The 66761-nt window shown below is 33.4% G+C and overlaps 6 protein-coding genes and 1 long non-coding RNA gene across 10 annotated transcripts; 4 read left to right on the top strand and 3 right to left on the bottom strand.

Moving 5' to 3' along the window:
* The first annotated feature begins 8856 nt into the window (after positions 1-8856).
* LOC145038523 (transcription initiation factor TFIID subunit 11-like) lies at positions 8857-10603 on the top strand. Of its 2 annotated transcripts, none has more exons than XM_078986859.1 (6): positions 8857-8957; positions 9088-9210; positions 9339-9666; positions 9741-9828; positions 9904-10003; positions 10159-10603. In XM_078986859.1, the coding sequence occupies exons 3-6, from the start codon at positions 9344-9346 to the stop codon at positions 10284-10286; spliced, it is 639 nt and encodes a 212-aa protein (XP_078842985.1). In that variant the 5' UTR covers positions 8857-8957; positions 9088-9210; positions 9339-9343; the 3' UTR covers positions 10287-10603. The 2 variants fall into 2 exon arrangements, with proteins under 2 accessions (XP_078842985.1, XP_078842986.1); XM_078986860.1 differs by having other exon boundaries at positions 9285-9666.
* A 3143-nt stretch (positions 10604-13746) lies between these two features.
* On the bottom strand, positions 13747-15696 carry LOC145041914 (Polynucleotidyl transferase, ribonuclease H-like superfamily protein). Its single transcript, XM_078990162.1, has 6 exons — positions 15375-15696; positions 15170-15229; positions 14668-14780; positions 14469-14537; positions 14315-14366; positions 13747-14220 (listed from the first exon to the last, which is right to left on the bottom strand). The coding sequence occupies exons 1-6, from the start codon at positions 15642-15644 to the stop codon at positions 14089-14091; spliced, it is 696 nt and encodes a 231-aa protein (XP_078846288.1). The 5' UTR covers positions 15645-15696; the 3' UTR covers positions 13747-14088.
* An 879-nt stretch (positions 15697-16575) lies between these two features.
* On the bottom strand, positions 16576-18964 carry LOC145041913 (calmodulin-like protein). Its single transcript, XM_078990161.1, has 6 exons — positions 18501-18964; positions 18073-18168; positions 17841-17990; positions 17362-17422; positions 16992-17116; positions 16576-16883 (listed from the first exon to the last, which is right to left on the bottom strand). The coding sequence occupies exons 1-6, from the start codon at positions 18849-18851 to the stop codon at positions 16776-16778; spliced, it is 891 nt and encodes a 296-aa protein (XP_078846287.1). The 5' UTR covers positions 18852-18964; the 3' UTR covers positions 16576-16775.
* Positions 18965-25037: 6073 nt separating this feature from the next.
* Positions 25038-26928, top strand: LOC145041912 (autophagy-related protein 8f-like). Its single transcript, XM_078990160.1, has 6 exons — positions 25038-25176; positions 25693-25743; positions 25859-25914; positions 26230-26282; positions 26458-26576; positions 26671-26928. The coding sequence occupies exons 2-6, from the start codon at positions 25707-25709 to the stop codon at positions 26769-26771; spliced, it is 366 nt and encodes a 121-aa protein (XP_078846286.1). The 5' UTR covers positions 25038-25176; positions 25693-25706; the 3' UTR covers positions 26772-26928.
* Positions 26929-40529: 13601 nt separating this feature from the next.
* Positions 40530-47735, top strand: LOC145041911 (uncharacterized). 3 transcript variants are annotated; one of them, XM_078990158.1, is made up of 8 exons: positions 40530-41108; positions 41509-41543; positions 43132-43187; positions 43341-43421; positions 43528-45214; positions 45295-46230; positions 46305-46944; positions 47028-47735. In XM_078990158.1, exons 1-5 carry the CDS (start codon positions 41043-41045, stop codon positions 43617-43619), a joined length of 330 nt encoding a protein of 109 aa, XP_078846284.1. In that variant the 5' UTR covers positions 40530-41042; the 3' UTR covers positions 43620-45214; positions 45295-46230; positions 46305-46944; positions 47028-47735. The 3 variants fall into 3 exon arrangements, with proteins under 3 accessions (XP_078846284.1, XP_078846285.1, XP_078846283.1); XM_078990159.1 differs by having other exon boundaries at positions 40532-41108; positions 43609-45214; XM_078990157.1 differs by lacking the exons at positions 40530-41108; positions 41509-41543; positions 43132-43187; positions 43341-43421 and having other exon boundaries at positions 44542-45214.
* A 1548-nt stretch (positions 47736-49283) lies between these two features.
* LOC145039632 (uncharacterized) lies at positions 49284-51580 on the bottom strand. The gene is made up of 5 exons (XM_078987665.1): positions 51552-51580; positions 51313-51478; positions 50552-51215; positions 50300-50482; positions 49284-49486 (listed from the first exon to the last, which is right to left on the bottom strand). Exons 1-5 carry the CDS (start codon positions 51578-51580, stop codon positions 49284-49286), a joined length of 1245 nt encoding a protein of 414 aa, XP_078843791.1.
* A 6098-nt stretch (positions 51581-57678) lies between these two features.
* Positions 57679-59243, top strand: LOC145041910 (uncharacterized). Its single transcript, XR_013680486.1, has 4 exons — positions 57679-58290; positions 58659-58710; positions 58811-58868; positions 58964-59243. It is a non-coding gene; the product is annotated as an uncharacterized LOC145041910 (long non-coding RNA).
* Positions 59244-66761: the final 7518 nt, after the last annotated feature.

Raw genomic sequence — 66761 nt, 5'->3', positions numbered from 1 at the left:
CTTTCTTTACAGGAGTCAGGATTGAAATAAAACGCTTATCATTTGAATTCTTGAGAGAGTTTTTTATGTTTGTTCTAAAGCTAAATTGTGAAGTTTCACGGATGTATTCTGTCTCATTCAAATCCACCAAACAGTCTGCTCTTCACATACTGTTGCCCAAGTAGCTTTTGGCCATGCCCTTTATAGGAAAACCCACATATTCTGCCTGCGACAAAGGTAATTGTTTCTTCCTTATTTCATGTCTAATCTCTTTCTTATACGAATTCTAATAACCCGTTCCCGATTTTCATGTACTAGAGATTGTAGGTTTCATAAGACCATCTCCAATCCACCTTCATTTTTTCTCCCAAAAATAGAGTAAAAAATGGGGCAAATAGTGTTTCATATCAACCCTACTCCATTTTTTACCCCATTTTTATCTCCAAAAAGTATATTCCTAGTATATTCCATTATTCAAACTTACATAGAATGTCAAACACACCCCTCTACTAATTTAGTTTTAACAAATATACAATCTATATTTTTTTATTACATTAATATTAAATACAAACGATTATATTTATAATAAACTTATAACTAAATATTATATAAACATTTATAAAAATATTACACATACACACTTTTAAATAAATATTAAACAAATAAATAATAGTATTCTCACTTGTTGGTTTTTATTAGATTATATATGTTAACTACAAATTTAATATAATAAGTTTTGATGTTTGTAATATATATTTTAATTATAAGTTTTTATAAAATACGTTATCGTTTTTTAAAATTTCAATATGTATTTTATTTTTATATGAATTTGATGATCAAAAAACAAACTTTATATTTATAATTAATTAATATAATTTTATATATAACGAAATATTAAAAGTATTAAATATTATATTTAAATTATAATTAGTAAGTAAAAATAAACTAGAAATGTAAAAATATATAACAGATGGACTAAAACCGACAACACAAAGTCTACTCCCATTTTGGAAGAAATGAATAGTATAACATCATATTTGGTATAATACTATTCATATCCCCCAAAATTGAGGAATAAATGGGAGAGGGTTGGAGAAGAATAAGAGAAAAAATGGAGGCAAAAATGGAGAATGATGATGGATTGAAGATGCTCTTAGATAAAAGTTCACCCCTATTTTGGGAGAAATAAACTTTGTGTTGTCGGTTTTAGTCCCTTTGTTATATATTTTTACATTTCTAGTTCATTTTTACCTACTAATTATAATTTAAATATAATATTTAATACTTTTAATATTTTGTTATATATTAAATTATATTAATTAATTATAAATATAAAGTTTGTTTTTTGATCATCAAATTCATATAAAAATAAAAATACATATTGAAATTTTAAAAAACGATAACGCATTTTACAAAAACTTATAATTAAAATATATATTACAAACACGATAACTTATTCTATTAAATTTGTAGTTAACATATATGTTACAATAATAATCTAATAAAAACCAACAAGTGACAATACTATTATTTATTTATTTAATATTTATTTAAAAGTGTGTATGTGTAATATTTTTATAAATGTTTGTATAATATTTAGTTATAAGTTTATTATAAATATTATCGTTTGTATTTAATATTAATGTAATAAAAAAATATAGATTATATGTTTGTTAAAACTAAATTAGTAAAGGGGTGTGTTTGACAATCTATGTAAGTTGGAATAATGGAATATACTAGGAATATACTTTTTAGGGATAAAAATAGGGTAAAAATGGAGTAGGGTTGGAGACGAAACACTATTTACTCCATTTTTTACTCCATTTTTGGGGGAAAAAATGGAGGTGGGTTGGAGATGGTCTAAATCTAGGCATCTTCGACGACAATGGCATTTTGTAATTAAATCTTCAATTTCTGATTTCTCAATCAAACCTGATGATTTCTTTTTTATAGAATCCAATTTTTGACTCAACTTCTTGATTGTGCACAATCACTTTTTCTGCAGATGTGCAGAAAAAGTGAAGGTGACTCTTAGGCTAGATATGACTGATGTATTGGTGGAAGGCGGACGACCCACAGGTGTGACAACCCATTGGTCCTTAAATCGGGCTTCTGTGATTCAAGCCATGGAAAATGCTTCACCTAAGGTGGAAGGTTTGGAGACCAAAAGTTACCACTGAATAGCGGGTTTGAGCCCAGAAATGTAGAAGGAAATAAGTAGGGTTTTAGGAATATTTGTTACTCGGTTCATTAACTTATCGAAATCGCTTTGGTATTGAGCCATCGTGGTAAGTTGCAGCAATTTTGATAGAGTTCATTGGGGGTCCTCGAAGCGAGACGACCCGAATAGACTATGAAAGTTGGTGAGAAAACCCTCCCCGTGGTAATCATTTTATTCCGAAACATCCACTTGTACTGTCACACCCCAAAACCAAGAATAGCGGAAACGTTCTGGGGCAGAGGACGTCATGTAAAGTATCACAACACAGTAAATGTAAATAAGCAAACAACATCATCCATTGCATTAAATATAAAATTTTAATACAAGCGTATTCCATACAGTTTTAGACACCAAAAATATAATTTAAATCAAAATAGTATGATGAGTCTTGAATGCGCTCCATCTTCTCAAAAGCTAGCATCGGTACCTGACTACTGATGACCTGAGAATACAAGTTATTTTGAAAGAGTTTATCAGCATTAAGCTGGTGAATTCATAAATATTTTAGTGTCGAGGTTTGTTATCAAAACATTTGAACCTGTTGCAAATATGAGTTGTAAATGTATGTAAGTGTTTGTAAAAGTTTGAATCTCTCAGAAAAACCTATATTTTCTGTTAAAGTAGCCCTCTACCAAGGCTTAACTGTTTTGTATGCTCGTTTGATGTAAAAGTGTGTAATTTCCCAAGTGTAACTATCATTTAACAAAATATAGTTTGTACATTAAAGTTTAAGTGAGGTTATCACCAAAATGTAATGGGTAAATTATTGTAGTACGGTAGCTTTGTTTTATATGAACTACTGCTGTGCTAACTACCTTAAACCGGGTTTATACTAAGGTATCGTGTGATAAATTGCACCATACTATCGACTGGTAACATCGACAACGTATAGTCGAAAAATAAGGTATGACGTTTGGCACCCGCAGACCTATCGGTCCCACTGTAGCTAGCAGCGAGGTGTAGGATAGTCAATCCAGTATAGATCTATACGCAAACTCACGCTCTCCCTCCAAGAGACTCTGGCTACAACTCGGGTCATGTCAATTAAGACATGCTCCCATACAGTGGATCACAATTGTTAACGTATTCGTGTATATGCAATATAATGTTACTTGTTCTAGTATCGTTGTATATGTTCTCTTAGTAATAAGTATTGACTCCTGAATGAACTGACTCGTTGATCTAGAAATTGTAGTAGTATGATCCCGTGTTACCCCAATGGTAACTTACTAACGAGGTGCTGATAAGTATGACTATGGAAGTACTTTTATGTCAATACATGTACATATGATATATAACTAATATTGAAACGACCCTCGGATGGTCACCCGAAATTCCACCAGACCACATCCAAATCGAGGAAAAGGAAATAGGACAGGTGGCTTTCCTAAGCCCTTTAAACATTATTTATACAGCTATACATGTATGGGCATGCAAATTTATAGGTAGTAAAACAAAGTTTACAATAAAGCATTTGATAAGTAAAAGAGTTTGTAAAACATTTTGAAGTAAAACAGTTTGAACAGTGATAAAATCATTGGTTTCCTAGTTATTAATCACATGTGATTAATGCAATCACACGTGATCGAAGCAATAACTATAAGTGTTTAACTTGTATCCCCCCCCCCCATAAAGTATTTAAAACATTTAAAAGCATTTCAAAGGTTGAATAAAGGGGTATGAACTCACTTGGAAGTTTGAAGATAGCGAGATCGAAAACCGGGCAGAGTTACGTCTCGCGAAACGGATTTTTCTCGGGATTCTCGGGACTTGAGCAAAAAGACCAGAGCTTCGGGTTTGAATGGGCACGGAAATCGAGGCAAGATCGTGAGAGAAAAGAAGAAAATGAACAAATTTTTCGGAAAGGCTCGCATCCCTTTTATAGGGGTGCTGAACCGCCTCCGAACGCGGGGCGTACGGGCGTACGCAGCGCGTACCCGTACGTCATCGTTTATGTATTTCGGATGGAGCGGGTCGGATGGGACGGCGGGTCGGGTAGCTTCGCATAGGACGACGTGGATCCGAGGCCGTGCCCTCGAGTACGCGGGGCATACGAGGGTACGCGGCGTGTACCTCGGCCCTAGGCTGACTCCTCTTCGGATAATACCGAATTTTGAATAAAAATTATATATAAATTATTTATCAAACTTCAAAAATTCATATCTCCTTCATACGAACTCCGTTTTTTATATCCCCGCGAAGGTGAGACTACGATCTACAACTTTCGTTTAGATTCCGTTGGCAAATTCCGAGATTATTTTTATTATTTATTTATTAAAATGACGTGATTAAGGAATTTCTTTAAAAATTCATAACTTCTTTATCTGACGTCGGTTTTTGCCAGACTTTTTACCGTTGAAATACCATTGTCGAGACCTTCGATTCTCATTTAGGTCATTTCGGCCAAATGTCGCTCGATCTCCGTTTCGAGTTTTTAGCTGTCTGTTGCTAAGCTGAACTTGGAAAAATCATAACTTCAATATACGAAGTCGGATTTGGGCGTTCTTTTTACGTACGATCGTGGTTTAATGATATTTAAACATAGAAGAATTTAATTAGAAACTTTTTGGACATTTTATTATCAAAGTTAATTTTATTAACTCAAAAATGTTTACAATACTTGACCTATTAGGCCATTACAAAGAGTTGAAATATCGGGTTGTCACATGTACCATTCTGCAACGTCACCCTCAAGATTTGAACTCAATGATGCATAGTCTTTGATCTGGAGCAGTGGTGTGAAGTTCAAAATACTCATTGATAGCGAAGATCCAACACTCAAGGTCGTCACCGTTGAACTTTGGAACATCTAGGCACATAGAGCGGGGAATATTGGTGTCTTTTCACCACTGGATCCAGCATCCTTTAGAGATTTGTTGGAAACTAATGCCTTGGTAGCCTGGAGTTCGGTAGTGAGGGTTGCGATCTGGATGGTGTGTCTATCTGATTGCTCCTTCAATAACAGTCGGATCGCTGCTTCATCCATGGAGAAACTCAATGAAAGCACCAATTGTTTCGTGCTTAATGAACAAGATTGGCACTACTTCAAGAGAGTGCAGGCTCCCTAAGAAAACAAAAAGGAACGAGAGAAATATTTGGCTAAAACTTAATAAACTTCATTCATGCAATCGTTTAAATAGTCCAACAGGAAAACAACTCAAGTTTATCCAACCAAACAAAACGTAATACTTATCAATAGTTTAAACAACCAAACTTATCCCATTTTAAAATCCTTTTGCCACCCTGACGCCCTTCTGTTGCGTTTGGGTTGATCTCCGCCACTTGGTTTGTCGGGTGTAACATAAAGAGCACGCACTACATACCTTATAACCCAAATGGAGCTTAAAATCAACTCTATAGTATTCTATAAATCTCATTTACATCAATGATGGATAAAACTAACATTAACAAGGTATTATGCAAAAGAAAAACGATAATCGATAAAAATTCTATTAAAACCCCTAAAACTTAGGTGTTTTTGGTTGAATAGAATAAACTAACAACGAAATGAATGGAATCACAAGGTAACGAAATTGATCATTATTCATAATCATATTTGGTTACTCTATTATAATGGAATAACTCATTAATTTATATTGTTTGGACGGTAGAAAATTACTAGTGAATAAAATGTAATGTATTGACAACGACAAAAATACCATGTTACAAGAAGTGCATAATCTTGTGAATTCGACAGCGGACTTGTTCGACAAAATGAGTTGTTAGCGAGTCGCTTGTAGCGGGTAGTGGGTAACTTGTAGCTTGTAACGTTTTGTTAAACGCTACATGAAGTAGCATTTTGATTTGGAGCATTTTGTTTAACCTAAACGCTAGAAGCTTGTAATGTCAAACAATGTTTTCTGTTCAAAACAGAGTGTTTTATCAAACGTTGGAAGCTCTCAAACGCTTCGTACCGAACGCCTATCGTTATCTTCTAAAATTATATATATATATATATATATATATATATATATATATATATATATATATATATATATATATATATATATATATATATATATATTAAATGAAAGTTAAATACATGAAAAATCTATAATTATAAAATAATCAAAACCATTTCATTGTTAAATCTCAAAATATTCGATGATCATTACCTCCAGTCATGTCAAAAGTGATTACAAAAACCAAACAAACCATTTATCACATGTTTTTTAGAAAAAATATTACTTAGTTAAAAGCTACATCAAACAATTTTTTCACATATCTTCGTAGAACAAGCACATAGACATAAACTTTTAAGTTGAAACAACTTCTATAACTATATTAACAAACCTGAACAATTAAAATAATTTTACGCTTCCGCCCAACAATTTAAAATTAGATGAAACTATGCTCTAAACTTAGGGACTTCATCGGCTAAGATCCCCATTTGGATCTTCCTTGTAGCCTTCTTTGGAACATTATTGTGAATTAACACCTTCTTCCATAATCTCAACACCTCTTCCTCATGAAGGTACAATCCTTTCGGCATCACTGCCTGTTCAAAGAATTTTTTTTGTCAAATCCCATGAAAAAAAATTATAAAAATCGTAAATTTGTTGTGTCCTTTATAGGTGAAACAAGAGGACAAAATCCACTTCGAAGTCAATAGTCAAAGGTGATACCTTATCGCCTACAATGAAAAAGAAATGATAACAACTATGATCCTTTCCATCGAACTTAGTTATAATATTTTTGTATCTTAGATGAATTGACCTTTAACATAACATGATACTCTTAAAGTGATTAATTTCATAATAACATGTTGTATATGGATCTAGTAAGAAGAGGTGTGCCAAAAAGGAGCTCATTAGGTGCTGTTTGGTTCGCAGAATGTTGCTGAAGGAATTTGAATTGGAATTGGAAAAGTAATCTGTCAGGAATTTGAATCCAATTCCATATGTTGTTTGGTTGGCACGAAATGGAATTGGAATTAATTCCAGATTATGTTTGGTTCGCAGGAAATAGAATTAGAATTCATGTAAAATGATAGAATTACCCTTTTGTCTGTTATGTTTAAAATTTACTTTGTTTTTTAAGTTATATTAAGTTATATGTAAACATATATTATATAAATTATTGAAATAGTAAAATTTTAATTTATTGATTGAACATTCATACAAACATATTATGAAAATCATGTTAATAAACATCACAAGTTAAAGTCATTCCACTTCGCATCATAATAACGTTACCAAAAAACATATCAATATTTTGATACATCCCTATCCAAGATACCAAAAACTTACTAAATACTAATTTTCTATTAAAAAAACATGTACGATAACACAATACATAGGACAATTATTATATGTTTTATGATGTCCGTCACATAATTTAAACACCATGGTCATGTAAATTTAAATTTTAGTATATGAAAAATGTAGCTACACCAAAAGATAAGTTATGTGATAAATTTAAGGGTAAATAGTATAAAAGACATTCAGTTTATATTAAAATTCTAATTTGATACTGTGTTTTTTTTTGTCTCAAATTTGACATTGTATTTTCCAATTTGTTATAATTCTGACCGGTTGACCAGTCAACCATGTTACATGTTGACGTGGCATGATGACTTGTCAGTTTTGATGACGTATCATGAAATACTGACGTGTCAAAATTGATTTTTTTCCACAAAAAACACCAAGTTTTCACTTTTTTTTTACACTAAGTTTAATATTTTTTTTTCAATTTTAACACTATATTTTTTTGTTTCAAATCGAACATCATTTTTTACAATTTTGTTCAATGTTGATAATTTTCTATTTGAAACCCTATAAATATTTTTTTAATACATTTAAACCATAGTTTTTTTCAATTAAAAACCATAATTTTGTATAAATACAAGGTTTTTTTACATTTAAACCATAAATTTATGTATAAATATTTATTAGTTATATAAAAAAAATTGTATTTTATATTAAATACGCAACTTTAAAATGAGTTTTGAGATGTGGAGGCATGTAGTCGATCAAAACCCGGATATCAAGTTTGCAACCCCTGAAATTTTTACATCTTATTAGAAGCTTATGGTTAGTTTGATTCCCATGATATAACTAATGCATATTTATACATTATGTTTTGAATGTAAAAAAAATACCCTTGTACTTAAATAAAAATGTGGTTTTAAAATTTAAAAAAAATATATTTATACAGCTTAAAATGTAACAAAAAAATATATGTATACCGTTCAAATAGAAAATGGTAAAAATTGAACAAAATTTGATAAATGATGTTCGATTTGGAACAAAAAACATAGTTTCAAAATTGAAAGAAAATATTAAACTTAGTATAAAAAAAATGAAAAATTATATAGTTATAATTCAAAATTATTATATCGAAAAGCGCTTTCATGGATTTGATAACAACCCTGGTTATGGCCGATTTTGTGGAAACGAAGTACTTTGATCACTTGATGGGCATATTATTCAAAATGTAAAATAAATGACCCTAGACAACAAAATGTATAATCGAGGGACGAATTTGGTAAAAAATTCTTATTAGACCCAAAACGAATCCGTGTGCATCTAGAAGAGGCGAAATCAACGACTCGTATTGGACTAAAACTGCATGTTCATGTATAATTGAGGGGCTACTTTTGTAACTCCGTTTCTTATAAACATTCAATTCGATTTTCAGTTTTGTTATTCCATCCCTAGACGCTGCCAGAGCTGGAAGGGCTTTGGCGCCGGCGACCCTATTTGTGCGTTTGAAATTCTTGAAAGTCGCACTCTGAAAGCGTCAGAATCGAATGAAGGTAAACGTCGCACATCTTATTTGGAAATACCATGCATTTTGCGTTGGATGATACTCTTATTTCAATGTGGAAATGGAATCTATCAAGAATCACTGGTTCTATCACGCTTAATTATCAACGCATATTATAGGTTTTTGGATTTTGGGTCGCGAGTGAGGATAAAGAGAGCTGGTGGAAACTTTATCAATCGCCATTGTAGGTTTCATCGTTTTCGATAGGGAAAAAAAGCAAGGAACTCTCGATTATATATTTGGTCAGTACTTTCACATTACTTAAATCTTACTAAAATGATTTTGAAGCTATGAATCTTGACTGTTAGCATCACAGAAACATCTCTGATTGCAAAAACAAAACGTTTTTGCCTAAATTTTGTTCTACAAGGTCTCATGAAGCAATCAAAAGATCCATTTGAAGTAGCATTCGAGGAACTCGATGAATCCCTTCCTGATTCCCCCGACACTCATGATGAGATTATGGCTCAAACTCTATCATCAAAACCAAATATCAACTCCCAAAGAGATGATTTGGAAAACAGTATTCATCCTTTAAACCAACCAAAATCAAGAGCCAGATTGGCCTCAACTTCAGCAGCCATCACAACCAATCAGAAGAACAAAGAAGATGATGAGGAAGAAGAAGAGGAAAACATGGATGTTGAACTTGGAAAATTCCCATCTACAGGAGACCCAGACAAAATGGCCAAGATGCAGTAAGTTTACATATGCTCTTCAAAATCACTTTTAACATCAGAAATAATAATATAATTTTATCTACATGTTCTAGATCAATATTATCTCAGTTCACTGAGGAACAAATGAGTAGGTATGAATCTTTCAGAAGATCTGGATTTCAGAAATCAAACATGAAAAGGGTATTTCTCTTTTTCTCTCTAATTGAAAAAATGAGTATATGAACGAATGAAGCCTAATAATCCTTCTTTATGTAGTTATTAGCCAGCATTACTGGAAGTGCCAAGATTTCAATGCCAATGACTATTGTCGTATCCGGGATAGCAAAGATTTTTGTTGGTGAACTTGTTGAGACAGGTACACATTATACTGCGTTTGACATGCATTGGACAAGGACTAAGACTAAGACTGATGTCAATTTGACAAAAGTTACAATTTTTTGAGCAAATGACGTGATTGCCCTTGTCATCGTTAATTAAAAAATGAAGGAATTTTAAATTGTGATATTGCAGCGAGGGTAGTGATGACAGAGAGAAAGGAGACAGGACCAATAAGGCCGTGTCACATTCGGGAAGCGTACAGAAGGTTAAAACTCGAAGGAAAGATTCCAAAAAGATCGGTGCCAAGGCTTTTTCGGTAGTTATATATGTTTTAGGGTTTTTTTTTTTTTTTTTTTTTTTTTTTTTTTTTTTTTTGCATTTTAAATCTGCGTATGATGATGATTTTGATATGTTTTTCATCAAGGCAATTTTTGGGGGAGAGTATGGTTCAAATTTGTGTTGTTTGATGTTTTAATGTTTTTTTTTGATGGTTTTAGTTTGGGGGGTTTGTTTGTAGTTGAGGGTTAGCAATGTAGATATACAAGTGAGTCTTGTTATTTTGATTTTGAAATTATTTTATATAGGGGAGGGAATTATGTGTACATATTTTATAATGTTGTGACATTGTCTTTCAAAATTGTACTTGTGAAATTAAGGGCTTTTTAGAAGGGTATCAAAAGAATTGAAATTTGAGGGAATTGGAATCCAAATGAAATTGAATTTCTGATGTGATGGACCAAAATGCCCTTCAAATATTTAATTATGCTAAAGGACAAAAACACCCTTCAAATATTTAAGTAGTTTTCAAACCCTCCTATCTCCAACCAATCCTTATTTTCCATTTTCTCTCCCATTTATTCTCTAATTTTTCTCCAACTCATATCAATTTATTCTCCCATTTTGAATAGTATTACATCAAATATGGTGTTATACTATTCATTTCTTTCAAAATGGGGATGAACTTTGCGTTGTCGGTTTTAGTCCATCTGTTTATATATTTATACATTTCTAGTTCATTTTTGCCTACGAATTATAATTTAAATATAATATTTAATACTTATAATATTTTGTTATATATTAAATTATATTAATTAATTATAAATATAAAGTTTGTTTTTTGTTCATCAAATTCATATAAAAATTTAAATACATATTGAAATTTTAAAAAACGATAACTTATTTTACAAATTATAATTAAAAGTGAGTATGTCTCATATTTATATAAATATATGTATAATATTTATTTAAAAGTGTGTATGTATAATATTTTTGAATAAATGCATGCATAATATTTATTTATAAGTATTATAAATATAATCTTTTGTATTTAATATTAATGTAATGAAAAAAATATAAATTATATATTTGTTAAAACTAAATTAGTTGAGGGATATGTTTGATAATTTATGTAAATTGGAATAATAGAATATATTAAGAATATACTTTTTGGGGGCAAAAATGAGGTAAAACATAAAATAGGATTGCAGATGAAATACTATTTACCCTATTTTTTACTTCATTCTTGAGAAAAGAAATAAAGTTGGGTTGGAGATGGTTTTAATAAAATCTATACTTTACTTTTGAGTTAAAGTTTATGGTTTGAAGAATTGCAAACAAAAAAACACACGTAAACATTATGTTCTGACTACTGAGTAGACTATCTAGTATTTTTTATTAAAAAAAAATGAAAGGAAAAAAAGTAAATTTTTTTTCATAAATTGAATTAAAATAATCAATAAAAAAAAGCTATATCGCATTGTTTTGTCTTTTATAAATACAGGACATTCCTTTTTTAATAAAAGTAGCTTGAATTGTTTGGCCTACCAACATAAATGATAAAATCCGTTAAATATGGAATGTACATATGTAATCCCATTGTTATTGAAGGAATCCTCTCTTCAAATTCCTGCAAATTTAGAATCCGTAAAATAAGTGTCATAACATGACACTATTTACTCGATATTTAGTCTCATCAACTCCATAAAACCATTCACACAGTACAATATCAATGATCTTTCACAGTATGTATCTCACATTAGTTTTTGTAATTATCTTTATGATTTTATATCAATGTTGTAAACTAACAAGTAAAAGATATAAAACAGTTAGTATTTCATATTATTATTAAATAAAAAATACAAATACAATAGAAAGGAAAATATATAATTGATAGACTAGCTAGTGGGCCAATATAATACTCAATAGAAAATAAAACCCAAAATGTTACTATTAGGCTAACAAATATAATATAAAATCTCTTTCAAATGATTCTAAATGTACCAATTTTCATATGCCTCCTAGTTTCGACTTTGGTCCGCCAAATTTTAAATGCCATTGTATCTTAATCATACCTTTCGCTAAAAAATATTAAGGTTTCTTGATTTCTAGAGTTTTCAACTCGTCCGCATTTAGTGCAGGAGTAACCACGCAATAATAAAAACACCAAACAGACAAAGAGGAATAATCAATGGATGACACAAGATGACATATCGGTGTATATCTTATGGCTCAACATAAGCAAAGACACAACAATTGGTACTAATCAACATAGATCAAACTTTATATGAGACTATTATGATATATCGCAACACTACTCAAGAGATGGGGAGTATTCAAACACTTTAAAATCATTGGAATAAAATGAGTCATGTCATTTCTAAGTTTATTGGGTGTTATGAACAAATCCTAAAAGCAGGTTAAACGAAGAAGACAAAAAAATAAGAGCTTAGAGCCCGATTTTTTCGTTCACAGAAAGATATAAATCTACACTCTTACTTTTTTGTCTTCTCCATTCAGTCTACTTTCACATCTATGTTGAATTGGTTCATATATAACACATAACAAACTTAGAAACGACATGAAACATTGTGTTTGGATATTCCTCGTCGCTTTAGTATGTTGTGAGGATATATATAATAATAATATTCACCTAGACAATCATAAAATTTGACTTTTTATTGATCAGTGTTAGTTGTTTCATCTTTGTTGATGTTGAACCATGAGCTATACAAAAATATGTCATTTTGTGTTGTCGATTATTCATCAACGCCTGCCTAGTGTTTTTGCAAATGCGTGGTTTCTCCTACACTACAAGCGGTTGAGTTGAACACTCTGAAAATTGAGAAGCATTAATATTTCTTACCAGACAAATATGATTCGGTAAAATGACATTTGAAAATTTGGTGGACCGAAGCCAGAACTAAGTGGCTTTGAAATTGAGGTTCATCATGTGATTATTGTACACAATGCACTCGAATAAGAGGATTATATCTTGACTATCATCATTAGTGATATAAGATGAACTTTTGAAGAAAATATAGAACAAATTAAACTGAGGTTTTATAAATCATAATATAATTGAATGGGGGTGGATTTTTGATGAATAATGACTACGATACATAAAAATACGTGTCAAAATTCGATGATTTGATTTTGATATGTGTGCCATTCTTTAGAACTGTGTGGCGCCATTCTTTCATCCCTAACATTTAGTCAATTTTCATTTTATCCCCTCTAACTTGTGAGTGATTTATAAACTATTCTCGACCTTTTGTTTAAACTCTACTAATATATGTTCATAAAAAATTATACAACTTCAAAAATTCATACTTAACATTAAAAGCTACGTCGTTAAAGTTATCTCATGAATATGCTCGAAACGAAATCAATATTAAATATTATTGAAAATTATTTTATGTTTAAGAAATTAACTTTGGTCAATAATTCGTTAATAAAATCTATAACGTTAAACTTTTCCACAATCAAATAATAAAAGGGATGTAGAACTTCAATAAAAATATATTCCAATGTGGAATCAATAACGTTGATTCATCGTTTCTAAAATTAAAAAAAAAAACATCATTTCACTAAAATAGTAACAAATTTTCATATTTGTTCCACCTAATACACCATTCAAGGCCAAGCATACATTCTTTCAGCCTATGCCTCTGAAAATTCCCAAAGCACAATGTACAACTCAACGTTGGGATTGAGACTGAAGCCTGTGAAATTTGAACTTGGGTCAAATTCCATTGTAAAACACAATGTGCACCCCAACAAGGAATCATGGGTTTTGGTCCATTTCATATTTTCATTGTAGAAGTGAAGAATGGTTATGTCATCTTAGAAGAAGTCCACGTCATCATCTGATTCTGATTGTGGACCTTTTCGAAGCTTCTCTTGGAGCTCCAATTGCTTTGGCAAAACCAACTCTACCCTCTCCCCTGATTCCGAGAAATACCTCTCCAACACCATCTAACATAAATTCATATATTCAAAAAAAACATTTATATGTCAAAATGTTATTTTTTACTATATTATTTTTAAATTAAGGAAAATAGACACTTACCATGGCTGCATAAGCATCAAGACTTTGTTTGCGATCCGATTTGTTGAGGCCCCTAAGAGATAATTATAATTATAATTATAATTATTATCTTTGTGTAAAATTAAAAGCATAGAGTAGTGATTATGAATAATTAGGTGTTGGCATTTTCACATACAGGTTAATCATCCGGTTCATTGCATCTGTAGATGTGCCATGTTCGTCTTGTAAGTATACTCTCCAACCCCTACAGAAATGGTTTGTTACATAAAATGATGTAAATGTAGTGGTTTTTCTGAAAATTTCCCACAAAATAATATCCTAAAATGTAAATTTTGTTGTATTTTTTTATAAGGTACATAGATAAAAGGTTATACCTCTCTGCAGCCCAAATGGCTATCCTACCTGCAACGCTACGAACTTTATTAGATTGTGGCGTCTCTTTTCCATCTGATGAAACGGGCAACCCAATAATAAACTCATCTACCTCCTATTATAATTATATTCTTGTCAAAATCCAAGGTCAAAGAAGTCAAAATTTGACCGATTTAAGTCAAACATGAGCTTCAGGGAGATATTACAAGTACTACAAAATGAAGAATGTTGATGGCAAGAGGATATGTATATTACTACACTTATTTCAAAAATATGGAGATATTTTTCTAGTATGAACATGATGTGTGTTATCCTCTATTGAATATTTGACTTTTGAATGTCAAATTACAATGATGTTTAACTTGTTTTGGTTCAAACAGAAAAAACATATGGTCTATTCAAATCACACTAGTTTGAAGGTACAAAATTAAATATACATGGATCAGTTTTTGATTTTTAATTTTTAGAATCTAAAGGGTAGAATTTCAATAACCAAGAACATACCTGTTCTTGAGCAATTTCAAGCAGACCCTTCTCAAGCTTTTGGCCCCTTAATTCCAGAACCTAGAGTAGACACACACGTGATAAAATCCAAATCAAAAACCTAAGAACCCATTGAGATTTTGCGAATTGGTTATACAAATTGAAATTAGGTATTAAATGAAGATTGAAAAGACCATTAATGGAGATGGAGATGCGAGGAAGAAACCTTGAGGGGGCGAACTGAGAATCCTTTGCTTATGGCAAGACCGGTACGAGACAACCCAAGATCAATTCCTAGACTGAATCCACCCAACCACCTGGAATCAAGCTTCCTTCGCATGGCGTTTGGGGGAAAAGGAAATGGGTGTTCTTCGACTTCGAGTGAGATATCTGCCCTAATTTTTGAAGAACGCAATCGTAGAGAATTGAGATGTTTATTGGAAGGAATAGTGGGTGAAAGTGTAAATAATATTGGCAATCCATGCGTCAGCGCCATTTGCACACTCTGGTTCCTGAATCCACCGGATGTTCGACTCTAACCAGGAGGATAATAATATTATGACTGTTCGTAAAAATAACCCTGATCTTTAAAGTTTTAGCATAAACGCCCCTCAACGTTTCTAAGCCTTTTCTTTTATGGGTTATCAAGAAAAACTAAAAGCCACCTAATCTCGACAATAAACACTTCTAGGTGTAAACTGTAAAGCGCATTTTTTATATAAAAGGATTAATATATTATCACATGAAAATAGTAGGTTATTTTAACAAAATGTTTAGTTTTTATAATATATCTTTGTTGCAAATTGCAAATTGCTTTTTGAATACCTTCTAAAAAATCGAAGAGAAGCATATATCTTTCACAATTCATATGAACTAGTAAATTCATTAAAATATAAATTATTCAATAGGAATGATGATGTATGGTAGTAATTCGCAAAGATATTGCCATATTGGCATAAATTTAGTCATTTGTGTCTTTATGTATATAGTAGATACATAGCATTCATATTTCCCAAAAATAAATTCAAAAGAATAGGAAAGGACCCATTCATTGTTCAATAGAACCCGACAGAATTGCAACCCAAATTACCAAATTAGACCCTTCGAATTCAATTCCAAAGCGATCCTTACAATCGGACTCATGCCAAATTAGACCCTTCGATCCCCAATTATTTATTTATCTATGTTTTTCGTTTAATTTTTTGTACTTTTCTAGATGAAGACTATATACCATTTCGGTATTTTGTAACTATCTTTATAATAATATAACATTTAAATGACAATTGTTGAAGCTTACAAGTATAGTTTTCTTTTAAAAACAAGTTACTTATAATCCAAACATTCAACTTTAACACCCTTATTTCATAAAATAACTACTACACAATTCCTACTAAAATATCCATTACTAAGAAAAACAATGTCACAAGTCACCACAACAACACACCAATATTATAATTTAACAACCAACAACTAAACTAGAAAAATATTACATCAATTTAGTTTTTTTTTTTACATCAGATGTTACTTATCCCAGCAAAAATATAGATAAACAACCACCAACTAAATTAAAATGTTACATTACACACACACACAAACAAGATTTTATAAAATTAAATAACGACATCATTTAAAAAAAATCACAACACCTTATTTTCTCATGATGCCAATTGTGTATTTTCAGACCTTGTCTCATGTGACATCGCTCAACAATCTTAGTGAAATCCTCAAGGCTTAGCTGCCAAACATACGTATTTTCAAATTAGTAAAGTTTTTTAAATCTTCAAGAATTTAATAAAAAAATATTATGGTGAATAAAATAAATAAATTAAGACTACTTGCTAACCTTTCCATCTCCATTGCTATCAAAGAATTGAATCATATCCCCCATCTCTTCATCTGTCCATGTAAAATCATGTGAAGCTGCTACTCTTCTCAAATCCCTAACACCTATCCCCCCTTTGCCTACTTCTGCAAAAACCGAAAAAAAAAAAAGGGTAATTTTGTCATTTATCATCTACTCGCATTCCAAATCATCTTACAGACTTATAAACCAAAACCGAAATAGGCATAGGAATGGAATTGAATTTCATTCCATTTCAATTCCATTCCATTTTCTGCCAATTATACGTGTGATTTCAATTTATGTATATTCCAATTCCTTTAAAAATAAATGAAAACATAAAAGAAAAAAAAAATATAGCTTGTGAAATTACCATCAAACTGAAAGAAGTGTAGTATCAATTCATCCTCTGTCATTTGAACTCGACTTGCAAACTGCTTTCCATAATACCCACAAAAATCAAAATGCAGAAGTTAGGTTAAAATTACTTATATGCCCTTCACCATCAGTAAGAACAAATCAATGGTGTTGATTCCACTAGTGGTATTCCTCTATTGACATTCATTAAAGGGTATTTCAAGTAAGGTAAAATACATGTTAATGCAACAATGTTTTAACATTTTAAGACAAAAAGATGCAACATTTTATGGTTTAACCACTTGAAATGTGGTTTTCATGACCAGTGCTAGTTGTATAAAACTATAAATTGGTAAAAGAAAATGCAACATTATTGCATAAATTGGTAAATAAAAGAAAACATTGTTGCCTAAATAAGCATTTGATTGAGGTCACAGTGTTGCATATTTTAGTCAAACCTTTTACTTAAAGTACAAAAAAAAAAGTCAAACATACCCAGTTTTTCCTCTTCCGATTTCCAGAATCATCTTTACGTACAATCTGCTTTTTTTCAACATGTGATACCTTTGAATCAGATTTTTGAGGAGGCGTTTTGCTCGTTACATCCAAAAAACCTGGTGAATCTTGTAGAGAAAGAGCAATGGCCTGTATCCATAGTGTTAAAAATATGATTGAAATCTTTAGGTCAAATGAAAACCACAAATTCATGCAGTTAATTATAACTTACCTTCATCAAGGCGTCATCATCATCATCACCAACAAAATCCGAGTTTTCTGAAAGCTTTGAAATTTTCTTGCTAGGTGTTGAATTTTTCACCTTTGGCTGAAACAAGATAAACATATTGTATGTTTAAACTGATAGATAGTGTGAAAATTGTTTGTTGGAATGTAAGGGTACAATGTCGTAACACAGTTTGGCTTCTTTGGAGAAGTGAATTATCGAACACTTTTGATTTTCATCGAATTTAACACACGGTTTTATCTTATATCTATTTGGAATACTTCTAATGTCTTTTTAGAATCAAAACACTATATTTTGAACCCAAAAAAAAAAAAAAAAAAACCAAAGTTTCACTTTTGATGAGTCAAACTGTGCCCTTTGAAAACCAACTGAGTTTCATACTTGATTTATTCGCTTCTAATTCGTGTTCTTACCTTCGTTCGAGACATGTGCAATTCATCATCGTAATCGTCACCATCTGATTCACTTGCAGAGCTTAATTCGTCATCCTCAACAGGTGGCTTATACTCCTCGTCGTCCTCCAAACCCACCTTCTGTTTGCCCTTTTTGTTCGCGTTTCGAGAAACAGGAACCGAACCCATAAACGAAGACGCCATTTTGTCTAAACCCATTGCTCTCATTCTCGCCTTGTTCTCTTCAATTCTTTTCATTCTCTGTTTCTCGTACTCTGTCATATTCTCTGAACCGATATTCCCTTTTCTCCGTGGGATCATATCGGAGCCCGTAGCTTCGGTTTCTGAATCTGATTGATTGGCTTGCTGCATATTTGATTGAATTAAGGTATCGAATAGGCTTCTCGACTAAGGTTCGGAGGGATTCGATTGAATTGGGGGATTTTCAGTGTAGGGTTTTATGTTTGTTAGTTTACGAGAGGCGATGAACGCGGGAATGTTATTAGTTTTTTGGGCTATTTTTTTTTTTTTTTTTTTTTTTTTTTTTTTTCAGGATTATTCTGTGTAAATCCAAATTGAATTTTGTTTTCAAGATATAAAACTTAATTGTCCAAACTAAATTCAAATATGATCAGATCCAGTCAAATTATAATTCGGTTGGATTGTTTTTTATAATTCAGTTGTCAAAAAATATAAAATTTTATAATGATATATAATTAAAATATTATCCAATTTTTAAAAAGAAAAAAACAAATTATTTCGTTGTAATTTAAAATTAAAAAAAATACTAATAAGTTATATTATAATTTAATATTTAATAGGTACAACATTTTTAAAAGAAAATGCATATTAATTTTTTTATTAGGTAAAACCTTTTGAAAAAAAAAAAATTGTTTATAAAATTAATAAATAATTATAGATATACTATATATAAATAAATAATAAATTGTTATTCGGTTCTTATTTTATAAGCCAAAACCAGTCCGAAATTCAAGTTTTTTGGTGAAATTCAATCCAAAAATCTGAATATCCGAACCAAATAGTTCAACCTAATTGTCCATGTAACATCCCAAAATTTAAGGCCAAAAATTTCATTTTTAAATAAGTTATTATAAAACCATAAGTATAAAAACATACATAATAACATCTCATGTCAAAACCAAAGTGTCAATAATCAAACATGTTATCATAAAATAATATCAAAGTGTAATCCCAAATATCTCATGAGCGGAAAACACAATGTGATGCGCTGCGATCGAGCCGACTCCTTTTCTTTGAAAACGAAGTACCTAAAACCAAAACTGAAAATCGTAAGCACAAAACTTAGTGAGTTCCCCTATCATACCACATACCACATAACACATAACAAACATACTGTCGGGCAATTTTGGGGTGCCCGACCTACCCTGTCCAACCATTATGGGGTGCTGACCTACCCTGTCTGGCCATTTTGGGGCGCTGACCTACCCATGTCAAGCAGTTTTGGGGTGTTGACCTACCCATGTCAAGCAGTTCTGGGGTGCTGGCCTACCCTTCGGTCCTAACAACTGAACCCTGGGGACTATTTCACCCCCTACTACTACTACGACACATATCATAACATAATCATATTGTCAGACATATCTGAGGTGCCCTGTCTACCCTTCTGTCCTAACAACCAAACTTGTGGACTATTCCCTTCCTACTACCACTATCATATATAACATATCATGCTAGCACATAAACATTCAAGGTAGTAGCAAACCAAACAATTATCACAAAAATAATCATCTCAACTATAATCAACTACTAGTGGGCCGATATGTTGGGTTTTGAGCATTCTAACACTCCTATGGTGTACATGCAAACCCTAAATACCTTGGATCTATGTTTTCTCTATTATACATGCAAATATCAATTTTCCAATGTATTGTCGTAACTAGCATATTATGAAGCACAACTAATATAAAACTGGTAGAATTAGATACCTCTTTTTGTTGATGCTTGATTCCATGGAGCTCAAGAGCCTAGTGCCTCAAATATAATACCTCAAATGGTTCACACAACACCATGAACATTTGGAATAACCATGAGAGAAGATATGAGTTCATTTGGACCGGTGAGGTGAACGGTGGGAACCGAGAGTTTGGATGGAATTTGGAGCAGCAAAGATAAAAGGAATATGATGGACTGGCTAGGGAAGATGGAATTGAGCGGTGGTGGAAGGTTCGAGAAGTAGTGGAGTTGGTGTTTTGGAAAGATTCCATTGGACCATAAAAAATATGAATAGAATCAGTTGAAAAGTCTCATGTAACACAGCTGAAAAAATAAATAAATAAATAAATGTATACAAGCGGTGCACTGTAAAAACATATTTAATATATATTAAATAAATAAGTAATGTGGACCAAAACTTACAAATTAAAAATTAAAAAACAAACAACCAATGAAAGCACAGTACTGTTCACTAAAGGGGTTGTAAATTTATATATATATATATATATATATATATATATATATATATATATATATATATATATATATATATATATATATATAACTATTTTTTCACATCACTAATCTTTTTTTATTGTTATATCCATTAGATGTAAAATCCATGTATTACATGAGTTAACTAAAAAAATTAAATATAAATGTATAAATATTTAAGAACTTTAGATTTATAAAAAAATAAGAAAAATAATGAATTAATAAAATTGATTTTTTTGTATCTTTTAAATTTAATTAAATAAACAAAATTAACTAATTAACTTTAATTTGAGAATTTTGAAATAAGAAGACATATTTATTAATGAAATTGATATTTATTTATTACTACATTTATTGTAATTATTACATTAAACTATTATGTGTAATTTATTAAATTAGAAAAACTCATAAAATGACATGTGAAAAATAAATTAATTCAAAATAACCACAAAATAATATTTAGCAAATTAAATGAGAGTGTAAAATATAACAAAAAAAAACATTCATTTATTAGAATAGGTTTCCATTTTTTTATTGTTATATCTATTTCCATACATCATCAATGGTCAAAAAGGTAAACTTTGAGGGTTTTGGATCCTCATCCAAAAAGTTGTTGTAAGATTATGAAATATCCATGGACACCACCACAACCAATATTATCACCACCACTAAATTGAAATCCATACCCTAAAATAAATAAATAAAAACAATTGAAAATCTTAGTATAAACTTTAAATCAAATTTAACATAATGATAAATGGATTGGGGTATGGTAGCTATAGTTACATGTGTGTGTGAGAGAGAGATGATGGGTTCCATTTTGCTGTCACTGGTGTAGGAGGTGATACATGTGTTTATTTCTAGTGCGGCTAAAGGTAAGAAAAAGATAAACGTTGTCAGTTTATTTCTCGTGTTGTTAGCAATGGAGCTATAACGATTAGGTTTACACCATAGATGATATTAGACAAATGACGACATTGTAGACACAGGAAAAGATAAGTATTGCGGGTTTATATCTCCCATTGCTAAAATGCTAGATCGACGGACCACTTAGTTGTGTACAACCTTTTTAAACTACTACATAAATACTTCATCTGTCTCATATTAATATGTCATGTTTCCTTTTTGATTTGTTTTAAAATAATAGCATACTTTTAAAAATAAATATTAATTTTACCAAAATACCTCTCATTATTAATTAAAATATCATATAATAAAATGCAATAAAATGATGAAATTAAATTGAACAAAAGGGTACAATTGTCATTTCATTTAATAAAGTTAGTAGTAATTAATGTTTTCTTTATTTTGAGATGAGAAGAAGTATTAGTTACGGAGTTTATAGACATGTTAACATAATAGAAAAAACAAAATTAGGTGTTTACAAACATTTAACAAATGGGGATTGACGAAAATTGGCTAAAGAACCAACAACGATAGATATTCAACAACCAGTGACTAAGGAATCAATTTCTCAATACATGTACACAATTTGTAGATTGTTGTCGACCATAAAGACCAAATATGTGATTTATACTAAGTTATATTTAATGGATGTTTGTGATTGCTTATTTAAAGTATTTATTGATTTATTATAGTTTGTTATCGATAATAAACTAATTTTAAGTGATTGATAGAAAATATATTAAAAACACTTATCGAATTAAATAAAAAGTTTTTAATATGTTAACTTATCATTAATTGTCATCTTAAATAAATATTTTTAATAAATATTTTATATATTAGGTTTTAATATAGAACTAATCTAAATATCTTTTTTAAAAACTTAATTTTAGGAAATTGAGTAATTTAACAACTTTTTAATGTATATTTGAAAAAAAAATGACCATTTCTTTTTCTTTTTTTCATTTTTTTTTTCTAAAAATGACCATTTTATGTGGAATGGGGCATTGTAGACCAAGAAATAATATTTTTTTTACTAACTTCGGAATGACATTCCTAATTTCGGACTAAAATTTCGGAGTTCAGAAAAAAAAATCCGAACTTTCATGAACAAGTCTGAAATTCGTAAGAACAATTCAAGAATTTTGAGAAAAAAATTTGTTTTTGCTTCAATTTTATAAAAACTTAAACAAATATAGTAAATGTGAAATATATATATATATATATATATATATATATATATATATCATAAAATCATATATTTTATTGAAAAACGGTTATATAAATACTTAGAAATAAATATTTTTGACCTAAATGAAAATATTTAAAAAAAAAAAATAGTAAAAATAAAATTCCGGAACTTGAAGATCAAACAAAAAATGAAGCATTTTGGAGTTGAGCATTCTTAATTTTTTTTTTTTTTTTTGAAAAGTGGTTCGAAATGTGAACAGTAGTTCGGTATGAGGCGGTTAGGAGAAAATTGTCCTATTTCAAAAACGGGAAAATAGTTGTTATTTATGAAAAAAAAAATTCATTTATAAATATTAGTTATTCAATTTCCCTTTATTTTAATAATATATAGTTTAATAATATACTTAATGAATGAAAACATAATTTATTTTAAATAAGAATGTAATTAACTTTTAGGTTTGTTCATATTTGGACAACTATTTTTTTATATACATATAGGTAATAATTTTTTTGAAAGCATTCACAGATGACCATTATTATAACCGGCTGTAGTAGGTTACATCCGTTCATAATGATCATATGTAAACACTTGCAAAAAGTTCATTACTTAGATGTGTATAAAAAAGTTATTCAGATGTGAACATACTAAAAGGTAAGAGTAAATTACATGAATGATCCCTATGGTTTGAGGTAATTTGTGTGTTTGGTCCCTAACTTATTCTTTTTAATTCGGATGGTCTTTATTGTTTATTTTTATTGCAAGTTTGGTCACTGTCTTACCTGTGCCCGTATTAATTTATTTTTTAATTAATTTTAAAATTTTAATAGACCATATATTTCTGTATCTTTTCATCCTAAATCTAAAACCACATTTGAAAATTTTAATCTGGGTCCCACCAATCACCATTTCATCTCTCATCATCCTCAATTTCAATCTCTTTTTCATCTTTACTAATATCAACGTCTTCATCATTCATTCTTTTTTCGATATTTTAACTTCAGCGAACCAATACCACAACCCGCTGTCTCTTCATCGAATTTTCCATCATCATAACCCAACACATCACAATCTTTGTATGAAAAGAAAATTGATATCAAAGAGAAAAAATTAGAGAACCAGATCAATTGAAAACCATAACATGAACTGCAAATCAAAATTTAAAACTCTATTAACAATATTCTAAGTTGTAACTCATCAAATAATTTTTAATTTTTTTTATATGTTATTGGTCTCCATTTCTGATACTTTAGTAAATTTAAATTTTTCATATTCAATATCTTAAACAATACAATTCTATAAAACGATGATATCTTTTCTTTCCATGTTAAATCCAGAGTTTTTTTTTTTTTAAACAAAATAGTGTATTTTAAAAAAATATTACCAAAATGATGTTGTTTTAAAAATATTTACTATTTAGGTTAAATTTTATACCAAATCAAAATTAAAAAGTAAAATAAAAAAGAAAAGATTGACTTATTAGTATGATTAATTTTTTTATTTGTTCATATTTGGGTTACTGTTGTTTTTTTTACACATTTAGGTAACGAATATTTTCGAATATTCAAATATTGGCATTATGATCAGATTTAACCATATGTGAACATTCAAAAAAATTCGTTACTCTATATAAACAAAATACTAATATAAACAAATAAAAAAATTAATTACATATTGTTTTATTTTTTTATATACAAATAACAAAAGTGAAACATATTGATTAGGTATCGGTATTTATAAATATTACAAAAGAAAAAGATATAAACCATAAATGAATACCAACAATTTAATGTGATCATAATCAATATCCAATAATGTCGGCGATGATCGATGAGAATATCCAAATTTGACGTGGGAGTTTATCCATCCATTTGGATTACATTATTAGTTTAAATTTACTTGGAGAATACCCAAAAAAAACCATATATAATAATAATAATAATTCCATTGATGCTATCTATTGAGTCACCCTCCCAAATTGATCGTCTATATTCTTCAATAATTCAACCCAAATACGCAACCACTCCCCCCCGTTCTTCGCTCAAATACTTCTGAATCCGGTACGATACTCCACGAATTCGAAGAACCAATTCAATAGTTTCTCTTTGGTTACCCACTTCAATCTGATCATCAGCTGTATGTATCCTAAACCCATATTTGTCTTGAATCATTTCGATTTTCCTTGATTACTTACATATATGCAATTGGGTTTTCTTTTCTTCTGTTTTTTTTATTGTTCATGGAACTAAGCTCGATTTTTTTATCGGTGTTTTCTACCTTTCGTCTTGAAATCTACGGAAATTAGGTTTTCTGGGGTTTTTTGTTTGATCATAGTAATTAGCTAGATTCTGTAGCTGTTGTTCCGATACATGTTTCTCTTGTTATTCCGATCGTTCAATTTGATTTTGATATGTGATTTGCTCTTTGTTTTTCATTCGTTTCTGTTATGGAATCAACGGCTTGTAGTTTGCTTGTAAGCTATATTAGCGAATACAAACAATAGATTTCAATTTTTTGATACGTTACATCAAAATTTTAAAGATATGATCATATATTTTTTTTCCCTTAATTTGAAGTGTCCATAGGCATGTTTTTGGATTGAATCATAACTTTTGATGTGCATAATAATTAATATTTCAAGGTCTATTGCAGTTCTTGAAACAAAAATGGCTAAAGGCAACTTCAAGCAAGAGCATGAATTCTGTAAGTTCATATGTCCACATTTTTTATATAATTTATTCAAATTTTATATACCCATAATGATCAAATAATATCTTTTATAATATTAAATGTGATCTTTAATTATTGCTTTCTTCAGCAAAGAGGCACGCCGAAGCTTCAAGAATTAGGGAGAAATACCCGGATAGAATTCCGGTATGAGCTAACCTTTTACTTTTATTTTTGTCCAATCTTTATTTTTCTTATTATATTGAAAATAAAAATATTCAATAACGTGAAAAAAAAATCTTAACTTAATATTATAATATTGAAAAATTTCAGCATCCCAAGAAAAAAAATTACTTAAAATGAGTCGATGACTATACATGCGACACAATCATATATTCACTTTTGTCATACCATATAAACAATAAACAAGACCCCAAAAAAAATCACATAAAACTATTAAAATTACAATATTTGATTTTTTTAAACCTTGCCTTATTTGTACTTTTGTGTTTTTACTCGAAGGTGATTGTGGAAAAGGCGGAGAAAAGCGACATTCCTAACATTGACAAAAAGAAGTATGTTTATATTTCTTGTGTATTATTATTACTCATGATTTTGATATGTTTAAGGTCCTTTTGTTATAGGACATAACAAACGACACAACCACTTTTGTGTTTTTTGCAAAAGACGTAAATACCCCTCAGATCATCATAACATATGTTTTTAAATTTATTTATATGATTATTACAGGTACCTTGTCCCTGCTGATCTTACTGTAGGGCAGTTTGTGTATGTGATTCGTAAAAGGATTAAACTAAGTGCGGAAAAAGCTATATTTATTTTCGTGGAGAATGTTCTTCCACCTACAGGTATTTTTGTCACACAATTTATATAAATGTTTTGAGTTTAGACATATTTATGGCATATTTGAATTAATGTGATTTTGATTGTTGATGTTTGTAGGGGCAATTATGTCAACGATATATGATGAAAAGAAGGATGAAGATGGATTTCTATACGTTACGTACAGTGGCGAGAACACATTTGGGTCCCAGCAGTATTAGTTGCTTTCAGCTTTCAAAATTTATTCGTTAAATAAAACTCTTCTCATTTGCTCATAATTCACATAATATGTTTAGTTGGTTATTGTTGTGTACATATTTCTTACAAAAAATGTTGAATTCTATCCCCGATTAATCTAATCACGTGTTGTCCTTCAAATCTGTTTGAGGAAAGTTTCCGGATAATGGTTCTATTGTTTGAAGTTGCACCGATAATATTGATGATGCTAAATGTTTGGAATATATTTGAAAAATGACCACTTGGTCTGGAATGCTGATTTTTTTTGGAAAGGGAACTTTTCTAACGAGGGTTTCCGGGCCAGCTTTCGCGCACCGATTAATCCCCCGCTGCAAACATAAAGCTTTGCCTTATGCCTTAGAGTCACTGCAGGCGAACCTCCATAGCCACAAGGGCTGAGTGGTGTCAGGATTTGAACATCGGTCAATAGGTTATCCACCATATCTTTCACATGTCTTACCAAGTCACCACAACCCAAGTGGTTTGGAATGCTGATTTAATATATGGTAAACGGGTATATAATTCTGATCCGGTAATCTGGTTCTCCTAAAAATACCCTTTAACCCATTTAAGGCTAGATTTTGTTGTTTCCTTGTTTTTGATTACCAATATAATTCCTTGTTTTTGATTACCAATGAAGAAATGCAGTTTTTATGTAAGTTTCAACTTTGTTTATGGTTATACACATTTATTTTATATTATACCTTAAACCATGTTTAGTTTATGCAATTATAAATGTATTATAAGATTTTCTATGAATTTTAATTGTGTTAATGCAATTACAAGATTACATGTACTTATACATTATACTATATCATAAATTGTTATCATTTCCTAATTTTCGGTATTCTCGAACGTGTTTGGAATCCGAAAATCATGTCTGAAATATGTAGAACTCTCCAGAATACAAGGAACCAATTCCGGAATTTTGGTCCGGACTACCATTCCGGATTTTTTTTGTCCGAAATCCCGTTCGAGAACGTACATACAAAAATCCGTAATTAATAATTATTTTGATTGTAGCACGATAGAACATACGAAACGGTTGTTACTACAACCTGCAAACCTAAATTTGGGCGCGGAATTATGGTGCGCTTACAAAACCGACCAGTTTGTGGGGTGATGTTTACGCAATCATATTTTGGTGATTACATGAACATGTCGATGGGTATCAAATGTCACCATTTACTATGTTACTATCTCATATGCAAGGAATTTACTACTTTTGATCCAGTTGACCTGCAAGGAATTTACAGAGTAGACTCATTTTCTAAGCTCTGAGAGTTTAAGGATCCAAATTTCGACTTACGATGTATAATTTTTCTAAAAACATGGAGAGAAAAGTCAAAAACTAGAAAATTGTCTATATCATACTAAATGTTTTATCCTTGTGTTTAGATGTAAGTTTATATGTTATAAGCTTTTAAAATATCTAGACATGATAACTTAAATGTGTTTATATATTTCATTATATAAATGTACTTGACAAAACATTCATAATAAACTATAATTGATATAGTTTATGGGTCACAAATACTACACTATCATTTCAGAAGAAACATATAATTATTTAAAGGTATAATTATTTCATTTACAAGAAAAGGGGTTCTCAGTTCATGTAAATCGGATGATACTAGTTGTGATACATTTGGCTTCACCGTACCTACCAGAGTACACACTAAAGTCCTGCATTATAACCAGAGTCTCTTATAGGGAGAGCGTGACACCTGTGTATAGATCTATACATGATTGACAACCCCGCACCTCAGTTGTTAGCTACAGTTAGACCGGCCAGTCTAGGGTGACAAATGTCATAACAATTATGACGCCTGAAGAACGTCGTTCAAGCCACTAGTCACATTAGTATGGTTATAATAACTCACACAGGGTATTAACAAACAATTGGTTTATGGGATAAACATACATTCAAGTAGTTTTATATAAATACAAAACTTCATAACACCATTTTTCAGTACAACATTACTTACATTTTTAGTATTGGGTTTTAAGACTTACAACTCATTTTTAAAGACAATATTGGATTTTCTGAAAATATACACTATCATTTTTCATGAAACGGTTACAAGTCATTCTCATACAAACACTTATGAACTCACCAACTTAACTGTTGACACTTTTCAAAATCACTTTTATTCTTAGGAAATCAGTAAATAGGTATTCAAAGAGGTTTAGAGGATGAGGCGTCGTCGCATCTCGTTACTTATTTTTGTCTTATACATTTGATGTCAAGTAGACAATGTTTTTTAGTACAATGTAAACTTATTAAATATTAAATACAATGGTTGTAATGATGTGATCACTACTATTCATTTGTTATGATACTGTACATGAAGTCATCCACCCCCAGACGTTTCCGCCATTCTGGTTTGGGGGTGTGATAAATTGGTATCAAAGAATTGTTTATAGTAAACTAAGTATATCAAACCATGTAAGACATACAACTATAAATACAATGAGGCTAAAAAAATCTGATTAAAAAAATATACTATTAAAATATAATAGTATTTATATAAAAAGTATACGTACATACCTACATACTAGAAGCAGTGTCATAATAAGAACCATATAAAAAGTATTTAGAGGAGTTAAACACTACGATTAAGCCTGGACAGTTATGTAATCATATCTGGGATAAATATAGTCTGATCAACTATATTTATATGAGATATGACCAACATATCTTTAGGAATGGTCATGGTGGGCAACGAATCTAAAACTTACCAACCCTATACACCAAGAAACTCTAGAATCAAACATAAAGATCAAAAATACAATAGGAGTAATTTAGAATACTATAGGATCACACACTTAAACCCTTCATGTATTTCTAATATCTCTATTCTCGCACAGATGTCATGGCAGGATTTCACATGCCCAGAGACCCCTATTTTTCTAACCAGGGAAATGGCGGATGGATCGAAGAGGATCTTGAGCAGATAGTGGAAGATCACACACTTAAACCCTTCATGTATTTCTCATATCTCTATTCTCGCACATATATCATGGTAGGATTTAACATGCCCAGAGACCCCTATTTCCCTAACCAGGGAAATGACAGATGGATCGAAGAGGATCCTGAGCAGATAGTGGAAGAAGAGCCCGAAGAGGATCCATAGGAGGAGGAAAAAGTAGACAAGGAAGAAGAAGAGGAGGACTCGGATGTAGAGTCCGAAGTCATTAATCCACCCAACGTCGCTCGTGTTCTCGCACATCGTCTGGGCTATCAGGGACCCACGGCCCGCTGGGCAGAGGAGCTGGAGAGATGGAGTAGGCAGCAACACCAGCGTTCACCCTACGACGTGCAACGACGTTTCTATAACCTTAGCCATGGGGGACTGACAGACAGGACCCTCCCTGTCATGGGTCAGCAAATCTTGCATCTCAGAGATCAGACCAGGGCGTCGGTGAATCGGATCATGGAGCTAGGGACCGCTGCCGAGGCCACTAACGCACACACTCGACTACTAGAGAGGGACTACCCCAGACATTCCATCTCATTGATCCCCTCCATGAGGACCTCACCACCGCACAAGCATAACAAGGGAGTACCGGGAGAGACACACGACTCTCAAGGAGAGAGTAATCGCAACTGAAGATAGGGCAGTCATAGCAAAGGACGCCACTCACAACATGTTTGAGGTGGCGGGGTACCTTGTGCGTTACCGTGGCATATGATAGACTAGTATAGCCTAGCGAGTTAGTGACTACGCTAATTCCACTATGTTTTGGACTTATTGCGTTTTATATCACAGCAGTGGTAGTAAATCAAGCGAGATACGCCCTCCAAAGCTAGTGTACCCCGAATCAACTTAATGTTTTAACATCTAGGTTATGTTTTGATAACTTAACGTTTGTATAATACCTACTACTACTTACTACCGTAAGTACATTATGATGTTGGTCGAAACATTTGGGAATCATACATCAAAACATGTAGTTCGTATGAATATAAATATAAATGTAGATAGGATACAACTAGCAGCGACCATAGTTACTTACAAACTCGTTTCATACCATACAACATAATCATGCTGCAACGCGGAAGTAGCTAGCATACCGGCGCAACACCAGTTCTACAAACGGACCATGATACATTTCAAGCTGCTGTAACAGCCGTTGTGCCAGCTGTCATGGTACAACTTAGCACTAGCAATGCAAACGAAATCAAGAACGGTGCCAACAGTTCCAATCATGGTGGCAACCAAGGACACTAACGGGTGTGTTCCTGCAAGGACACCCCAAATTACAAACCTAAGAACTCCCACGATAATAAAGGAGTACTACCCAAGAAACAAAAGTTCTGGAACAAAAAAAAGGGTCGCTCGACTCAGGAACCTGCCAAAAGACAACAAATTGTGTTAGCCCATACCACCACTACCCCTATTGCCTCAGTGCCGACGAAACCATATGCTGGAAACCTACCTGAATGCCACAAGTGCAACCTCCATCACAACGGATCCTGCCGAGAGATGCGTTGCAGGAATTGCAACAAAAAAATTGCATAACGTTCGCTTTTGTAGGATGCCAACTCAACAGACCACCCAATCCACTAATGTTAGACTGGGCCATGCTTGTTATAGATGCTGAGAAATGGGACATTTCTAGAGGAGTGCCCAAAATCCAATAACAACAACGTTGGAGACAGGGGAAGAGTTTCAACAACGGGACCTGAGGACGCGACGAGGGACCCCACTGTGGTTACTGGTACGTTTCTCCTCAAATAAATCACATGCATGCACACTTTACAATAGGGGTGTGGAGAGGAGACTCGTGAGTCACAAAGTATAAATACATACTCAAACAAAAATCCCAAGCATTCACGAAAATATTTTTGGTAGAGATGGCTCGGGGAAGAACCGAAACCACCCATAACACCTACCTAGGATGCACACTAACTCTAAGCAAACATTCCTTTTAAATCGACCTAATACCAGTGACAATAGGAAACTTCAACGCAACCATTTACCTGTTTTGGTTAAATCCTCACTATACCAATAATGTATGTTATGAAAAGGCCGTTCAACTTAACTTACCAAATAACAAAACCCTTGTTATCTATGATGACAAATCCGACACAAACCTACGAATTGTACCTTGCATCAAGGATCAGAAGTACCTAGGCATGAAGTACCACGCTCTTCCTTAGGTTACGATAGGAATGTTGGATATAGTGTCTAAGTCCATAACTATATTTAGTATGTACTTGACCCAAACAGCATGGTCCATTTGGGTTGCATGGCATCATGCACTTGGATAGACTAAATGAGAGAAATAAGACACTTATGGTTTATTAATATATTATAAGTTCTAATATATTAATAATAAAAAGAATAATATTTAGTTAGTATTGATCAATAATTAATTTAGAATTAATTATGTGATCAAAATAAGACTAATTAAATATATGGGTTGATTGTGTCAATCATCCATAACTTATATAGTGGGCCAAGGCTCCATGGATTATCAAGTTGGGTTAAACCCATAAGATGCTCCATGGGAGTTACATAACCCATGGGTCATGGAAATGAAAGGTCATGACAATTAGGGTTTACATGGTGTAACCCTAATTGTGACACACTATATAAAGGTTATTCTATTCACCAAAATCGGCCACTAGAAAGAAAGAGGAGGGAAAACTGATTTTGCAAGTGTTCTTATTCTCTTAGATTTTATTCCAAGTGTACTTGGTGTTGTGTGAGACATTTGAGGCATCACACTTGAGGTGCTAGGCTCACAAGGTTTCAAAGGAATCAAAGCTACAAAGAGGTATGTAATTCTTACTAATTATTAGAATAAAAGATCCCCATGTATGCTAGATAGGATTATGAACCTTGGAAAATCATTTTGCATGTATCTTAGTCAAACATGGATCCATGGTTTCTAGGGTTGCATGTACACCATAGGAGTGTTAGAATGCTCAAAACCCATTTGTGGTATCAGAGCCTAGGCTTGTTTGTTTGATACTCGATGCAAAATAGTTGAAAAACGATTTTTTTTGTTCACTACACGTATAAACTCGCCGAGTCTATGGGGGGACTCGACGAGTCAATGAAGAAATGCATGCTACTCGTCGATTCTGTTCATGCACTCTAAGCGTAGAGGCTGCAGTGTTCAGATTTTCGAGTTGTGCTGCTGGAAATGGACTAGAAACATTACCCTAAACTGTTTTGGTGTTTTAAAACTTGTTTTAGTTGGTGTAATGTGTATGCTAATCCATTTACAATGGCTATTATAAAAAATTACAAGTTTTATATAAGTTTGTTATGATTCTTGAAATTCTTGATAATCATGTTCTTGAACTTATGAATTTAAATGATCATAGGAATTATTTGTAACCTCCATGTTAGTTAATTCTTGATCATTATGTGTTTTAATGGAGTCCATAACTTGTCCTCAAGTTATGGAAAACCAAGAGTCACACTTGAATTAAAACCATTAAAAGAACACAAGAGTTATGAAAATGAAGAGTCTTCATTTTTAATACTCTAATAAAATCATAAGTTATTAGAAATGAAAAGTTTTGAAAGTTTACAAAACTTGCCCTCAAGTTTTGGAACAAATAAAGTCATAATTATAACTTTAGTTCCAACCCTTAGAATTTTAAATATTAAAATTCAACCCTTATACTTTATAATATTATAAGTGAATAATAATTATATATGTATAAGATAAAAGTCGTTTTACCATTAGTAGGCCTCATTCACGAAGCCGGTCTATAAAGGGGGGGGGGGGGGGATAAGGTTGTTGCCTATAAAATGACAACTTAATGGGTGTCTATTCTCACCCACCGCTTCCTTGATCGGTGGAGGGTCGTTAGCTGAAAAAGTAGAACAATGACTATAATTCTCATAATAAGTATTATGAATATACTAAAGTAACTAAACTTTTATTAATTCCTAATCTTAGTTACTTTAGGAAAATGTGAATAAGGTGCTAATCCATGAAATTACACTTTGCACTTTGATTAAGTCATTAGTGGAGCGTGTGTGGTTAATCGGCACACTAACTTGGACTTATCAAGGTAGGCAAAGGGCAACTTGATGTTTATCATAGTATCATTGGAGCGTGTGTGGTTAACCGGCACTTCAATTGAGGGGGGATACATTAAGAGTACCAAGTAATTTGCATGGTTACTTCACACCTTGTTTTGTGATCCTCGACATCCCAGTCATAAAACTTGAAGGGTACACTCGAGATTGAAACATGCCATTAAAAAGTTCAATGAATCTCAAAGAACCTAGGAATTTCTAAACCAATTAAAACCTAATAAGATTTATTTTGTTTCATGGTGGAAATTGGTGAATCGTCATTCACCTACCTTCCAATATTTTATAGCTTGGATTACGAGATCCCTTTCTAAGTTATAAAATATTGTGTTGGGTCCTAGCCTTAATATAGCAATTGGGTGCTTTATTAAGGACTATCCTAAAATCTAATCTAAACTTATTCTTTCATTTCAGATGTCTTCAAAAAACAATGTTTCTGGCTCAAACCCTAGTGGCTTATTCTCTCTCATGAACCTTTGTAGGAGAGTCATCTTTGATGGATCCCATTTTATGGATTGGATCAGAAACATCAGGATGGTCACTCACTATGAGGACAAATAATATGTCCTTGATAGGGAGCTGAAGGAGATTGGTGAGTCAACTACTACCCCAGAGGAGATTGCTGCATTTCAAGCACATGAAAGGGATGCTACCAAAGTAGCATGCATCATGACTGCTACAATGACAGCTGATCTCCAAAAGTCCTATGAGGAATATTACCCTTTTGAGATGCAAATGGACTTGATGAAGCGATACCATCAAAGTGCTCGTCAAGAGAGGTATGAAATAATCTCCTCCATGATAACCACCCAAATGAAGGACAATGAGTCCCTCACGACCCACATGCAGAAAATGCAAAGATTTGTGGATCGCTTGAAGAAACTAAATGTTGGCTTTCTTGAGGAGTTAGCAATAGATATCATTTTGCACTCCTTACCTTCATGTTATGATCAATTTAGAATGACATACCACATGAATAAGGAAGAAGTTACACTTAGTAAACTTCAAGGACTCTTAAAGACTACAGAAAGTAGTCTTAAGGGTAAGTCGGGTGTTACTACTCCTCCTACTCCTACTGCAGCCAATGTTTTGGCAATCGGGCATAACAAAGGTAAGAAGAGAAAGAACCCTTCTAAGGGTACCAACGGTAAGACCCTTGAAGGATCCTCTTCAAGCAAAACCAAGAAAGGTTTTGTCACTCCTTCTGCTAACCCTAATGAGGCTGAATGCTTCTATTGCCATGAAAAGTCGCACTGGAAGCGAAACTGCCCAAAGTACCAGCAAGATTTGAAGGATGGGAAAGTAAAACACAACCATGCTGGTATATACACTATATTGTCTAATAACTCACCTCATTCTAAGTCTTGGGTCCTGGATACAGGTTGTGGAATTCACATATGTTCTGATCTGCAGGGACTAAGAAGAAGTGAGGAATTGGAGCATGGAAAGATAAACCTAATCATGGCGAATAGGAAAGTTTCACCTGTCACCAAGATTGGAGTTTATTCCTTGTTACTAGATAGTGGGTTTACATTAGACTTGAATAAATGTTGTTATTCGCCAGAAATGGAAAGAAATGTTACTTCCTTTCATGCATTATATAAACAAGGGTTCACCTTTTATTTTGGTAATAAAAGTGGTGGTATTGATGCTTTCTATAATAGTGTTCTTTATTTTAAAGCATTACCTTGTGACGGAGTGTATGAAACTGTATCTGTTGTAGATAACTTAGAAAATAATGTATTGTGTATCGATTCTTCCACTAGATTAGATAAAGCATCTTTATAGCATTGTTGTATTGGACATGTAACCAAGAAACGCATAGGCCAACTCCAAAAGGATGGAGTCTTGGAATCATTCGACCTAAAGTCGGATGATAGTTATGAATCTTGTCTACTTGGAAAAATGACAAAGTCACCTTTTACTGGCATTTGTGCTAGGGGTGAAGGCTTGTTGGATCTCATACACACAGATGTGTGTGGACCCTTCAGAACCACCACTAGAGATGCTAATCGTTTCTATGTGACTTTTATTGATGATTTTAGTAGATATGGTTATGTCTACTTAATCAAACATAAGTCAGAAACCTTTGATGAAATCAAAGAGTTTAAGCAAGAAGTGGAGAATCAGTTAGGCAAGAACATTAAGATGCTTTGATCCGATCGAGGTGGTGAGTATCTTAGTACCGAGTTCCTTGACTATCTTAAGGAATATGGGATAGTCTCACAATTGACACCTCCCAGAACACCACAGTTGAATGGTGTAGCTGAGAGGCGCAACGAACCTTGTTGGACATGGTTTGTTCCATGATGATTCGATTTTCGCTACTAATCTCATTTTGGGGGTATGCCTTAGAGACTGCCGCCCATATCCTTAATCTAGTCCCTACAAAGAAGGTTGCCAAAACACCTCACGAGATGTGGACCAGAAAAAGTTCCAAATCTAGACCACATGAAGGTTTGGGGTTGTGAGGATTTCTTGAGACACGAGACTCACGAGAAGCTCGAACCTCGAAGTAAGAGGTGTATTTTCATCGGCTACCCACATAAATCTTTTGGTTATATCTTCTACAGACCTAGTGAAAATGTGGTATTTGTAGCAAGAAGATGAGTCATTCGAGAAAGAGAACTCATAAGCCAAGGAGACAGAGAATCTTGTTCTTATCAACATAACTAGTCTGATGATTAAAAATGTGGGTGTGATTAATGACTTCACATGTAAAAACTCTTTGGGAATATATCGACCACCTAAATCTGTCACAGTGGTTATAAAACAAAATAGAAACAGTAATTATATTTTAAAGATTTTAACCGTTAATTTTCGTTATTTACCCTGAAACAGAACATGGTTGTAAAAAAATTGTAAGTACAAGGTATGACACATGAATTTTAACTTGGAAGAACTACTTCACCAATTGCTTCATGGTCAACATAGTTGCAATAATAGTCAAATCCATTATAAAAGTAATCCATGAAAACTACAAACACAAACCAGTGGGAATAAATCAAATTTCTCCTGAAGCAAGATGGAGCAACCACCACTTTTCCTGAAAAAAGATTAACCAAAATTAGATGAAGAAAGTGAATATGATATCGGTTTTGAGAAATTAGAGCAGACAAAATGTGCATTACATGTGTCCTTCAATTTCATACTTTGTATTAGCAAATTAGACTTTTAAAAACCTACGCAATTATAACTATCGAAATTGGATTGTATTTTGCTGAAATTGCTACAATTTGAAAACTCGCACAAACAACTATTGTCATCTAGACCTTCTACCTTGCAGCTACTGACTTTGCTAATCTTTCTAACTTCATGGTTCCCTATATTTTTCGTAAAAATAGCAAATAATCCTTATTTCTCTTATTTTTTCAAAGAAATAAGATAAAATGAACGATGAGAATACGGTTGTATACCATCCGAACCTGTTAAACCTTTATATATTATTTGCCATAATAATTTGCCCATGCATTCCATTCAGTAGTTGGATATCATGTCTTCTCTGTTCAATACCAAAATTCTTTTTCTATTACTGAGCCATCAATCCATATGATTGTCCATGTAAGCTTAAGAGTATAAGGACTTAAATCAACATAAATGAAAGAATAAGGATATGAATTAACATAAAGAAGATTACATAGAGTGAGTTGTGAGCATTAGGATCCTACCATCTTGTACTTCAATTCCATCTCTCCTGTCTGGTTACCGAGGGTAAAGTTGTCCATTGTCCCTATACCACCCCTTCTGGACATGCGCTTGTGATCAAACCTCCCATAAGCATTCTAACTATATGGATAAAAAAGCAAGTAAAGCCAAACACTATAAAATTCTTTTTGTATATATTAACTATTTGTAATTTACTTACATCTAGAAACCAAAAAAAATAAGTAACACCCGACAAAACCTTTCATCTCAATGCACAACATAAAACATCATAAGTGGAATTCAAGCATGTCACATTAATATCACCATTCGATATGGATTTATCTTACCCGAAGTGGACTTGGGAGCCGGTGGTAGAAATGATGGAGCATTACCCCGAGCTGTTTCAGGATCGAGCAGCAGACTTCGAGGATGAAGTCTAAAATAAGTGGGGGAGATTTGTAGCACCTTGTTCCTGGTATGTATTCTTGATTATTAACTCTCCTTATGTAGTGCATTTTAATCTTGGACTCGGCGAGTTGAAGGACTAACTCGCCGAGTAGGAGCAGGACTAGACACGGGATCAACCCTATCTACTCGGCGAGTAGGCTCGTGGGACTCGGCGAGTAGACCCTGTCTGGACTGAAACCCTAACCCGTGTGTTTGCATCCTATTTAAACGATCTAACCCAGCCTCCATTTCCCCTAGCACCCCCAGAGATCTGTAGAACGAAACCCTAGCCCTTTGTGTCCTTGTGGGTGATTTTTTTAGCATTGTGAAGGTGGTTTGGAGCTTGGGAGAAGAAGGAGAAGCTTGAGGATTGCAAGAAGAGAAGAAGATCCGGAATCTACTCTGTGAGAGGCTTCTATTCAGGTAGAAAAGTTCCTACCTTGATCTTTAGCTCATTGAACCCCCCTTCTTATCCCTAAAAAGAGGTTTTAAGCCCTAAGAACCTAAATCTCTTTGTGTTTATGGTTAATGTTCTGCAAGGACTTCGGATTTGGACCTTTAGGACATCCTAGTAGCATAAAGTCTCTGTGGTTGAGGTGATTGAGGTCCCTATTGAGTGTAGGACCTCTTAAAGAGCTTGGAATTGCATGTTTGAGCTCATAGGGTCGTGCATGCACGTAAAGTTTGCAACTTTACATGGTAAACATGCCTTAGGACCATAGATCTATGGTTTTGAAGCATTGCATGTCTCAAATCTGGCCTACTCGGGAAATAGGTCGATGGACTCGGCGAGTCCCAAAGTGGAACTCGGCGAGTTCTATGAAGATGGTCTTAGACTCGGCGAGTTGGATAAACAACTCGGTGAATCCTATGAAGATTGCCTGGAGCTCGCCGAGTTGTTCTTCAAGCTCGGCAAGTCATATGAACTTTCGCAGAGCAAGAGGGGTTTAAGCGTTGAAGGGTCAACCCTTCGTAACCGCACGCGGAATTAACCGTTTAGCGAAGTCCCCACAACCCCCAAACCCTCGTATGGGGTGTTCTGGTGTGGATGGGAAGCGAGTAGGGGATCCGCTCGAGGAACTCGGCGAGTTGCTCGCGGACTCGGCGAGTCCAGTCAACTGGAAGTTGACTTTGACTTGGATTTCGACCTGGTCAAGGGTAAAAGGGTCATTTTACCCTAAGAACATCTAGCAGTGTTTAACTGATCGTTTTGTGGGATTTATAGCCGGAGGACGTCCGAAACAGCAGCAGTAGACAGTCAGTTCTCAATCAGATCAGCAGCTACGTTGAGGTGAGTTACCTTCCAGTAGCGGTGGGTCTACGACCACATTGCCGACCCACCAGTAGGAGTTGTATGATGGATGATTGTCTCTGTGATATTCATCTAAGGTTGCTACTACACGTGATATGTTTATGTGCTAGTATGATATGTTGCTATGTGCTAGTGACAGTAAGGGGAGATAGTCCCCAGATTACTGGTCGATAGGGCCGAAGGGGCGGTCATGCCCAACCATGCTAGATAGATTGCGAGATATATGTGTTATGTGGTAGTAGTAGTAGTAGTAGGGGGTGAAATAGTCCCCAGTATCCGGTCGAGAGGACCGAAGGGGGAGACCAGCACCTAGATATGCTAGTCAGTATCCGGTCGAAAGGATCGAAGGGGAGGCAAGCTCCCAGTTATGCTAGACAGTATCCGATCGAGAGAACCGAAGGGGTAGGTCGGGCACCTAGATATGCCTGACGATATATGCATGTTATGTGATTGTATGGTATGTGGTAGGTTGGGGGAACTCACTAAGCTTCGTGCTTACAGTTTTCAGTTTTGGTTTCAGGTACCTCTTCTTCGAAGGGAAAGGAGCTGGCGCGGTAGCGGCCCGTCACACACATGCTTCGTATTCCGCATCATGAGAACTTCCTGTGGAATTGTACTCTGACATTTTTATGTTTATTGAAATGTTTTCCAGACATGCAATATCTTATTGAAATACTTTGATCAGTAAATATTTTAATTCGAATGTTTTGTTAAAAATATGTTTTCAAAAATGAAATTTTTGGCTCGTTCTTTGGGGTGTTACATGGAGTGTAAAGGTTTGTTTTTGATTCCTTCAAAGTGTTTATTGACTTTTTAGAAAAGCCAAAAATTCAAGGACTTTTGGAAAAGTCATTTTTTTTTTATCTATAAAGCTAGTGTCTCTCAAACACCTTTTTAACTTATTAACTTTTTGAAAAGTTAATCTATCCTACAAAATAAAAGAATAATTTTATTTGTATACATATCATTCTATTACATCTCCATATTTAATGTTTGTCACGTGTCATTTTACTATATGCTCATTTAAAATAACAATCATTGATAAATGGAAAAATACATATTAGTTATAAATGGAAGAATCGCTTTAAATCAGACAAAATTTTCAGCACCTTTAAATTATATTATTATATATTAAAATTATCCATCCTTAGTTAAGTAAAGTTGCTAAGGATGGATAAAAATGATCCCGTGAGTTTATGTGAGTCTGTCAATTTCTCTTTGTTTTCTTTTTTGACTTTGCAATAGGTCAATTTGTTTCAATTTGATGACCACTTGTTTGTTTCACCGTTTTCTGATCCAATCAGATTCAGATTTGTGTATATGGTCGCAGCCACCCGTATACCACACACCCACCGTTTTCATCTCCAAACACCTACTCCTCCACCTTCTCTCTTCTGTTTCTTCTCCACCCATCACCACTCCCTCCACCGATCCTTTTCTTCCACTTTCGATTGTATTTTCATCGTGTTTCGCCTATACGCCATCTTCTCTTTAAATTGACACACAAATCGAGCTCACAGGAGTTATGAGTTCTCGATTCCTCTATGATTACACCGGAGACTTCAGTCGATCGATCACTCACTTTGCTTCTATCATACCGCCATGGCCGACGCGCTTTCGTTTTCCCTATGCCTAAACGTAGACATGCTTCCGTTCTGTCTTCATCGTCTGCATCGCCTGACGAGTTCACATATTCTTCCCGCCGTCGCCTCAAGTCACATCCATCTCCGATCACACGACGTCTGCTATAGCCTCGGTCGATGACTCTGCCTCCACCATAAAGGATGCGTCGATTCGATATACGCCACAGTAGACGCAAACGATTTCTTTCTAATCAAATTGGTTTTCCCGTAAGTAATTTCATTTGTTGTATACCTTCATTATATGCTTTAATTTTATAAACCCTAAGTAATTGGTTGTATGAAATCGAGTCAAATTTCTTTCATGCAGCTTGTAAAATGTTGAAATTCTTTCCAAAGTTGAGTTGTTTGCTTCTTCTATAATTATCCAAATTTGCGACTTCAGGTAAACAGAAGGGTAATTTTATCTTATAACCAACTTTGATTATTTTAATGATCATGGTTACTTTTCTTCTGCATAATTCAGAACATAGCTTCTTATACACAATCTTTTATGATGACTGCAAACTCACGTAAATGAGGGTTTTACCCATTGAATCATGATTTTATTTTATTTTATTTTATTTTATTTTATTTTTTTTTCTGATTTGGCTCTCTATTCTTTTTGCAGTTCCCATGGTTTTCCTTCTCTGGGTTGATTAAGAGGTAAATTTTACTTCCAATGGAATTACTCCAAAAAGAATTAAAAGTCTTTTATTAGGACATTAAATTCATCATGCTCACCAAGTGTTTGTTGTAAGTCCTCAACCAACCGTACATCTTTTGCGATCAATTTCTTAAAACTAAATTGATTGTTTCACACAAGCAATTCAATGGTATTGTTGGCTTAATTTGAGGATATGAGTGCATTGGTAAAATTCAAATGGGTGAATAAACACATTTCGTTAATATGAATATATTTGTTAAAGTAAAAAAGTTAGCATCAAGGTTTAGGTTTGAACTGTGCAGGTAAAATTAGTGCTTATATGTGAAAGTTTTTGCCTTTTGAATATTAAAAGTATTAGATAAATTAGAACCAAGTTTTTTGATAGTTATAAAAATGGGTGGGGGAATAATAAAATGTTAAAAACGAACAAACTAACAAATTAGATGTATTTACTTTTTTATTTAAGTTTGTGATTGATTAAATAAAAACAAACTAAATCTAATCTGTTCTTGACCATCATGTTGTCTTATTGTTAAAATATACTTTTGTAACAATTACATATATGAATAGTGAATTAGTTAAAATAATAACAAGGAATGCATATTAATATAAGAATGCATCCTCAGGTCAAGCAATAAAAAATCCAAAGCACACAGTTAATGCAAAACATAAGCCTTTTTTTTTTTCATTATGATGTGTCATTTTATATGACATGACATTTATAGTTTTATATGAGATGAGATCCAGTGAAAAGGGGATTGTTGCATGTTAAATTTTCATTTTTTTTAAAATTTCCATGATAGAGCATTACATACTCACTTTTTTATAATAGCCCAGATAAATCATTTCATTTTCTTACCGGAATATTGCATTCTACCTTCTTTTTTTTAAAATCTACCTAAATACATTATTGCATTTTCATTTTTTTAAAAAGCTACAAGGATAGCATTTCATTTCCATTTTTTTAAAATGCCTGGATATAACAACATATTTTCATTTTTTTTTGAAAATCTTACCAAATATACCCTTGTATTTTCGTTTTTTTTTTAACTACCTGAATATAGCATGCATTTTCATTTTTCTAAAAACTTCTTTAGACACATTATTCCATTTTCATATTTTTTGAAAAAATTTAACCAAATATAGTATTGCACTTTCATTTTTTTTTTTTTTACATTCCCTTGAGTTTTTGCTTGCTGGAAGCAAGTTAATTTTCTGATCCCTGCCTACACTTTTGAACTAAACATCAATTCCCCTTATCTAATACATCTTCATCATTTTAATTGTTAAATCAAATACAATTTTTTTTTTTTATTATGTGATAAAAAGTAAAATTAAAGATAATGGATTGGTTTTTGTTATAACAAAAAAAAAAGTTGAAACGGTTTACTCAACCTATATAGGAAATTTAATGCAGTAGTAGCACAAGGTAATTGGGTGGAATGGTTTTACTTGCAACAAAACTAGAGTTCCTGGTTTATGAGATCCTCCTCTCAAAGGGGAAACCGTATGTCACAAACTTGGATTCTCTTTTCTTTTTTTTAAATTACTGTTTTACCCTTTATGATTGCTAGCTTAACACTGCAGCTATAAAAACAATCGAGAAATCTTGGCTATGATAAACTTAATTGCAGCATATCAAGGTAATGAAATATTGGAATTTGAGAAAATTCTCAAGGTAAAAAGTAAAAGATTGAACATCATGCACCATGGGTTATACACATAAGTAAAAGAAATTTTGTATGATTTATGTGAGAGAGCAACAAAACAACAATCATGGATGATCCTTTTATCAGGAATTACATTGACATTAGAATCAAGTGTTACTCAACCTTATCAAGCCATACCCCAGGATAAGGAGCCCTTTCATATCGAAGGTATTTATTTATTTTTTTAATGATTATTATACGTACTTACATACATGGATGTTGTGTGTTGGAAAACGAGTGCATGTTTTGGGAATTTAATTTTTGGGTATTGTAGGGATGCAAACAGCGTATATAATACGGACATGGGTGATTGTATTTGTAGGCCAACTGAGAATCTGTTCATGTTTACTTGCAGAGGGATCCTAATTTATTCTACACAGTTTCCGTTACCGGAGGTACGACGTAGTTATGTTAATCTCCATTGAAATGAAACATTCACCTTGCACCTTACGTTCTCAATAACGATTATTTTGTTCATAAGGTACATGGTTATTAAACTTACTGCATGCCCCATATTTTTTGTTGTTTTCATTTGATATACTACAAATAGGATTCCTAAAACGAATGACATGTAATATTTTCTTGATTATAGCATCATATTTTCTGATTGCTATTACAAGATTGTGCTTTTGGGAGTTCTCTTTATTTTGGTTGCTTTTTCAAAGTACACTGCTACCATGTGAACATGCATAAGATTGATGTATAAGCTTGGGAATAATAATTCTTAATAAACTTCATAAAACATTTTTTCGGATATATGTATTTTTGATTAGGATAAATTGCAGGTGAAAAGGTTGTACTTTCAATTTTGATCAATTTGTATTTTAGGAATTTTATGTCGTATTGTTTCTAACCCCGCAACGCGGGGTTTCCTCTCTAGTTTTTAATTATACTTATAGCAATTCTAAATTTAAACACCTATTAGGTGTAATAATCACATAATCAAGGTAATCCCATAAATTTCAATGCTTTAAATAAGACAACCCGATCCGATATTACCTTTATATATTTCTATCATGTTTTAATTCAATATTTTACAAGCTATCTCTATTATCGATGACCGCTGAAAATCCGGTCATCATATGTACCTATAAACAAAATCATTACATATAGAGAAATTTACAAAAATAGCCATTTACACTAATGATATTACAAAAATAGCCAAAAAAAATCGAAATTACAAAAATAACCACCCATTTCGCAAATGAGAAGGTCCCATCTGCGAAATGGGCTTCTCATCTGTGAAAGTACAAGTGCCTAAAGCACAGTTGTGCTTTAGGCACTTGTACTTTCGCAGGTGGCCTTTTTTTTTTTTTTTTTTTTAAATTTTTTGCTGTACATATAGGGGTTATTTCGCAGATGGAATAGGTCCATCTGCTAAATCCTCTGATTGTATCTACGAAATCGTGTTTTTTTTTGAATTTTTTTTTTTTTTAGGTTGACTATGAAATGGTTTGTTTTGACTACGAAATCAGGTTGCTATATAAATAGTTTTGTAGAAAAAATATCATTTTGGTTGTTATTTGTTTAGGAACTCTCTCTACAATTTTCTCAAAAAATGATTGAATATATGGTTTGTCTTGTAACCGGTGAGAGATGGCAAGTTAATGGAACTAATCTGGAATACATATGTCCACAGGGAGGTATTTCTGAACTTGCTTTGATATTTTCTGAGTATATTAGTTATAGTGATTTTGTATCTTTGGTAAGAAGCAAAATTGGTTTGTTAGACAAATATAGAATTAGTCTTCGTTTCCACCATCCTGAATTAAATTATTATATAGCTATAGTTGAAGACATGGATATTAGAATGTTGATAAACGTAATAAAATGTAGTGGAGGAAGGGCTGTGAAAGTGTTTGTGGTGGTTGATGAAGTTGAGGAGGTTAATGGGGCTGGTGAAATTGGAAACCAAGTTGTTGGTAATTTATGCAGTTATAAAGGGAGCAACGATCCGATAGGTACTTACAATACTCCTAGTGTACCTTAGTTTCACAGTGTTGCTGAAAATGTTAATGTTAGTTATTCACCTATTCACTAGGTGGAACCTGAGAATTACAAGTCTGTTGGAGATGATGTTGATGCATATCTTAATCATGTGGGTGGTCGTTGTGATGATGTTGCCGAACAAGAAGTTAAACTTATGAATAGGCGTGTGGTAGATAAAACAAAAAAGAAAAAAAATTCAAGTAAAAAAAATGAAAAAAATCATGTTTACGGGCATTATGTTGATGTTGGTGATGTATGTTTAGATATAAGCGAGCTACAAAGCAATTCCAATAGAGATGAGATGGGTGATGAAGTTAAAGCTAAGTTTCCCGATAACCTTTTTCATGGTATGCCCCCTGTACCAGCATGGCTAGTTGATATTAATGAAGATATCCCAACACAGATGGTAGACATGAATCTTCAAAAGATTCAATGTGAGAGTATATTTAAGAACAAAGAACTTTTAAAGCGGTGTATTGGTAAAAAATGTCTTCGAGAAGGTTTCCAGACGAGGACAAGTAGATCCACCAAATCAAGGTATGAAGCTGTGTGTGTTTCGAAAAATTGTTCTTGGTTACTAAGAGCAAAAGCAATTAAAAATTCTGATGGTCTTTTCCAAGTGAATAAATTTGTTGATGTACACACATGTTCTTCAACATTGTTGCAACCTAATCATCGACAAGCAAACAAATATGTTTTGGGTGAATATGTTGCTGATGTTTTGGCTGAAGACTATAGTAGAGTGTATCGGGGAAAAGAAATTGTTAACGATATGAATGCTCAATTGAATATCAATATCTCATACCATCAGGCATGGCGTGCGAAGCAATATGCATTGTTGTCGTTAAGGGGTTCGAAAGAGGATTCTTTTACCAAACTTCCGGCGTATTGTCACAACTTGGCCAAACATAATCCGGGTACTGTCACACATATTAAAACAGATGTTGATGACCGCTTTGAGTTTCTGTACGTCGCACTCGGTTGCTCGGTTAGTATTATCATATTATATTAATTTTTAATTTATATTTTGGTGTATTTGAATAGATATACAATGTATGGTAGGTACGCGCTTTTGTCAATTTTTGTAAACCGACCCTAGTAGTAGATGGAGCTCACCTAAAGGGCGAGTTCAAAGGTACCATGTTACTTGCAGTTACTAAGGATGGACAAAACCAAATATTACCGGTTGCATATGGTATATGCAAAAATGAGTGTACCGATTCTTGGACATGGTTTTTTCAAAAACTACGTGATTGCATAGGAAATATGCAGGAGCTTACAATTATATCTGATAGGTCTCCATCTATAGCAACATCCGTTGCCAACATTTTTCCTCACGCTCATCATGGAATATGTGGTGTCCATTTGTATTTCAACATAGTCTCTAGATTCGGCAAGAGTAAGACGGTTAAAGGAATTTTTTGGGAGGCGTGTAGGGCGTACACAGTTGATGCTTTTGATGCCGCCATGGATGTTATGAAAAAGACAAAAGAACCAGTATGAGAGTATTTGAAAAGTATAAATCCAGAAACTTGGTCCAGAGCACATTTTAAAGGGAATCGATACAATCTTATGTCGTCCAACAGTGCGGAGTCTATAAATGCATTATCTAGACACGCGCGTAAGGTGCCAATACTTATGTTGATCGATTTTTTTCGTGCTACAATGCAACAATGGTGGTTTCAAAGACGTAACTTTGCAGGTATTAAGTAAATTTTTAATATTAATGTTTTATTAATTTTGATGTTATTGATCTTAACTTCTTCATTTTGGCTCTTTTTTTAGCGGAAGCAACAACAATTCTTACCCCTTGGGCGGATGAAATTGTAAAAGAAAACAAGAAAAGTTTTAGCAAATGGGATGTTCGCATGATCTCTAATACGAAATGCGAGGTAAAAAAGGGGGCACAAAATGTGATTGTTGATTTCAAACATATGACATGTACATGTAGGCATTGGCAACTTGATGGGATACCTTGTGGTCATGTCATAAGATGTTTAACAGTGAACAATTACGAAGACTGCTCGAGGTATGCATTAAATGCTTACTTTATCGAAACACTGAGGAAAACATATGAGGAATCAATAAACCCTCTGCCAAAGCCATCCGAATGGGAGATCCCCGATGATTTGATGATTGTTAAGCCACCAATAATGGATAAACGTCAGCCAGGCAGGCCAAGAAACACAGACCGCATTCCATCCCAAGGCGAGGGTCCAATTATAAAAGAGTGTTCTACATGTGGTCAAATTGGACACACGAGAAATAATTGTACTGGAAGGGCGTTTGGTAGCGGAGCACGTCACATTATTTCTACTGCAGAAATGGCATTTAATATTGGTGGTTCAGCGAGTTGCTCACAAACCTATAACGCTGATTTTGATATAAAACATCCTTGAAATGAAGAGTATTGACGAGTTGTTAACTTATTATGTATTGTAATATTTTTATTAAATCTTACAAGACGTTGCTATGCTTTCATATTTTTGTTTAGTTTGTTGATTGTATCAATTAGTGAAGACTTTATATTAAAAAATATAGTTTGCAGATTTTTTTAACAGTTACAACATGTTATTTAAAAAAACAACAAACGATCCTTTTGCAACCTAATCTGTAAGTAATTTTAAAACTCAGGAAACTGCAACGGGTACTTATCTTTCTCCATTGTTATATAGTCATCCCTAATTATCGTTTTGTCTTCGAAACGATCCTTTTTAACCATAATGTGTATCAATTGCTCATCCTTCTCAGCAAGCTGTTTTTCAGTGGTGTAAAAAAATGGTCTACCAAATCACAATAATAACAATCAACTTCGTTGCATGAGCAAATTTCGATTTTGTGAGAGGAAGTCATAATAAAGTCGATATTGTATTAAACTAGACAGTAATGACAAGTCCAACTTTGAAATGATTAGAGATAAATTACAGTTTGACATGACAAAACACTGTAGTAACCTGTATAGATAGATAGTAATGACAAGTCACTGTAGTAACCTGCACATAAAAGTGGGGCCCTTAAGGGACAAGAGATAAATTACAGTTTGACATGACAAAACACTGCATAAAGCTGAAAATCGTAGTCCAAATATAACCATTTCGTAGTCAAAGTATTAATTGATAGTCTATTTACTTATATAAATAGATGTTCACGATATAATAACCAAACACCCGAATCACCTAAACGAAACGAATTCCCATTATTAGAAATGTCGTCGAATGCAGCAAATTCTACGAATGAAGTACCTGGTTCCAATTCTGAAAGGCCATGGACGACAAACGAGGTGTTAGTTCTAACACAATGCTGGCTAAGTGTTAAGGAAGGTGTGTGTTTACTTGCTCCCCCGCATTGCCTAATTGGTGATGAATGGAGTCGCATCACATCTTTGTTTAACCATGAGATGGGAGAAGGGCAAAAAAGAGAAAAATCAGATGTTGTTACTAAGTGGACGGATGTAAAGGAACAAGTGACATGGTTCAATCGAGCATGTGGTTATGCGAAACGTAACAATGTTCGTTATCGTGACGAAGAAGAGTTCTTGGAAGTTGTTACCGAGTTTTATATCTGTCAGCATGACGGCAGAGACTTCGAATATGAGGAAGTTTGGAAGGTTGTTAGAGATAAACAATATTTCAAGTAGACGGCTGTATCTTGTGTTAATAATAACCAATGGACTTGTGTTTTACGTTAATGCTTTGTTCGTATTATGTCGTTGTTTTTCATGTAATTGTTGTGATGTTTTTAATGGTTCATGGAATCCTTGTTACTAATGTATTCTAATATATTGTGATAACTAATGCAATGACCATTTATTAACTCAAGTTAATCATACGAGTTGCTCACATAATAAACTAAAATAGATTCTAAACAAACGGGATATATTTCAAAATATTCCAAGGGGCTTCAAACTGGAATTCCAACCCGTTACTTAATGACTTGTATTCTTCCTTAGCAGCTTCCAAGATAACATCCTCAGTAGCATTTAAACGGGTGTCGTCAATTTTGGTATAAAGATCGTTGAATAATAGAACTTCGGTTTTCATTTCATACCATCTTGCTTGCTAATATGTCTAGTTCTTCACGATCGTTTGTTGTAGCCCTTTGGTTTTCAGCATTGAAAATTTTGGTTAAACGGGTCCAAAACATTGGATCGTTCAACTTGCTTGTCTCGTACACATGAATATAAGCATGTGTAAGAACCAAGAACTCTTCATTGCTCCATGATATAGAACTCATTTTGATTGAAACTAACAGAGTGGAATATAAAAAACAATTTTTGAACAGCAGTATTGGTTTATTTAATAAAGTATTTGTGTAACATAAGATCAATTTATAGTACTTTCTACACAAATCCGCAGTCCAATCTTCTAATATGTCTGCATTTCATAGTCAAAATTAACTGACGAACGCAGTGTACTATACTAATAACATAACAGAGCACTGTTTGAGTTGACAAGTCATCCCCGGATGAATGACAACACAATACATTGTTGCTTGAATTGACAAGCCATTGCAGCAACAAATGAAGGAGTCGTTATAAATAGATTTTAATATGCGTTGTACTTGTTTCGTATTACTTCCATCCCTGCAATTATGGACTCACCACATTCATGGAGGAACGCAGAGGAGGTCGCTTTGGTTCAAGCTTGGATTATAACTGTAGAGGAGGATTTTCCACCGGGTCCCCCACAAGTTCGTGCTGGATCATTTTGGTCTCGTGTCTGTCATTTGTTTCACCATTTAATGGGGCGTAGTCAATATCGAAGAAGAAAAGATGTCAAAGCCAAGTTTCACGCATAACTAATACATAACACGAAACTAATACATAATACTACATAACATATAAAGGTGCTACATGAATAACTACTGCATTGAGGGAGGTAACAGGACCACCGTTTCATTTGGTATTTCCCAATGCACATGCGATGGTATTGTATTCACCAACTCAGATCCATATGCAAGTCGATACACATAACTAGTGAACTTATAATCAACCAATCTGTTTATGGATTCAGATGTACGGGTTCTAAGACATGCTATAGCGTGGGCACATGGTATACCGCTTTTTTGCCATTTACCACAACTACATACCATTCGTTCAAGTTGTACGTTGGTGGTTGCAAAATTATCATCGACTTGATATTTATCCCCATACAAACGTCTAGCATTCCAATTGTAAGACTTGTTGACAGATTTTTGAACTTTACCCTCAACGTAAGGGGTCAACCCACCAGATAACCTCCCTGAAAATTATTATATTTTAATACAAATAATAACACATTAAAAAAAGTAAATAAAACAATCTCTCTTACCCGCCACGTCCGCCCGTTCAGCATACTTGGATTGTATCGACGTGGTGATTAACTCAATCATCGTTGTTATAGGAAACTCACGTCTGGATATAACTTGCAAAATTTCAGGGACGTCAATCGATTTAACATTGTAGCGTACTCTTGGGAAAAATGCTCGTGTCCATTTTGAAATCAGAATATCGTCTAGCCAGTAAATTGGACTCCTATGCAAGGAAAATAAAGGTGATTTCCTACATTCAGTTTGCAACCTTTCCAAACACAAGTAAAATTCATCAACGTTGTATGCATTGCATGACTTCCAAAACAACGATTCAGCTTCCGTAGTGTTACGTCCCACACAGTCACGTATCTTTCGAGCTATATCTTTAGGACAATATCCATGATAGGAATCCGGGTAGGCACTATAAACACCAAATTCTAGTTTATCACACATGTTGCTTATGAAACCAACCTCTATGTCGTGACCTAAACAATCTTTTAACCTCATCATGAACCATCTCCATGATTCTTCACACTCTAAGGTTCCCAAACCAATTTCTAAGAGAAGTGGTTCATGATTTCCATCTACAACCACTGCGAAGTACATGGTTGTCAGATAGCTCCCAATAAGGGGTAAATAACCCACATATATCAGGGGTATCAAGCACCTAACGAAGGTACGAATCTACATAAAAACGAACACATATTAGTGATGAGTAAAAACTAATCGAGATACATTACCATGAAATATTATGTAAGTCAATAAAATTAGTATGTCATACCATGCAACCAAAAGCCACAAAACAGAATTGGAAGCGGTTGGTATCGGTTTTCTTGATTGCTGTGTAGGTATTAGGATTTGTTCGTTGAAGGTTATGTAAGAAAATTGGTAGTTGAGAAAAGCTTCTTCCGATGTTAGTACTCATTTTCACAACCGATGAAAGTGCTCTACAATCATCACACAAATGAGATTATAAATAGAAAATATTGTATCTCTAATGTTCACAATTCATAGTTTAACCTTTTAAATTCGTAGTCAAAGCAGTTCATTTCATAGTCAAATTACACTGACCGACATGACAATACTACAGAAGGTACTTGTCTGGATTTCGTAGTTCAACTTTTTGAATTCATAGTCAAACCAGTTCATTTCATAGTCAAATTTCACTGACCGACAAGACAATACTACAGAAGGTACTTGTCTGGATTTCGTAGTTCAACTTTTTGAATTCATAGTCAAACCAGTTCATTTCATAGTCAAAAAGATTTGTCTGTAACATGATTTCTTCTATAAAAGGGTGTCACTCAGTATGAAAACTATATCAGTGAAAGCAACTCCTATTTATAAGAAAAACAAGGCTAATGGCATACTGCAATTGCGGAGGAGAACGTATCGTTAGGATTTCGGGAACATCTAAAAACCCAGGAAGATTGTTTTACGCTTGCCCATATTTGGTATCATGTTGTTAACGTCATTCAAATTTAAACCTTCGTGTTTACATCACAAAAATTTATTTTCTTACTGTAAATATTTAATTTAACAGGGACCAAAATGCGGGTTTATCAGTTGGGTTGATGAAGAGAAGGACCAATCTTCTATGGTAATAGCCAAAGTAGCTAACCCTAATAAGCTCTTTCAATCAGAAAATAAGAAGTTAAAGATAGCGTTGGTTTGTAGTTGGGTGTTGTTCTTGGCAGTTCTTGTTTACAAGTTGTAAGCTTTTCAATATTGTTTTTACGGTTTTGAAGTTGTTAGGTCAATAAATTGTTGTATTTGTAACGTTAAAAAAAATGTTGTAGTCGTTCTTATGTTCTATGTAATGTTAAGTAATTAGTAGGTCATTAATTTGTTGTAATTGTCGTAACGTTATATTTTTTTGCCGTCCGTTGAGTAAACTGTAAAAATAAAGTAATAATGAAATCCAACATTAATTTTTAAATACATTTATATAATCCAACTACATAGGACCAAGACAAGACCCCCATATAATTTTTGCCATCCGGAGACGGTACTCTAAAGCTGCGTTCTTTGGGTCAATAAGAACACGTATTGGTTGACCTGAAACCAATTGCTCCATAAACATACAAAGAAAAACACCGCAATCTCCCAAATGACTACTTTGTTGGGGAACGTTTTCTTCATAAATGAATTGCATATTCAATGGAATCCTTGGGATGTTCCTCCGGGCCCAATACTTAATCTTGTCCAAATAATTTGCCACCCGACGTTCAAATTTGGAAAAAATTCCTTCAGATTGGAATTTTTCATAAGCACCTCTACCAAGACTGTCATAAATATGCACTTCCATTGACGCTAATCGTAGTTCCCCAAATAGCCAATGATTAGGGGATGAATGAATCGGCAATAAGACCTGTATGAGAATCAGAAAATAAAATTATGTTTATTTACATCACAATACAAAGACATCACAATACAAAAACATAACAAAAAAACGATATTATTTTCAGTATAAACTATTAAGTTTACCGTATCAACATCCCACCAAGCAACCATGAAGTTGGGGTACGTAGCAATACCAGCCATAAACGCCCTCCAGTCCTGTCCTTCTTCCAAAGCATGAGAAACAAAAAAATTTGGAGGCATTATTGTATGTCGGTCGCTTTCAAACCGTCTCTCCATCAAAAGTCGGTACCAAATGGTTATATGCTGCACACATGATACTGTTGTTATTGACTAAAAAACAAATAACTTTTAAAAGAATAAATTAACAATTAATTTACCGCTGACTCCAACCAGCCGTCGTGTGTATGCCCAAACAATGAGCTCCAAAAATTTCTATCTAACACGAAATTAAACAAACGATGTTGGACATCATATGAATGTAATACATAATTTTGAATGACATCCTCACCGCCTGCTACGTAAGGTTGCAAGCACAACATGGAGAAGTCATGAGCGACACCAAAAACTGGAGTAGGAACGGGGGTTGTTGATTTCATATCAACCTTCTTTTTTGTTCTTCTTTTTTGCTTTGGTGTCGTGTGCAACTAAAAACAATATTGAAATGTTTAAATCTATATCTTTAATATAGTTCACAAAAACATATAATCATTGGTTTATAAATAAAACGAATACCTCGGTGTAAGGAGGGCACAAATATTGTGATGGTTTTCGATTCCTCGGTTTATCGGGTGTAACTTCTTTGTCATCATCATCGTCTTGAAAATAATCTACATTTCCCGTTATTATTAGTTCGTCTTCGTCCGGCACATCATCATCAAATTTGTTCCCCGCATTGTAATTCCTCTCCTCCCACTCCTACATTAAAACTAATACGTTATACTTAATAACGAAATACACATAATTTAATCAGCAATATTATCTAAATAAACAAAATATTTATATTAATGTAACTATAATAACCTCTTTAACTCCACTATAATCATTTACATCAAACACATCATCATCGAATTTGTTCCACACAAACTCATTCCTCTCCTCCAACACCTACATTAAAAATATAACTTTTTACTCAATAAAAAAGACACTTTATTAAAAAGTAATTATTATAATCGTAAATGTAACATCTATAACAACCTTCTCGTCTTGAGTATCACCAAAAACATTTTCAGTTGTATGGTTTTTATTCATTACTTCATCCTGTACAACCTATATTTTCAAATATAAAATATGAACACAGATATTCATATATGTTAATAAAATTAAATAAATAGTGTAGCGTGTAACTAACCTGTTCATCATTAAAAATATCGCTCCAAAATTGGTCATTATTCACTTGTTCAACAAAAACCTCTGTAGGTTGTCGGTTCATAAACACATGCTGCTCCAATGCATGTAGCCGTTTCAACACCTCGTCTAGCTTGTGTTTCCTACTGCTCCGACCTCTACCATGAGAGCGACCACTGGACGACATACTAGACGAAGATTCGTCTTGTCTCCTAAAATGGTCCCGTACTGGGGATGGAACTGCTTCCCCTTCACCATATACATACTCTTGAAATGACATATAATAAAAAGATGTCATCTCATCATCACCCGGTAGCATGTTTTGTCTTGGTGGTACCCCCACCTAAAAAATTAAACATATTAAAAATGCATATAAAAGTATAATAATCAACTTTATTAATATTAAACGAATTAATTTTAAACCTGCATCTTTGACCAAATCTTGTTCACGTCCACCCATTTCATTTTTTTTGTTCCGGTCCATTGTTTCATTCGAGGCAAGTCTTTATTTTTTCTCGATGCAAATCCACATGCACGAACAGCCGGAATCATCTCATATATCCATATCTACAATTTTTTACAACAATTACAGTAATAAAGGTTAAAATTAAAATATAAAAAAAACAATAAAACAATTTAAATATAAGAAAATTTTTATACCCTTATTGGAGCCGTAAATCCTGAGACCGAGTACTTTAAAATTTTACCACCCTCAGAAACTGATAAATTATTGTGTATCTTATTCCATGTATCTTCAAGGTCAACATAGGTAAAATCCCAGAGATAGCTACCCCAAGAGAAGCTAACAAAACAAAAAAAACAAAATTGATTATTATATAAATTATAACTTTAATAAAATAGAATTTTTAACGTAAACAAAATATACCTATTCCAGTGATCCAAATTCTCAGCCAAATAAAACCAATCTTCTGGCACCCGATCGTTAACTTCTTTACCCAAAAAACCTTCACACAAAATGTATATCAAACATACTCTAACTGCATCAACATCGTCAAGTGCTAGGAATGTTCGATTTAAAATTAATCTTTTCAGGTCGCCTATTTTCACCGAACTATTAGTATGGTCTGGAAATATCCGTTCACGAAGTAAACATCTTTTTTTACTGCTTATTAATTTTTCTGACCCTTTTCTCCCAATGTTTTTTGGATACTCCGCAAATTTGAAGCCGGTAATCAAACAAAACTCTTCCGGCCCATACACCATTTTCGTATTGCCTACTCGAAAATATAAACGTTTTATTCTATCTGGATATAAAACAGGGTCCGGCTGGATCTGATGAAGGAACATTTTATGAAACAATAATGCGTCCCCTTGTAAACGAGGGACATCAATAAAATAACCAAAGACAGTATCTCGGAAAATAGCACGTCGGGCATCATCTAAAACTTCAAATACTTCCCATATGTTACCGCCACAGCCTTTTAAGTTCGCAAAGGCTTTCGTATTCATTAAACTAAAATCATGCTGCAGAAAAAACACAAAAACAAATTAGATAACTAAAAAATATTTTTTTTTAAAAAATATATGATTACAAACTGCAAATAAAATTTCTTAGTTACTAATATATATATTTCCCATAAAAAAACAATAACATACACATATATAAACAATTTCCCAAGTTATACAACTAATATATTAACGATAGAAAACAATATTCAACTTAAAAAATATATGATTACAAACTACAAATACAATTTCTTAATTACTAATATATATATATATATATATATATATATATATATATATATATATATATATATATATATATATATATATATTTCCCATACAAAACAATAACATACACATATATAAACAATTTCCCAAGTTATACAACTAATATATTAACGATAGAAAACAATATTCTCAAGTTATACAATTAATATATAAACATTTTATACAAACAATTTCTAACAATATATATATATATATATATATATATATATATATATATATATATATATATATATATATATATATATATATATATAACACAAATTTTCAACTTATACAAATGTTTTACTTAAACGACAAACACAAACAATTTCTAACAATATATATAAAACAAATTTTCAACTAATACAAATGTTTTACTTATACGACAAACACAAACAATTTCTAACATTATATATACCACAAATTTTCAACTTATACAAACGTTATACCTATACGACAAATATATATACAAACGACTATTTTGCACTTTATATAAACAACTATACGATTAGAATATACAAGATTTCAGGTTATACAACAACTCAACAACTAAAAAAATATTAACCCTATCAAACACAACAAAATTAAACTTTTTTAACACATCCTTAATACAACAAATGATACAAAAAAAGAGATTGTTGACATTAAAAGAGTAAAAATCTAACCATATTTGCGGGATTGTTGACATAATCCTCCATTTTCTTCAAAAACTAGCAAAAAAATCCGAGCTAAGCCAAAGTTAGAGAGAGTTTTTGTGTAGAGAAGGGTGAAAAATGAAGGGAAAAAAAAACGTTTTTATAGTGAAATTAAGGGGATTTCGCAGATGAGAAGGTCCCATCTGCGAAATGGGCCTTCTCATCTGCGAATGTACAAGTGCCTAAAGCACAGTTGTGCTTTAGGCACTTGTACTTTTGCAGATGAGAAGGCCCATTTCGCAGATGGGACCTTCTCATCTGCGAAATGGGTGGTTATTTTTGTAATTTCGATTTTTTTTGGCTATTTTTGTAATATCATTAGTGTAAATGGCTATTTTTGTAAATTTCTCTTATATGTATATATATATATATATATATATATATATATATATATATATATATATATACCTTAAAAAGAATTTACAAGATTTTACTGAATTTTAAGAGGTACAGGTTAATCAACAGTATGTACAACCATTTAAAGTATTAAAAAGTATCTAATCTTATCTGGTCAAAGTCAAAGTCAAAAAGTCAATACATAATTCTAAAGTTTTGAAATTCAAATTCCTTCACAAAGTTTCTAGGCTTTTGACTCGGTGTGCATGCTTAAATTTGTGCAAGTATGTCTCATTTTTGGTTTATCTTTCCTTTAAACTTTACAAAGCACTAGGTGTGAAACCCATGTATTACATGAGTTTAAATAAAAAAAAAATAAGTATGAAATTTTAATAATTTGAATTTATAAGCAAAATAAGAATTTTTTTGAATTATTAAAATTAATGAGATTTTAATGTATTGAATGCATTACATATATAAATCACTTCTAATAAATCGTTTACATATATATTATCTTACACATTAAATGTGGAATATTTATTTAATAAAATGAAAAATACAATAAAATGATAAATGTAAATATAAAAAATTTAAAAATTTTAGAAAATGCCATGTATCCAAATAAACGAGAAGATGAGATGTGGAAAAAAAAAACATTTTCCTATCTCTCTCATCCTCTCTCAACCACCGTTTCCCCTGATTTGATTTCTCCACTGGTAAATCTTGATACATCGTAACCCTCATAGACCCATTTTCTCTATCTTCCACCACCATAGAAGTCTTCCAGTGATCAGTTGTAGGGAATTATAAAAACATCTCATCCCTCTCTCCTCTCAAACACTTATTTCACAACTAAATTTCTTTGTTTTGGTTATTCAACTTGAAATCGATTGTCTTTTGTTGTTTGCATCTCTACCATCCCGACAAAACACATACCAACAGAGCCCTTGAAATTTATTCTCCGCCAATCGATCAACAGGAGATACAATCTATAAGGCATTTCCTCTCTCTGTACCTGCTTCCCATGCTCTTCCTCCAAAATCCATTCATGGTAAACCCCTCCCCTTCTTCTCAAGATTCCGCCTATGCTAAATCGCACCACCACCATGAGAAATTCTTCCAACCATCCACCTTATCGCCTTTGCTAAACCGTACCACCACCCTAATCACCTCCTCCACCAATTGCCTCTTCCATACCGCCACAGTCGAACCACCACCACACCATCGCATCACGAACACATATTCGCACCGGTCACCACCTCCGAAAATAGTAGCCACACCATTAGGTATGTCATCTCTCAGCTCTATCTCTCTCGCTCACAAACCCTAACCGCACCACTTACTCTTCTTATATTTCTATGTACAACGTAAATTTCATCACCACAACTGCCATTTGTTACCATATCTCTAAAACCAACGTCTTTTTATGCTCTGATTTAGGTTCGATCTAATTGTAACATATGTTTAGTTTTCTTGGATTTGTTATCTCATGAAGTATTTCGTTAGTCGGATCCTAATGAACATTTGGTCTCCATTTATAAATCTGGACTTGGAACGTCAAAAGGAATAAAGAAAATCGATTTGTTAGGTGATCTTCACTACACCAGATCCATCTACATTTATTTTCCCTTCATTTATGGTTAGTAACTTTCAGGTTGCTGTTATGGTGATTTTCAAGCTGTTCATTCGGTCTTTTGTTCATTAAGGTAAGTTTTCTTTTCAAGAAATTATGCTTCAATTTCATATTTAACTGTATATGATTTTTCTTTTGAAACTACTAACTATATGGCTATCCAACATTTGAAGTTGAATCCCAGCATCGAGCCTGGAGTTGCTTCGTAGTAAAGCCATGGAAGTTATAAAAGTAAGTTTTCCTTATTTTCAATGGTTAATCTTAGTTTTGTTTCTATTTTTCATTAATTTAATCTAAATTTGTTTGTTATGGTTATGCTTTTTTAGGGTTTCTCAAGGTATTAGTTCCAGGGGTTTTGTTGGGTTTGTTGAGATTGTAAAAGAAGTAGGCTTAGAAGAAGGCTTGAAGAACATTGGTGATTTGCATATTACAAATTTATTAAAAATTTGATGTCTATCTTTTTAGAATGTGATTTGTTGACTTCGTATTTTCTATCTTGATTTTAAATTTCTCTTGTGTATATGAAGGTATTTGAGTAAAATTTGCCATTGGGAAAACAGAGAAACAAGCATCAAAACATTTATGTATCTAAAATGAAATTCTTTATCTTAGGGTGTTTCTTTTTAACCTTTATGAGAGATTGTGGTATGTGATTGATTTGAGATCAGATGTGTATAAATTTGAAAATCCTAATAATAATAGCAGCATTGCACTTCTTTTTGTTTCCACTTTAAGCATTGAGAAATGATTTGGATTTGGATATGATACTATAATTGGGTATATTTTACGAGGTATTGTTTTTGTTTAAAATAATTTAAAACGGTGAAATAATGTAGAGATCCGAATTTTTTAGGTGAATGAAATAATATTTGCCAAGTTTCTACATGTCATTACATCTTGCCTGACTTTTGAAGTCAAAAGTTTATGATGGTTCAATACCAAGGGTATAAAGGTCATTCTATGAATCTATTATTTAAATTAAATTAAGTGCTATTAGCAAATGAAATAGGTACCAAACAGAGAGAGATGTATCGCTTTATAATATTAAAGGTTAACAAAAAACTGATATAACTTATTTAAAAATAAATAATAAGTTACGTTTACTTCCATGTGACATACAAGACATTTATTCAAACATGAAGTTTTATTTATGTCAAAATTTATTTGTTAAGAACAAAAATTTCGAAAAACATATGCTTTAAATTGACGATTTGCTAAAGTTATTGTAATATAAGTATATTTATTTGAATTTGTACGTAATATATTCTTTATTGTTATGAATAGAAAAATAAGATATAATTATTAACTTACTAACAAAAATTGAAATAAATATGAAATATTTGTCTAATGGTTATATTGGATCTAAAAAACATCGGTCATTAAACACATCATGATCGAAAAAGATTGACCCAAGTTCGTTCGGGACCAGTCCCAAAAAGATAGGACCAAAACGAAAAACAATAAAATATTAAGTTTCTAGAGGACAAATTTTTTTTATACTACTATCTCCACCACACAATATTGTTTCCACCACACCACAATACACTACTATCTCCACCACCACCAAATCGTTGTTTTCTCCACCCATATTGGTGCTGTCATTTGTCAACATTTTTAGTTTTTCTTAAAACTCGCAAAAAGTTGGATAGAAAGAAGATTTAATGGTGGCTCATAATAGTGTTGGTCTTATTTTTTTCTTATGTGTTAAATTTTGAATGTAACATGGGAGGCATATGTAACACTTGTGAGGAAGAGGTTAATGAGGAACTTTAAGAGGTTATTGTGGTATCCTCTTGCTGGTATCAATGGTGCAAGGATAGATAATTTTGAAGATGTAATAAACTCTTTGCGCTAAAAAACTAATCGCCTCTGGAATCTATCTTTTGAAAGAAATTATTTGTACCCGTCGCTTGGTGCGGGTAAACGGCTAGTATATATATATATATATATATATATATATATATATATATATATATATATATATATATATATATATATATATATATATATATATATATATATATATATATATATAACAAAAACCACTAGAAACCTTAAAAATGCATAAAATCAATGCTTTGAGATTACAAATATATGTATTTTTTGACTTTAGATAACAAAAAATTGTAGTTTTTTTTTTAATAAAATTGATGATTTTTTAAAGAAAACTATATATATATATATATATATATATATATATATATATATATATATATATATATATATATATATATATATAACGAATTTTAGTAATTTAAAGTAAAAAAAATAACATATTTGTAATCTCAAAGTACTTTTTATGCATTTTTATGGTTTCTTGGGTTTTTATAAACCTTGGTATGTTTCATTATTGCCATTTTATTATGTAAAAGTTGCATTTTGGTCATTATGTTGTACGCGGGCATACCACATGGTACGCTTGGTGTACAAGCTGCGAAGTGAGTACGTGGGACGTACCACATGGTACGCTTAGCGTACTCATGCAAGGCTTGGACGAGTTCCAGAGGCCTATGCGAGGCGTACAAGCTTGTACGAGGGGCGTATGTAAGGAATCTTAAAACCCTAATTTTCAAGGTTGGACACTATATAATCACCCTTATGGCTTATGAAACCCTTATTTTTCAGCCTCCTATGACCCTTCAACCTCATGTTTGAAACCATATGCCTCTCCTTGTGTTTTGAGATCATTGTGTTGATTTTGGTGTGCTTTAGTCCATATTCAAGAAATAGAAGCTTGCAGCAAGGTGCTGGATCAAGGAAGAGCTTGTGGATCTTGATTATCTGCTTTATTTCTAGCTTGTTTGAGGTATAAAGCTATGAACTTGTTAATTAATGGCTTAGATCTATTATATATGAGTTTTGGCCCCTTTTGGCCCCAAGAATGAGATCTAGTGGTTTGATACCACTCTAAGAGCTATGAGGTGCCACTCTTGGTGTTTCTGAGGTTCTAGATTCATAAAGTTGTCACTTATAGGGTTTAGAATCCCATATACATGAGATTGTGTCCATTTGGTGAAAGTATAATGTTATATCTTGAAGTTGGGTTCTTTTTGGGAATACAAAGTCACCAAGTCAATGACTTTATGGTTCTAGACAATTATTAGGACTCATATCTGTGGTTTGGACTTCTGGACTTAAGCATTAAGAGCTTAATGAAGAATTTGGATTAATGGATGAGTACTCTAGACATATAAGTCTATATGCGCAACGTACAAGCCAAATAGCGTGTACGCTTAATGTAAAACTGACTACGCCATGCGTACTTAGTCAGGTGGGATTTTGCATATTGGGCTTCAAGTTTGGGCTTTGTTTTGGGCTTGGATGTTTGAGTTCTTGTTGGGCCATCTGATTGCAAGTGTTTTGGACTAGGAAAATGGTTGGGATTTAGGGTAAGGCCCATGTAAGGAGTTTGGACCCCATTTGGAAAATTGGTCCATAATTGGGCCTTAGTTATTTAATTGGCTTTTGGGCCTTTTTTGGTTGTGAGTTTGGGCCTTAGTCTTGGACCAAACTATGTTAGGGGTAAAATGGTCTTTTTACCCTAATTATGGACTTATGGTTATGGATTGGAACCCAAATGTTGATTGGGTGTTATTTTGGTATTGATCAGCTTGGGGATTCGTTGGACCAACAACCAGTTATTTTCAGTGAGATTCAACAGTCGAGGTGAGTTTCGTTACTGGGTTTAACGGGTCTAAGGGACAAATGCCCGCCCTTGTTGTTTATGTTAGGATTCTAGGAGTCTGTGTGACCCTCGCATGTGTTATGTGCTGCTTTGTATACCAGGCGAGACCCGATGATTGAATGGTATGCTAGTGTTTATGATCATTGTATGTGTTTTCATGCTTATGTGATATTGATATGTATTGTATATGTATAGTGGGCGGGCTCGATGTCAGGCGGGGCCTAAGAATAAAAGATCTGTATACCGAGCGGGGCTCGATGGAGGGCGGGGCCTGATGTAGGGTGGGGGCCTAATATGTGATTTATTATGTATGGTATGGGGTATTTTGGGGAACTCACTAAGCTTTTTGCTTACGGTTTTTATTTTATGTTTAAGGTACTTCTGGTTCCAAGGGAAGAGATTGGGTTGACTGCATCGCACACACCACATGGATTCCACTTTTGAGATATCACTGTGGTTGTTATATTGTTTGACATACTTATTTTCATTTGGATTGCATGGATAATGTTTTTGGAATACCATATTATTTAAATTAAAAATGAAAATTTTGAATCATATTTTTGGTACGTTACAAGTTGGTATCAAACCCTTGGTTAAAGGGATTTAAGCACACTCTCGGGTGTGCCTGAACTCAAACTGAGGATTTGGTAAAGTGTTTCAAAAAGAAATATATTTTTATGAAAATGATTTTTCTAAAAGACGAAAGGGTGTGGTGAATGCAATCAGCCAAGCTTAAGTAAGTTTTCCCAAATTACCCATACATGTTATCTGATATGATTTGAACTGTAAATTTGTGAATAGCATGCTAGTTAGGGCTAAGGATCTGCTCAATTTTTGCATGATAGAATTCTAGGAGAGATACCTTTGTATGCCTATTATATGAGCTTGTAGACTTGCATGCTAGTACTGATCAGTCGGTGATAGGATATCTTGATTCGGTTTTTCTTGGTTCTAGTTACTTAATGCTCGAATGCTGCTTGCTTTGTGCTTTTAGGAGTTCTAACTAGCTTTAGCTTACTAGTAAATGAATATGCTAAGTTACATATTATGGGATCTAAATATTTTTAGAAGGTTAGGTTTTTACTCTATTGCACAACTCTTGTTTGAGTCTAACTGTTGAAGTGTGAGACCTCTCATTCGAAGAATTATCTAGTTTTAGTGATATGTAATTGTATTCGTGAGCTAGTTAGAAGGAGTTAGTGGGAGTTCATTCTGTAGCTGATGGTAGAGAGTAGTATGGAGTTTTCCCTAGGAAAACCTAGGATGATATCTAGTGTTCGGATCGTTATCTGTGAGGGAAAGTTGTAGGGATATAAAGTAACTTGGTTGAGTCAAAGCAATTTTTGAGGAAAGTACGGATATATATGGAAGGTAGTGTAGGTCCGTACTACTGGAAGCAGATGATCTGTACTCGATTTAAGGAGAGCTGTGACAAGGTTAGGGAGCTTGAGGAGTTTGTGATTCCTCGATATATATTTCGATGTGTATTCTGATGGTTTATATAGTCTATTTTCGGTATGGTGGCATTGAGAGGTAGAACTATTGATAGTTTTGGTGTTGGTGAGGGTTCAAGCTCAGGATCTAGAGATGGGAAGATCTATGAGCAAACTAGGAAGTTCATCTCGTCTGAGATTACTTGTTGCATTCTTGATCAGACTCATGTGATTTTCGGCATAGTCAAGGAGGGTATTCTGGAGGTTTTGGATGATTAGTTGAGCTCGTTCGTTCTGAGATGATAGAACTAACAGGAGCACATTCTTTGACATTCATGGACTTATGGGCATGTAGATCTCCGCAGTGGTGGTTAGCAGATGTTGCTATTGCCTTTCACACAGTCGTTATCCCGAGAGGGACAAGGTCAGACAAGTTTCCCGCCTTTTGAAGGACAGGGCACAAGACTGGTGGGAGGAGGTAGGATGTGGAGTGGGTGATGATGTTGTTGATGTGATGTCATGGGATGATTTATCGACTAGGTTCCAAGCTGAGTTTTCACCGGTGATTGAGGTGCAACAGTTGGCGCGATAGTTTCAGGATCTCTGCCAGACTATGGAATGACTGAGATCATTGCAATATTTAGGGAGAGGGCGCTTCTTGTTTCACAGTATGTGGCGGATAAGGAAGGTAAGAAGGACTGATACCATGAGATGCTAAGGAGTGACATTCGAAAATTTGTGAGCCGATCCAGCTGCAAGACGCTAGAGGATATGATAGCTCGAGCTAGGGAGAGTGGCATTGAACTAGAGATGGAGATGAAGAGGAAGTCGTATGAGGTTCAGAGATCAAGGGGTTAGGCAAGAGGCCCAAGGCATCAAATTCCATATCTAGAGGCCATCAGGGTCGTGGCCATTGTGGTAATTGTGGCAAGGCGCACGAGGGACCGTGTAGGGGTTGTGGTTTTGGCTACTTCAAGTGCGGCCGGATGGGTCAATATAGCAAAGATTGTACATCTACCACCACCTAGGGATCAAGTATGATTTTCTTTCATTGCAATCAGAGGGGCCACAAGAAGGGCCATTATCCGAGTTTGGCTGCAGCAGGACTGGTGTTAGCACCCGCTCCTGCGACTCTCTGGATTACTGATGGCCGCCAGAGTCGGGCAGACGCGCCTGTGGTGAAGAGCAGAGCTACTTGACGGTCGAGGAGGCGCGTGTAGCTCTCGATATACTGATGGGTATGTATTTTCTCCTTATCTCTCTATTTATATTGAATTGCTTGCTTATGTTTATATGTTTTATTTTAGGATCATTCCTTGTGAACAGTATTTCTACATTAGTATTGTTTGATTCGGGGGCTAGCCGATCATTTGTATCGCTTGCGCTTCACAAGAGATTTGTTTGAGCTTTAGGGGAGTTGGATTGTCCTTTAGATGTCGAGATTGCTGATGATAGGTCTATTCGAGTTCATCAGGGTTGTACTCTCCATTTATTCAACGAGCAGTATCCAGTTGATTTGGTTCCCATTCCTCTGTGTGGGAACAAGGTTATCATGGGCATGGACTGGTTGAGCCCTAAAAAGGTAGTGATCGATTGTGAGCAACAACTAGTTTGGGTTCGGACCCCAAGTGGGGGAGAGTTGCTGATTCATGGGGAGAGACGACAACATGGGCTGTTTTTGTGTTCTGTAGCGAGAGCCAGACACTATTTTCACATGGGTTGCTCGGGTTTTGTCACCTATGTCGTGGATACTCGGGATAAGGGTAAGACAATAATGAATGATGTGCTAATTGTGCGGGATTGCCTAGATGTGTTCCCGGAGGATTTCCTTGGGACGCCTCCGAAGAGGTAGGTTAATTTCAAGATTAATCTGGTTCTTGGTGCGGCTCCGATAGCCTAAGCACCGTATCGGTTGGCTCCTCCCGAGATGTAGGAGTTAGTTACATAGCTAAAGGAGCTGTTAGATAAGGGATTATTCGACCGAGTAGTTCACCTTGGGGAGCACCGATTTCGTTTGTGAAGAATAAGGACGGGTCTCATCTTATGTGCATCGACTATCGGGAATTGAATAAGGTAACGGTGAATAACCGTTATCTACTTTCGAGGATTGATGATGAAATAGGTCGAGCTTCATTTACTAACCGAGCTTGGAGGTGCAGGAGGTGCACACTTGGTGTGATAATTATGAACTCAGGAATACGAGGGTCCGAGAGCAGCTCCCCTAGGTGTAGGGTTCCAAGGGGTCGCAACCCCTTGGCAAGTTCTATTGGCAGCGCCCCTAGCAGGGTCCAAGGTGTAGCGCCCTTGGCGGGGCTCAGCTACCCCCAAACATAAACAAATTTTACATCAGTTCCATGCAATTTCACGCCAAAACTTTCCTGGGACATCTTGATAATGTAAGCGTTAATTATGTCTAATAACTATGGGGTTTGGCGCGAAATATGGAGGTAACTACAATAACCTCTTTTCCATCTAGTATAAGAACCTTTCTCTGGTTCCAGAAAAAGGGTTGGAACTTATATACATGAAAAATATATTTTCTTCTCTCTATCTTTACTGAACATAAAACAATAAGGTTTTTTTTATGTGTTTTGATTTTGTAAGTGGCCTAATTTTCAAAATTGCATTTCTTGGATTATTGTTTTGATTTTGTAAGTGGCCTGATTTTCAGAATTGCATTTCTTGGATTATCACATATCAGATTTTGTGATACCCCATGCATAAGGATCGAAATCACAAATCTTGGAAAGTGATTGCAATCACGATCCTAGAAATCATCCAAGTTAATTAATATTCTAAGACCTTAAAAATCTTACCGTAAACAAGTGGAGGAAAATCAAATAGCGAATGATTTAGCAATTTTTCACACTAGCGAATAAAATATGAAACCGGACAAATGCAAGTGTTATGAAATATGAATGAGATGACTGAAAAGAAAGATTTAGATGACTAGTATATCGTTTTTATGTTTTTAGTACTATGGTTTTTTTTTTTTTTTTCATAATG

This window comes from Lactuca saligna, chromosome 4, assembly GCF_052625555.1.
Source record: "Lactuca saligna cultivar CGN05327 chromosome 4, ASM5262555v1, whole genome shotgun sequence".
Classification (NCBI taxonomy): Eukaryota; Viridiplantae; Streptophyta; class Magnoliopsida; order Asterales; family Asteraceae; genus Lactuca; species Lactuca saligna.
The sequence above is the reverse complement of the archived record's forward strand: the minus strand, read 5'-3'. Positions and strand labels throughout refer to the sequence as shown.

Bases quoted from the DNA above. Each gene is read 5' to 3' on its own strand.
- LOC145038523 (XM_078986859.1), top strand. From the start codon at position 9,344: ATGAAGCAATCAAAAGATCCATTTGAAGTAGCATTCGAGGAACTCGAT. The intron at 9,667-9,740 runs GTAAGTTTACAT...TACATGTTCTAG, and splicing joins GACAAAATGGCCAAGATGCA to ATCAATATTATCTCAGTTCA. The intron at 9,829-9,903 runs GTATTTCTCTTT...TTCTTTATGTAG, and splicing joins AGAAATCAAACATGAAAAGG to TTATTAGCCAGCATTACTGG.
- LOC145041914 (XM_078990162.1), bottom strand. From the start codon at position 15,644: ATGGCGCTGACGCATGGATTGCCAATATTATTTACACTTTCACCCACT. The intron at 15,230-15,374 runs GTTTCTTCCTCG...TGTCTACTCTAG, and splicing joins TCTCAGTTCGCCCCCTCAAG to GTTCTGGAATTAAGGGGCCA. The intron at 14,538-14,667 runs GTATAACCTTTT...CCATTTCTGTAG, and splicing joins GCCATTTGGGCTGCAGAGAG to GGGTTGGAGAGTATACTTAC.
- LOC145041913 (XM_078990161.1), bottom strand. From the start codon at position 18,851: ATGCAGCAAGCCAATCAATCAGATTCAGAAACCGAAGCTACGGGCTCC. The intron at 17,991-18,072 runs GTAAGTTATAAT...CTATGGATACAG, and splicing joins ATGATGACGCCTTGATGAAG to GCCATTGCTCTTTCTCTACA. The intron at 17,117-17,361 runs GTAATTTCACAA...CGGTTTTTGCAG, and splicing joins ACACTTCTTTCAGTTTGATG to AAGTAGGCAAAGGGGGGATA.
- LOC145041912 (XM_078990160.1), top strand. From the start codon at position 25,707: ATGGCTAAAGGCAACTTCAAGCAAGAGCATGAATTCT. The intron at 25,744-25,858 runs GTAAGTTCATAT...TGCTTTCTTCAG, and splicing joins CAAGCAAGAGCATGAATTCT to CAAAGAGGCACGCCGAAGCT. The intron at 26,283-26,457 runs GTATGTTTATAT...TGATTATTACAG, and splicing joins CCTAACATTGACAAAAAGAA to GTACCTTGTCCCTGCTGATC.
- LOC145041911 (XM_078990157.1), top strand. From the start codon at position 45,397: ATGAATAGGCGTGTGGTAGATAAAACAAAAAAGAAAAAAAATTCAAGT. The intron at 46,231-46,304 runs GTTAGTATTATC...AATGTATGGTAG, and splicing joins ACGTCGCACTCGGTTGCTCG to GTACGCGCTTTTGTCAATTT.
- LOC145039632 (XM_078987665.1), bottom strand. From the start codon at position 51,580: ATGAACTGCTTTGACTACGAATTTAAAAG. The intron at 51,216-51,312 runs GTATGACATACT...GTTTTTATGTAG, and splicing joins TTGTGGCTTTTGGTTGCATG to ATTCGTACCTTCGTTAGGTG. The intron at 49,487-50,299 runs GTATACCATGTG...CCACTCTGTTAG, and splicing joins TGGTAAATGGCAAAAAAGCG to TTTCAATCAAAATGAGTTCT.